Here is a 70027-nt window from a genome sequence, read left to right on the forward strand (position 1 = left end):
TATTTTAATTTTGCTTTTGGAAAGTTTGTTAATTATTTCTTTATATAGAGATGGTTGTTAGTTGGCCATATATCATGGTTTATATAACGACAACTCTTAAGTATCTTACTGGGTATAAAATTAATTAAAGCCACATATAATTGTGCTTAATAGCAAACAAAAATCAATACCACTTTTTATTATTAAGTGAGAGAAAATTGGAGCCAGCTATCAATTGTGTTCTATTTATTTTTTTATTTTTTTTGGAGGATATAGAGAGAAAGACATGGGCCACTAGTCGTTTAAAAGTTGTGACAAATTGAAATGGACATTCACTTACGCTTAGAGACGTTTTGTAGCAAATTGTTTGGATAATACTCATGGGATTTCCATAGTAGCATTTTTTAATAAAGAATTAAAAAAGATTTAACTATGATTAAAGACAAGATTCTCTTCCTCTCTTTAGCAAGTTCATGGATCCACCACAATTCAAAATCAAAACGTCACAATTTCTGCTTTAAACTCTTTTTTCTTTCCAATTAAACAATCATTCTTTTGTCATTATATATACACATGCACACGTATACATGCTACACGAAATTGCTAGGCTATACTAGGCATTGCAACTAGCAAGTTGGCCAACGATGAAAAAAGTCGCTGATGGGACGATTTAATTAATATGATCATTTTAAATTAATCATGTCACACGTTACAAATAAAATTAGTGATTTTTTTTTATCTAACATTGCGAGGGAAACTTAACAAGCAAATTCAATTCAATAAGATGGAATGCTTGAATCCAACCCACGAAGTCTCTTTGAAGGATCTTATTTATTATTATTAATTTCGGCCCCCTTTTACCATTGAAAGAAGAATACAAACTTAGTATCAATTCCATTTGCTCCACCAATTACTATGAATAGAAAGTTTTTGTTGACTCGATGCCAAGTGAGAAAAATTAGATGACTTTGACTGGAATCGTTCCACGTTCTCTCAATTATAATGAAATACAATGCCGCCAGTCTCTCTTTGTAAACATCAAGAACAGATACAACAAATAATGCATTAGAAGTGGAATTCCCTCGGACTATCTGTAAGATCTCAACATGTACGAGATCAATCCATCAATATAGTCCGTCAAATTTGCACGATCACTTTCGGAATTTTGATAATTTTCAGTCAAAATTGATTTTATGATTAAAAGGCGCATGAGAGGCGAAATTATTATAGTTGCTTTTTGGTAAATTATGTTAAAAAAAATAAATTTAAATGAGTTTAGAAACTCTTCACCCTTTCAAAAAACTGTTTTTTTTTAATTAAAAAAATGGGTTTTGTTTTTTAACTACCAATAATTACTATCAAATGGTGATCGACACCACACGTCATGTTAAGTATAAAATCTAATAGACCGTACTAAACATAGTATTAGTTTTTTTCTTTTCTTTTTCCTTAGAATGAAGTAATCTAATTAAGCACCTACTTATAAAAAATGAGATCAGCAGAGTGACTGAACTAAAATGAATTCTCAGTTGTCGTAAACAATGGTTACATAATATGATAGACTATTATGATCCTAACTATAGAGTCAAAATACAAATTTAAATAACCTTTGGAATTTATGAAGTCAAAATACACCTAGTATAATGTATAGAAGCAAACTTAATGAGATGATAACCCATAATCAATCTTTTGAATTTGACATCATGAAGGATATTATAAACTAATGCCCTATACAAATATATTAAGAAATATAAAGTCGTGATACGATTTCAATTAAAGCATTTAATGCCCGTCAACTCTTACGTATACATATGATATATTTGTATGTATATAACCTATGGGCCAAATGAAAACCACTAAAACAAAACCAGGGTCGATGACCAAATGAGTAGTCTCCATGCAAGTTGCTAGTTTTGGTTGGAATCAGATAAGTTTCAACTTTTGAAGCCTCCAGCTCCCTTCACTCAATCCTGGTCTCTTTTGGCCACATCATCATTATTAATTATCTTAAAAAATGCCGCCTATGTGCTGATGTGCATTTTTATATCGGTTAATTAATTATGATATTGGATATTATTTCTGTATATCTGTTCTTTAATTATTCTGAATGAGACAATATGAGATGGGATGGGAACAAGAAACCAAAAAACAAATCATATCACCCTTTCCAGCCCCACTTCGACATGTTTTCTTTTATGCTTCAAAATCAAATATCAATGCTTGCAACTTCTAGGGTGGATGCCACTCTTACTCCAAAACCACCTTTTTTATGATAATAATACGTAAGACTTTTTGTTTTCTGTGTACCGATAAGAATCACACGACGAGATCTGAAATTTTAATGTCTTGGGTGTAAAATTATGATAAAAATTAATAATTTGTTAACTTAACTATAATATTAGTTTTTTTTTTATAAATTTAACCACGGTCAAATAAAATTTTCTTAAAAGGATTAATATAAAAATATATTTTTTTTTTTGTTGAGCGGTGTCAGTTGTCCACACCAGTGTCACGTCAATCCACCCTGTATGAAGAACAATTTTAATTATAATAAATATTATACTAATTTAGTAAGAATCAACATTAGTATGTGGTAAAATATTTTAGGTGTTATTATGATTAGCTTGATTTTCCTATTATCCCATCATGTTAATAATGGCATAATCAAAATATTAAACCTGGGGCCATTTGTTGAAATAAACATTTTGTTTAGGTCAAAATATAATAAAGATTGATTTAGAGAGGTTGCATGGATAAAATACTTGGGGTCATTGTAGAATGAGCAATGATCAATGAGTCAAACTATAAATATGGCTAATTTTAAGGTCCAATTTATTAAAAAGAATAACCTTTTTATACTGAAATTTAACAATTTTGGGTGGGCCTCCCCTTACCGTCCCCTCATTTTTTTTTAATTACTAATATTATAATTAGAGAACTATTAATATTTATAGTCAGATAATTTTTAAAAATATTATACATTAAATCTGTGAAGACAATTCAAATTTTTTATTTTCATTAATATTCGAAGAATATTTGTTCACTTCTTAATTCGGTATTGTGTGCAAAGCTAGTAAAATTAAGGTATTTTAACTTTTTAATAAATATATTTTCCTTGCGTAAATTGAACTTTGTGCCACTGATCATAAATTAATAATTATGATTGCCAAAGATCATCAATTTAACATTTTCTTTTTGGATTCTTCCTCAGTACAATTTCAAAAGATATTTTAAAAATTTGTGGGCGAATGTAAGAGAAGGAAAGCACACTGACTTCACTCTCTAATTAATATTCTTTAAGAAGACAGATTGATGGTAAAAAAAATTAGATTTTTTTTTTTTAAATTGTTACAATCATTTGATGCTGTTATAATTTGGGATATATTAGTAGTCTAATGACTAGGTACATGTACTTGTATTACGGCTTAGAAATCTACGAAGTATTAGTTCAGAAATCTATTCCACTAATATCCGGGAAGAAATTCACCCAAATCCACAATTTTAGGATAGAGATTGATTTACAAGCTTCGTGGCAAAATTTAATTTACATATCAAAATGGTGATCCACATGTAATAATGCGCCATCTATTATCTTCATCCTGTAAACTTATCAAATTGATTATAATTAAAATAACGAACTAACCATGTTTTGACTTGTAATTACAATATTTTTTTGAAAGCAAGTTGAAAAATTTAATTAAATTTCCTCATGCATGCGATCATAAACCATGCGACTGTGAACACGTGCCTGGGTTTTGTTCGAAGTACACATGCACGTACGTAATGTCAACTATGTGCATACGTAGAATAATAAAAATATTAAGAAAAGGATTACGTAAAATGGAAGCGTAATTAATAAAATGATTTGATAATCATTAATAGTAGTTAAAGTAGTGAATCAATTAAGAGGGCATCAAGTTCGATAAATCGTACTGTACGAGTAGTATTCGAGGAAGCATCGATCCATGCATATGCTGCTGTGGTACAAGTAACTGTTAATTATTTCTAGGAATGACAGTGGGGCGGGGTGGGGCCGTGGGGATGGGATGTCTACCCCATTTTTCATTCTATTCAAAATTTTTGTCTTCATTTCTCACCTTATTCCTCAATAAATTTAATGTATTGGGGATAGGAAATCCCCACGTGGAGAATGATTCTCACATCCTCACCACATTCCTCATTTACTTATTTTATAGTTGATATAAAAATATGATTTTAGTAAATTAAAAATTAGAGACTTAAAATAAAATCATTACCATATTATAAAATATTGAAATTTTTTTTAAAAATCTCTAAAAATTTGAAACAATATCTTAAAATGATATTAAAAGTGAAAAATATTTAAAGAGAACAGCTCCTTAAAAGAGAAAAAAAATATAATAATGTTTTAAAGTTGAAAAATATTGTAGGTTTTTCTTTTATTTATATTCTATTTATATTACATAAAAATTAAAAAAATTATTAATTGACATTATAGTTGATAAAATAACAATTATTAAATAATAATTAAAAACATATTTATATATAATGGGGATTGGTGTGGGGGTGGGGTGGGGAGTGCAATATCAAACCCCATCCCGTTAACAATTTAGAAATTATTTTTCCCCTACTCCCCACCTCATTCTCCAAAAATTATTAAAAATTTTCTCCATTTAGGGTGGAGCTCTACGGAGCCCAAACCCGTGGAGTATTTTACCATCCCTAATTATTTCTTATTAAACCAAATTAAAATTCTAATGAGATAAGTCAAAAGGAGACAAAGGCGCCAGTTGTATGCAGGGCTTTGACAGTCAATTAATTAAATTATATTTAATTTCTTAATTAATCATTCTTACTATTAAAAGCTTTCGTTCGTTAAAATGATTTTATGTTAAACAATTTGGGGTGTGAGTCAGACTTGACTAGATTTGAGTTTTAGAAGTGAAAAAAGTTTGTCAATAACAACAAAAATTTATATTAAAGCATGTCCTTTAGTGTTTTTTTTTTCCTAATAATATTTTAATTAAATTTATTTATTGTGTTTTTGAATCATATTGGCTTGTGAATGACTTCAGTGCCACCCAATACTTGACACGGGGGAAGGTGCTCGTGGAGAATATTAAGAGATTAGGTGTGTATACTATAAAATAATACAGTTTGCAAATTTTGTTAAATTAAATTAAATGAGCATATAAAAAATGCTATATAGGATTAGCATATTGCAAGAGTTATGGTGTTAGATCCTATATGGTAATTATGAGATGATAATATGTGTAGATTTATGATGTTAAATCCTAACTAATACTCAATTATGATATCTTTTTGATATATATAGCACAACCAATTGAGTCAATGTCGTAAGCGTGACGTTTAAAGAAAAGAAAAATCAACTAAGGTCACATATTGAAAGGGTTGTTGATTGAAATCAATAAATGAGATTGTTGCAGCACATATGCTAAATAGAAAGGGTCATTAAAAGAAATCAATATATATATATATATAATCGCATAACAAAAGAAAAAAAAACTAAAAGAATAACAATTTATTAATTTTTTTTTAAATTACATTATAATCAGTATTCCACCACATTCACAGTAAAAAGAAAAGTGTCAAAACATTTTATACCGACTTTATAATTGTGTAGTTTGAATAATTAGACTAAGAATGAGTTGGATCTACTTTCAAATATTACAATGAAAGTCAACTCATACTAATATACACAGAAGGAAACCTGGAACATTACAACATCTTAGGTGTACTTGTATTATGTTGCTTATTTAATTAAAGAAGGAAATGAAGAAGAAAGTCTTTAAACGAAGATTCACCCCACTTAGGATTTCAAACAAAATTGTTTTCAGAATCAAATTTCAAAAGTATTTGTTTCCACCCAACCTAGGTGCAATGTAGGGGCTGAACATTAACTTTATAATTTTCTATGTACGAGTCAAATTTTATAATTAGTAAGCTGATTGAATTATTAATTTCTTTTAAAATCTAGGAAAGAAAAGTCTGAAGTTTTATTGAATTTAGTTTTGACTTTTAGTATTGGTTCTTCCCAATTGCAAATATTGACTTTTTAGTTTCCAAAATTATCATCATTTAGGATATAATTAACACATTTTCTTAATCCTTTCATGTTATTGATATGTCAGACCTTATTATCTTATTAAATGAAATAAAAAAATGCTACGCCATGCATATCCTGATCTACCATAGTTTATTTTATATTTTATTAAGAAAAAATGTAGGTCTGTTTTAGAGATTCTGTGGTTAAACTACTTAGCAGTAGATAAATTCTCAATTATAGAAGCTACATACATTTTATCAAACCCTGTTCTGTTTATTTTGTTGTCTTATAAAATATGATATTACACGATTAATCCTCTGGGCATAGCTCGGCTGCTAGTGAATATGTTTTGCGTCTAGTCACTTAAGTTCAAGTAATAATAGAGAGTAAAATTGATATTTTTTGGATAAGAATTTCCATTTCTATCAAAATCTTTAAAAAAAAAAAAAAGATCTACACAGTGCAATATTCACAAAAAAAAAAAAAAATTCTACGATAAACTAATATTTATATTCGACTAGTTATGTTGTAATTTACAAAAATTATTGTAATTGAATAAGTACATTATAAGGATTGTTAAATAATTAGCTGGGACTATTAACAACTTTATACAGGCAATTCAAGCTGAAGTTGAGGTTCCATACAACTCAAAATTCTATCGGCGATGCTGCTCATATTGGGTCTAGCTTCACAATTTTCAACAAGAGCGGAATTTGCAAGATCAACCAACACTCTTAATTGCTCCATATTTGCATCTCCATTGAGTTTTGGATCCAACATTTGAGCCGAAACTTCAACATTTTTATTTCTCCTACACTCTTCAGTCCATTCGGCTAGCGTTACCGAACCTTGAATTGATTTTAGCCCTGTAATTAGCTCAAGAAGCAGCACCCCAAAGCTATAAACATCGCTCTTTGTCGACACAAGGCCTGTGTTAAGATAATTAGTGTCCACATAACCAAATGAACCTTTGATGCTTGTTTGTCTTTTGGGCCCATTTGGGTCACTAAATGGACCTAATTTGCAAAGCCCAAAATCAGCAAGCTTGGCATGGTTGTCGTCAATTAAGAGAATGTTTGAAGACTTTATGTCTCTGTGGATTATAGGAGGGTCTGCTTGTGAATGGAGATACTCCAGAGCTCGAGCTATGTCTAGGGCAATGCTCAAACGATTTGACCACGAAAGTACGCCCAGAGATTGGCCGTAGTATGTGTGCATCCTGTCGAATAGGCACTTGTTCGCTACGTATTCGAGTAGTAGAAGTTGCTCTCCTGCTTAAATCGTACATAAAAATCATATACTTGAGTCACGGGTCAGGAATTTGCCATCAATTTAATCGATTAATTGTGGCAACTTATTGACATGCGAGTGTTTGTTATGTTTGGAAATAGACAATGGAATAGAATGAGAATATATGGATGAACCAGTCAATGAGAAAGCAAAGTTCAAGATTATCACTCACTTGTTCGAACTAATTGTTTAGATAGAGAAATAGTGACGTTTTTAGATTCTGTATTATATATGCTTGGAAATATAAATACCTTTTTCCAAGCAGAAACCTAATAATCCCACCAAATTTGGATGAGAAACTCTGAGCAAAACTGAGACTTCATCAAGGAAAATCTTTCTGCTACCACCCCTTTCCTCCATGACTCTCTTAACAGCTCCGAAATTGCCATCTCCAAGCTCTGCGAGATATACGAACGACGTCGCCCCAACCCCAATCCGAATTCTGAAATCATTAGTAGCCATTTTCAGCTCTTCAAGTGCATAAGTCCTAATACCACCAGCATTGCAGCACGAAGTATAAATCTTCTGTGAATTGCTCGTGTCGTAATCTTCTTCCGACTCGGTTTCGATATCTTTCTCCGAAGTGAAGCTTGCTTGAGGTTCAAGGTACCTAGCCATCTTCTTCAAAACTATTAAGAGAAGGATTACAAGCAGAATTGCCCCAAAAATCCACAAATTTGCTGGCCTATTTGTGGAGAATCCAAAGAACCACATTGTGATTTTCTTCGGATTTCTTGTCTAATTTGCATGCAGATTTTCTTTAAGCGGGTAATTAACAATTAAATTTATGCCTTGAAAATGAAGTTTGAGAAAAATGTGAAGAGATTGAAGATTCATTTCTTTGGATTTTAGCATAGGAATGTTAAAAACAAAAGAAAAAAAAGACCTAAAATGTGTCTTATATGCATGAGAATAAATCACAAGTTAAGGGTCTTTAATTTGTCATTATTAACCATTGTCTGCGAGTTTTGCATTCTATAAAAGGCACAATTATTATAACAATTACAAATTAGATTTTCCTAAGTTACAATTAATGTAACTTACAATTTACCTAAAACATGTATAAATGGGTATTACGATAGTGGGACCCATCTGATTTTTGTGGGCTGGCTGTAAGTTACGTTAATTATAAATTAACAAGATCTTTATAAATTAAAAACATAAAGTTTGTATTCCAACATCTTATGTGTCATTCATTGATAGTTATGATTAAAAATTTGACAACAACGTGATTCGTGAGGGTTATAGATAAGTGACATGTCATTTTTTATCTCATAATATATATCATTAATTGTGCTAATTGAATAAATTGGAGTACAAGTTATTCTGCCATAAAGAAATATTAATAAAATATAATTGAAAGTTTAAAATATTGATAATGATAAATTAGTACTATATACATTTGAGTGAAAATTCAAACATTCATGAATATGACATCTTCTTTAGCGACTGATTGAATAATTTAATATATGCTCACATTTGTGTAAATTATACAAAATTAGAAAAATAATTTCAACTTTCAAGATTCCACAATTTCAAGTTCAGCTTCAGTTCCTATTATTTAAAACCAATCGGTTTCAACTCGGTTCAGTTCTAAACCAAAACCAACCGTTAAATGCCCACCCCTTAAATTTTCAAGATTCCACAGTTTCGGCTTCATCTTTGTGCCCACCAAACCCATCATTCTCTGTCAATCCATTCGGACCAAACTGGCCCAAATTTCATTCAGACCCAATCCAATCAAATTAAGCAAAATTTGGCCCGATCCATTAAACTCTCAAGTGGGCCAATCTATTTTTGGAAATAAATTAAAAACCATTATTTTCTCTTCCAGTAAGCAACCAATTTTTTTTTTCTTTAAAAGGGAATTAGGTGGGGGCATGTTTTTCGTTTATTTATCTAACTCCTCTAGCTCTCGACTTAGTCAAATCAAAAACGAATCTTTTTTAATAATGGAACCTGATAATAAACCTAAATAATAATCTCTTGCCAGTTTCTAAATGATTTTATTCATTTGATAAATGATAATAATCATTACTAATTCATTAGCCACCTACTCCCCAGTCCGCCCATGTTGCCACATTTTATTTTAGCATACCAATTCATCTTTTTAAATTTATTTTTAAAAAGTTACTTATAAATGAAAAAAAGTATCATTTATGATCTTACCATTTTATCGTCTATTTTTTTGCCATAAAGGAAGAAAATAAAACAAATTAAGCGAAAAATAGAGGGCCAGTCACATAATTTCAGAAGTTGACTTTCTTGCCTGGGCTGCCGCTGCATGTTTTTCAAAAATATTTTTAAAAAATGTGGGAGAAAAATAAAAAACTCCAAAAAAACCCGGCTTTCTTATTACACAGCGGTTGAGTTTGAGTCCTTCGTCAGTTTCATTCACATGGCAATGAAGACAGGCAACTGAACGAACGTTATTGGGCATCTGAACAATAATAGCAATGAAGCTTATAAGTTGATTAAAAAAGTTTCACTTTTTTTTTTCCGATGAAACAAAAATAAAAATGGGTGGCTGGAGAAATTGGTATCAAGAGTTGGTGAATTCGAAGCCATTATTCTTGACGATCTACACAACTGTGATTGTGGGAATCGTTTTTTCGTCGTTTTATGTCTTCTCCGCCGTTTACTCTCCTTCCTCTGCCAGCGCCAACTGGTTCTCTTCTCCTCCTTCAATTTCACGTATGTGTTCCTTTTTTTTTTCCCCTTGGTTTCTTGTTTGTTTTAAGATGGACCCAGATGATTTTTTTATTCTATTGCATGAATTTCAAGTTTGCATGTTATATTTTGATACGTTTTAGTAAATGCTTATATGTTGATTTTTTTTTTCTGCTTAAGATTCGCTTTTCATCATTAAATGCGACAGTAATGTAAAATTTTCACGAGTTGATCATAAACTGGCTCGAAGTTTTGACTTCTATTGTGGCATGTGAGGTTGACTTTTGAAGTGAGGTTGTATATGTTATTAGTGATTCAGTGGCTATTTATGTGATCAAATTTGATTTTTGTTGATGTAGTGATGCTGTGTTTTCTGGTATGTAAGCATGCTACCTAGTAGCTCTTCGGCTAACAAACCACGTAGATAAGCACTATTTGTAGTTTTCACATCATGACTATTTGCTAGCATTTTTGCCTTACTTTTAGTGAGGTTGTTCCTTTTAATGGATCCTGTCTCAATGTATTGAAATTGTCCTGCTTTTTTTTGCCATCTCATCCTCTATCTGATTAATTTGTCTCCATATCCATGCACAGATTCTCCAGTTGCAGCTTCTTCTTACATTAATGTAGCACCTAACTTTTCCCCAACACTGAAAGTGAGTGCAATTCCACCTCCCCTGCCTCAGTCTAGCAGCAAACAGGTGAAACCTATATGGGAGGTTCCACAAACCAAAAGATTGCCATCTCTGAAGTCTTTTCAACTGACAAAAGAACTGGTTGAGCAAAGGGTACAAGATAATATTATAATAATGACTTTTGGGAACTATGCATTCATGGATTTTATCCTGAATTGGGTTCAACGCTTAACAGATTTGGGGCTTTCCAATATTTTGGTTGGTAAGTGGTCTTCTGGGAAGTCTAACCTTGTAGATTCTACTCACTATCCTAGTAAATGTCATTCAAAATCGAATTTGAAATCGGACTTGCAACTTTTTTACAGGTGCTCTGGACACCAAGCTGGTGAAGGCTTTATATTGGAAAGGAGTTCCTGTCTTTGATATGGGTAGCCATATGAGCACAATGGATGTAGGCTGGGGTTCACCAACCTTTCACAAAATGGGGAGAGAAAAAGCTATTTTGATAGATTCAGTCCTTCCTTTCGGTTTTGAGCTCTTGATGTGCGATACAGATATGGTCTGGTTGAAGGTACCATTCCATGCCTGTTGATAGTTTCATTTGGTTTCAAGTCCTTCTTCTTTTCATATTTTGATTGATTCATGCCCTATTGCTTAATAAGTATATTTAAAGTCAATAGCTTTTATGGACATTTTTATTATTTCCATGTTTTTGTTTCATCAGTGTATTCAGTAGGTTATTGCTGAAACTTTTATTTTTTCTGTGACAGAATCCACTCCCGTATTTTGCTCGGTACCCTGATGCAGATATCTTAACTTCAAGTGATCAAGTTGTACCCACAGTTGTTGATGATAGGTTGGACATCTGGCAACAAGGTAAAGATTATATATCAGTGGTTTTACTCTTTAGTCCAAATTTTTGTTTATACCCTTTAGTCTAACTTTCCCTATAGTCTCTACTTACAATAATGGTGGGCTTGGTTATGTTTATATCAATCAATTGGGCTATCAGGCACTTTATTGATTATGGTAATGCCACACCTCGGTTGTGTCAAAGATTCAGTGACAATATTTGTCTCACCTTGACAGTTGGCGCTGCTTACAATGTGGGAATTTTTCACTGGCGACCAACAGAGTCTGCAAAGAAATTTGCTAAAGAATGGAAAGAAATGATTCTAGCTGATGATAAGATATGGGATCAAAATGGATTTAATGAACTTATACGCAGGCAGTTAGGGCCATCTGTTTCAGAGGACAGTGAACTTGTATATGCTTATGATGGAAATTTGAAGTTGGGAGTTCTACCTGCAAGTATATTTTGTAGTGGGCATACTTATTTTGTCCAGGTTGGTTATATATATTAGTTCTTTATGATTCCTGGAGTTTATTCATTCTGTTTTATAATGGATTCAGGATTTTTGAGTCCTTTCTTATATTCTTCTGAGTAATAATGAATCAAACTTACTGCAAAATTATGTCAGGATTTCTGAAATTCCTAATGCTATATTGTCAGGCCATGTATAAACAACTGAGATTGGAGCCATATGCAGTACATACAACATTCCAGTATGCAGGCACTGAGGGAAAGCGTCATCGGCTGCGAGAAGCCATGGTTTTTTATGATCCACCAGAATATTATGATACACCAGGTAATACTGTCCCAGTGTTTTATGTTGGGGCTCTTCTTGTTGTAAGTTGATCTACATTCCAATTAATTGTTTCTTCTGTACTTCATCTGTCCAGTTTATGATTTGCGATTCTCTACTAAGTTATCAATCCTTCTCAATCCTAGATGTCTGTAAAGATGCTTTTTTGGATGCTTATGTACTTTTTTCTCCATCTAATATAAACCCCAGCCAATCCTTTTGTGGGCAGGATCTGATCCCAAGACCAGTTTTGTACCCCCCCAAGAGATCAAAATAGAACAACTAATATCCTACAAGTACAGAACTATTTCTGCATATTGATATTTATGTTGATACTGGTCTGGGATGCTTCACTGTATTGATCCAATTTGAACCTTTTACTTCTTTGTTACTTATGCAGCTGGCCTTTCTCATCCTAACTACTATTTCTTTCCATCAAATATTTCCACAACCTATGTGACCTTAATTTATAATTGCGGACGTATGGATGTGTGTATCTATGGATCCCCTTTAAAAAAAAAAAATTAATTTGAAATTCAATCTTTTAAAAAATATTTTGTTTCAAGAACATGACTGCAATATAATTTCTTTGGGGATCTTATGCAGGAGGTTTCTTGTCATTTAAGCCATTTGTCCCAAAGAGTTTGTTGCTAGATGGAAAGCATGATCTGGAATCTCACTTTGCTCTTGTTAATTACCAAGTATGCGTGCATATTCCCCTAATTGTTCTGTCTTCTGGCAATTGTTGAGATAGTCATGTCACACATTATAATTTTTGTTATCAAATCTGTTTTTTTTTTTTTTTTTCTCTTTTTCAGATGCAACAAATAAGGACAGCACTGGCTATTGCTTCAGTGTTGAATCGCACGTTGGTGAGAACAACTGAAATATTTATATGTTTCCTTTTGTTGATTGTTTGAGGATGAGACTTTTTCCATGGAAAAATTCTTAACTATTTTCTGCTTTTACATTGACATACCTAAGAGTCTAACTTTACAGAAATCACTCTGAAAAGAATAACGTAAAATTAGTATCTGGAGTTAGATGATCAGCTATTTCAATGTATTACAAATCTTTTTGCCTGTGAGGCACTTGGTAGAAAGTAATGGCAATGGCAAAAGAATAGCTCTTAAACATGAAATATCGTTTTGATTGTGAGCCATTAGACTCAAATGGCTATTCAACAAGGTGCCCATATGATGATCACTGATACAGTAATGCATTAATAATGCATGGTTGATTGAACTTCCAAGTTTCTTTTTCCACCATTTATGAGATTTGGATTTAATTCACTTTTTTGTTATTTTATGTGTGTTTTAGGTCATGCCACCCCTATGGTGTAGGTTGGATAGATTATGGTTTCCACATCCTGGAGTTTTGGAGGGTACTATGACTAGACAACCTTTTCTCTGCCCTTTGGACCATGTATTTGAGGTAGTTATATTTCTGTTGAAGCTGATTGTTAGACCTGTATAGAGACTAATTACACTTGTACAATTATAAGTCATGAAAAAATTGACTTTATTCGCTTATTGAGTTACGAAAAATAAGAGATATTTTTCTACTTTCTACCTTTATTTCTTATTGATTGCCTCACAACTCTTGAGAAATATGCACTGCAGGTAAATGTCATGCTGCAGCAACTTCCAGAGGATGAATATGGCCCTGGCATTGGTTTCAGAGAGTACTCCTTTATGGACAATCCATCGGTGCCTAAACAGGTAATGGATACCAGCTTCATGTGGATGAGAGAGTCACCTTTTGATTACTGCCATGTAATGGAGCTTTCTATGATGTTTGTTTCAGGTGAAAGAGTCTCGGCTTGAAGTTCAGCTTTGTGATGACACCTTAATAGATTGTCAGGCATCAAGCAATACATCTTCACCGGGAATACTTAGGTTTCCACGGCATAGCAGTGAAGAAACGGTATTCTAGATCTTATACTTTTTGTGCCTTTCTATCATTTCTAACATTGATACATGGTCATAGTTGAACAAACATATGTTGAAATAGAACTTTCTGCTTAGAAGCTGGGTCTGATTTTTCAATCGCTGGCAAAGAAGGGAAGTTGTTTGGGTACAGCTCTAGTTTTACATTCTCTATCATTTCTAGGATCTAATTGTTGGTTAAAGTTGATTTTCTAATATGCCTGTGTTAGCATTTATTCTTCGGTACTTTCTCAGTTTTAGTTAGACCACTAAGCTGTAAGAATATATAAGTTGTTCAACTTGCTATATAACAATCTGAGGATGCTGAATGTTACTTTCAATATGCAGTTCAAGACAGTTTTCTCTTCATTCAAGGATGTGAAAGTCATTAATTTCTCTTCAATGAAAAATGCTTTCCTTAATTTCACTGACAAGGCAAGTTCATTTCTTCCCCTTGTTGATTTCATAATATCATTTGGAAATGAAAGCACTTTCTTCTTATCATATGCTGAAACAATGTGCAATATCTACTTAGACAAGAGAAGAGAGATTCAGGAGACGCGTGAAACGGTATGTCGGCATATGGTGCTGCGTGGACAGCCACACTCCCGGACACATTTATTATGACATGTACTGGGACGAGAAACCTGATTGGAAACCTATACCTCCCCAGACTCCAGGGGATGATCATCTGCCATGGTGAGGCCTAACATGAAAGTGGTTATTTACAGAATTTACTATCGGATAAGGGAGGAGGAAAGACGTTCCACAACTGGTTAATTTGAATTTGTAAATGGGAAGAGGGTTGTATCATCATCTTCAGACCTTTTTTTTTTTTTTGGCGGGGGTTAAAAATCTTTCTTTAAACAGAGAAAAGCCAGATGTATTCTATTTTTTTCTTTTTCATTTCTCCTTTTTCGTGTAACAGTAGAAAATTTTGACTTCATTTGAATTATGCAGCAAAGCAAACAGAAGAAAATCAACTTGGGCTCTTTCTTTGTATCAATATTATAACCCTTTCTAAGTTATTCATAATTGGTTTTCACTCTTATCTCCTGGCATACTGACATTAAAACTCATCTTTGTTTCTTGTGAATGGACTTTGCTAGTATACATAAGGTATCTGGACTTAAAATAACTAATAAGAGAGTTGAAGTCGAAGCTGAATGTATACGATGGTCACTTGCTCTTGTAGGCCAGGTGTTTGATTACGGCCGATGCTATTTGGTGCCTCGAAGATAGGGTTATATTTGTAATTCCAATAATTTTGCGGAGTGTGTATCGGTACTTAATATATACAAACTACTTGTTCACTTGATTCCAGGGTATATATTAACTTTGCCTCCTCAAAGGAAAAAAAGGAAAGTATTATCTTGCAATTTTGCAAAGTGACTGTCTTGCAATAGATGCAACGAATGGGAATAAGAGCAAGCAAGCAGCGGCAACTAAACAAACATCTAATTCTAACTCCCTCTTCGTGATAGGGGCGGGGGGTGTGGGGGGCATGCTTAGACTGAGACAGTCTCTGTTCCTCTCTTCACAATTTTTATGTTTTACGTGCACTTTCAAAGCAACTAACTATCTCTTTTACAGCGCTCATAATAAAGGCAAAAATCCCATTTCACCCTTCACTTCATCTAGTCTCATCTCCAAAACTTATAGCTTATGTGCGCTGCATTCAACTGATTTTTCGACCTTTTATCAAGCGTTTGATAAAATGCCACAGAGAAATCAACAATGCAGTAGCAGCGACATTTACTTTGTTCTTGATCTTCTTAAATCCTCGAAAGCAAGACTTGATGTTGTGTCGGTCGTAACTATCCATTGCTTGGCCCTTAAGAGAGGTTTTCTTGCCCACTTGCCAACTTCCACCTCTCTCCTTACAGCTTACTCCAATGTCAGTTATTTCGAGTCTTCGTTGGCTTTGTTTTATGAAACTTGTAATAAAGATGTGGTCACTTGGAACGCTATGATCACTGCTTGTGTTGAGAATCGGTGTGTTGTTATGGGTTTGCATTTCTTTGGTGAGATGGTTGAAGAGGGAATTAGGTTTGATTCTACAACTCTTTTGATTATTGTGTCAGCCTTAACTCAAATGAATTGCTTGAAACAAGGAAGGGTTGTTCACTGTTTGAGCATAAAGGCTGGGATGATTGCAGATTCTAGTCTATGTAACGTATTTGTGAACATGTATGCAAAATGTGGTGACTTGAACTCTTCAGAGTGTACCTTTTCAGGTATGCATTGTGCAGACACAGTGTCTTGGAATACAATAATGAGCGGTTGTCTTCATAACAATTATCCTGAGAAGTGCTTGTTATACTTTAGAGAAATGGGTTGGTCTGGAGAACAAGTGGATAATGTGAGTTTGTCATCTGCTGTTGCAGCGTCTGCTTGTCTTGGGGAGTTGAGTTATGGTGAAGTCATTCATGCATTGGGGATTAAGTTGGGGTATGAAGACAGCCCTTATGTTTCAGTAACCAATTCACTCATTTCAATGTATTCTCAATGTGGAGATATTGAGGCTGCGGAGAGGGCATTTTGGGGAATGACATGTAAGGATGTTGTTTCATGGAACGCAATAATAGATGGATTTGCTTTGAACGGAAAATTTGAAGAAGCATTTGATCTTCTGCATGAAATGCAATTGATGAGGTCTGTTGAACCTGATATAGCAACTGTAGTTACTCTGATTTCACTTTGTGCAGACTCACTGCTGCTGAGAGAAGGAAGAAGTGTTCATGGATATGCAATTCGTAGACTGTTGGGTTATGATCTGTTAATGATGAACAGCCTGATGGACTTCTACTCAAAATCCAACAGTCTATCTAAGGCTGAACTCTTGTTCAATGCCATAGCTCCGATGAACGACTTGGTCTCATGGAATTCAATGATCTCTGGGTATAGTCAAAGCAGTCATTCAGAAAAAGCTCAAAGATTATTCAAGGAAATGCTGTATCTTTGTTCGCAGTTCAGCTTTTCAACTTTGCTAGCTATTCTTCCATCTTGTAATTCCCCTGAATCCCTTGAGTTCGGTAAATCAATTCACTGTTGGCAGCTGAAATTGGGATTTTCAAACAATACTATTGGAGTTAATGCCCTCATGCACATGTATATAAATTGTGGAGACTTGGTGGCTGCTTTCTCATTGCTGCAGAGAATTTCTCACAACTCAGATACTTCTTGTTGGAATATCGTAATTGTCGCTTGCACGCAGAATGGCCATTTTCAAGAAGCCATTAAAACTTTTAAATCAATGACACAGCAACAAAATGCCAGCCCTGACTCAGTAACCCTTGTCAATGTCATATCAGCATGTGGAAATCTTGAGCTGGCCTTTGAAGGGAAATCCCTTCATGGGCTTGCTCTAAAATCTTTGATGGGGTTGGATACTCGCGTACAGAATGCACTAATCACCATGTACGGTAGGTGCAGGGACATTAAGAGTGCTAGCACAGTATTTGAATCATGTTACAATTGCAATTTATGTACATGGAATTGCATGATATCTGCTTTTTCTCAGAATAAGGCTGAAGTAAGAGCCCTTGAACTATTTCGTCACCTTGAGTTTGAACCGAATGAGATCAGCATAGTGAGCATTCTCTCTGCTTGCACTCAACTAGGAGTTCTAAGACATGGAAAACAAATTCATGGTCACGTGTTTCACCTGGGATTTCAGGAGAACTCTTTTATATCTTCAGCTCTTCTTGATATGTACAGCAACTGTGGAAGATTGGACATTGCTTGCCAAATCTTTAAAAATTCAAAGGGTAAATCTAATGCAGCTTGGAGCTCTATGATTTCAGCATATGGGTACCACGGCAAAGGCTGGGAAGCCATTGAACTTTTTCATGAAATGTGCAATTCTGGAATTAGACCAACAAAAAGCAGTGTCATTAGCCTTTTGTCAGCTTGTAGCCATTCAGGTCTTGTGGATGAAGGTCTACGGTATTACAACAATATGCTGGAGGAATATGACGTACGACCTGAAACTGAGCATCATGTGTGCATCGTTGATATGCTGGGGCGATCTGGCAAGCTCCAAGAAGCCTATGAATTTATTAAGAATTTGCCAATACAACCTAAGCCTGGAGTTTGGGGAGCCATGCTGAGTGCCTGCAGCCACCATGGAGATACCAAGATGGGTAAACAAGTTGCGGAACTTCTTTTCAAACTGGAACCTGAAAATGTTGGGTACTACATTTCCTTGTCGAATATGTATGTCGCATTAGGGAGATGGAAAGACGCAGTGGAAATACGGGAAATAATTGAGGAAAAAAAGTTGCGAAAAACAGCAGGTTACAGTCTTATTGATGTGGGTTTTGGGTGAAGATTGGAAAGTTTTCACTTTTCACTTTCAGATGGCACGATTGTGTGTACATTTATATTTTCACCTTTGTACCCGAAATCAATGAAGACCGGGCTTTTCATCTTCAAAAGAAAAACAAGGATTTTACAATGCCATCAGTACCCAATTCCAGAGCTCTGACTTCACATACAAGAAAGATATCGGGTTTACAAACAAATTGGCAAAAGAGGGAAAAGAGAGACGAACTGATTGGCAATAATTTTTTTAATTTTCTTTTCTTTTTTAGAAAAAAATATCACTTAGAATTATTTAGGTAAAAGTAAAACGGGTGAAACTGTCAGATATTTCAATTCAAAAATTACAAAGACAAGCTCCCCTGCTCTCTAGTGTCCCGGTGTTGTCGTACCTCTTTAACTCTAAAATGACTTTTCCAGATTCGCTCGCCTAATACCATAATAAAAAAAATGGTGAAAACACAAAAGCCTAATAAAGCGAAAATTTAACTAGAGCTTCATTAGTACATGGCACAAAAACTCGTTTCAAACATTTTTTGGGCAAAAGGACCTCGGATGCCATCGCCTCATTCTATGCCTGCATCGATGCCATCAACTTTTGCAGAACCACCAACTGCACAAATTTGAAACCCGAGTCAATCTCTGGGGTGCCTCCCAAAAGTACATTCAGATATCAGCAGGCAGAACCAAATCAACTAAACCTGGAAATTATTATTTTAATCATCCAGGTAATAGTATGACCCAGCAGCTTTTTGATCCCTGTCCTTAGTGGAGTCCAATTTGTTGATTCTCGGTCGGAAATTTGTTGGATCCCGCCTAAATGTTATATCTAGATGCTGCACAAGGCGCAGCAAAACATAACAGTGAGTACTAGATATGCAGGTATAAAGATGAGTGGGAGAAACAGAGTACAGAATATAGCAAGTTAGTATTATGGAATGTTTCATAAGCAAAGCCAAAATGTTATATCTATATGCTGCACGAGGTGCAACAAAACATAACAGTAAGTACTAGATATGCAGGCATAAATATGAGTGGGAGAAACAGAGTACAGAATATAGCAAGTTAGTATTATGGAATGTTTCATAAGCAAAGCCAAAAATATATAAAAGAGCAAAAGTAATTTGTGAAACTTACGGATAAGAAAAGATTCATTCCAGTCAACAATGATTGAGGAGCATTTGCAACACAATCCACTGATGGCTGTCCTTCATACACAATAACTCTATCCGCCAGATAAGTAGCCATTATAAAATCATGCTCCACGACAAATGCTGTTTTCTTTGCATGAAGGATAAACCTCTTAATGACTTTTGCAGCAACAATACGCTGCTCAGAATCGAGATATGCACTAGGTTCATCAATTAAATAAATGTCCGCTGGCTGCATGAAAAGCAAATGCACCATTAGACTAGATCAATATAACAAAAAGTGCTTACATTAATTGAGTTTACACATCAAGCATCACTAGGATTCTAGAGACTTGTTGACGTAAAGGAAACCAATATTAAAATCTAGTTTCATAATCCCTTTTAAACCAAATTCATCTAGAAACTTTTTCCATACACCATCGCATTGGCCAACAATTTACATGATGAAAGAAAACATGTGGCAATATAATATCTCACATGCTTAATGCAAACATGATCATTACTACTCTATGCATTCTCAGACATGAAGCTGTGTGAAAGTTTTCTTTACATAGAAGGACATTTGAAAGTTGTAGAAGAGCAGAAAGTAGCAATAAAACGATGGAACCTCATTTAACAGGTTTCGAGCTACAAATAACAGGCACAGAAATTTAGAACCACCACCACATTATACATGCTTTACGTAAACATGATCACTATTCTATGCACTCTCGAACATGAAGCTGTGTCAAAGTTTTCTTTACATAGAAGGATATTTGAAAGTTGTATAAGAGCAGAAAGTAGCAGTAAAACAATGGAACTTCATTTAACAGGTTTGAAGCAACAAATAACAGGCATACAAATTTGGAACCACCACCACATTACACATATCTCCATTCAAATATGATTCTCTGGCAGTATCCAACCAGGATCTTCTACCAGTTTTTTTTTCCCCCTTCCCATTGACATCTATTAAGTTTGTAAAATTTACCTTGCCAAGGCAGAGGCACAGCGCAACTCTCTGCAATTCTCCACCAGAAAGATTCACAACTTCTTGATCCATCAATTGTTCAATGAGAAGAGGCTTCATCACATCTGACACAAACTGAGGATGAGTATATGAATCACGTATTTTTTGGTGAAGCAAGTGTCTGACTGTAGACTGAAATTTGGGACTGATCTTCTGAGGTTTGTACGAGACATTAAACTCAGGTATCTCCACGTCAGAATCTTCCACAGAATCAGGTTTCAATAGACCAGCCTAAAGATTTAGCCAACAAAATTGATTACTCAACTAGGTCAACAAGATGGAATTCATGAGAACTTAAGCAGCTACACAGCAAAAAGAAAATAAAATTAATGAAACCAAACAATACCAGCATTCTAATGAAGGTTGTCTTCCCTGTCCCATTCTCTCCCAACATCACAATTATCTGGGAGTCGGTAAATTCACCCTCAACCACCTTAAGCTTAAAATTTCCCTGCGTCTTAACCATGGTGGGGTACTTGTATCGTGCATATGTCTCAATCTCCTCAGCACTTTCTTGTGGAGTCTCAGCGACCTACAGAAAGCAAACATGTAAATGACAAAGAACGTCTGCAATAGGAATACAGAGAACCACAAAACAACAGGTGTACCCTGAATGTTAAAGATTCATCACGAAAACGTAGGTTTTCGGTTGGTACAAATCCAGCCAAGAAAATATTGATTCCTTCTCGAACAGAGAAAGGAAGAGTAACAACGCCATAAGCACCAGGCTTCCCATATAAGCAGCAAATGAAATCTGACAGGTAATCAAGGACGCTAAGATCATGCTCCACAACAATCACATAGCTGAAACACAAAGTGTAGTCAGTGTAATTAATCATTAAAATATCAAAATCAAGAAAATTTGTTGAAAAATAAGAAATCGAAAATAAAACCTATTAGGCCTGAGTAAAGATCGGACAACTTGGGCCGCTTTCAGCCTCTGTTTAACATCAAGATAACTTGACGGTTCATCAAACATATATATCTCTGCATTCTGTACAGCAACAACAGCAATGGCAAATCTCTGAAGCTCTCCACCAGATAAATCCCCAACATTACGGTCTATGACTTGATTCAGGTCAAGATCCGCGCAAAGATCCGCCTTCATATCTCTTTCGTCTTTTTGGTCAAGCACCTGCCCCACATTGCCTTGAACTGCTTTTGGAATGTGATCAACATACTGAGGCTTTATAATAGCCTATTAAATTCAACATATATCATCAGTAGAGGGATCGGCAGTGATAAAACAGTCATAGAGGGAATCAAGAAGGTACCTAATTATGACAGAAATTTTAGCTGTATGCATAAATTACTTACAAATTTTAGTGGGAACAAAAGTAAATGACCAAGCACGAGTAAATAAATCACAAATTTCTGCCTTCATATCTATTTTTGCTGGTCTTGCTTAATCGGAGATATTGAACCACGCAACTAAAACAATACCATCTTGAAGTAATATAGTAACATCAAATTAATGTGACAAGGTAACCTCAAAACATAGGTAAAAGAAAATGTACCTTCAAATTATCTTCCAGAATACGAGTAAAATAATTTTGCAGCTCAGATCCACGAAAGTAGGTCAAAATTTCCTGCCAATCAGGAGGGTTCTGGAAAAACAAAAACTCAACAATGTATATCACATGCAGAAAATGCAGAAATTAAAGAGCAATTAGAGATAAGATATGTCAGTGTATTACATTGAAACGACCCAAATTTGGTTTCAGCTTCCCAGCCAAAATCTTAAGTGCAGTTGATTTCCCAATACCATTTGTTCCAACTAAGCCAAGAACTTGCCCAGGCCTCGGTACAGGCAACCTGTATCAATTATTTCCAGCCATCTCAAAACAAATAAAAAAAATATAGTACCATTTTCAAAGGGGAAAAAAAGAAGACGTGAAGTAACCTATGTAATTTGAAAGTATTGGGGCCATATCGATGAGTTGTATCCTTATCCAAATCCTTTGGCAAGTTGATGATCTGAATTGCTTCAAATGGACATTTCTGCAATAGAAGATCAAATTGACAACCAAAATTCATAAACTGCAAGTAAAATTTAAAAAAAAATAAAAAAAAGAGAGAAGTACAGAACCAAATTTTATGTACAAACCTTAACACAGATACCACATCCAATGCACAACTCCTCAGAGATAAAGGCAATCTTAGCTGCAGGAGTAACCTCAATACACAACTTCCCTGTAGATTTTTCCATAATAAAGGATAAGAGAAACAAATACCTATGCACCATACACAAAAAATCCACTACAAATATACAAAATTTCAGAAAAAAACTAACTGGCTGATCGCCTGAAATCAAATAATACACAAAAAATCCTATCAACTAAATTATAACAATCATCGGAGAATGGTCAAAGTTACTAGCTTTCGTAATCCCTGAACACCCAGACACCGATTATAACAAAAAAAAACACATTAAAACGCATTGGATCGGTCAAAACTCACCGGTTTTGACAACGGGACAACTCTTCTTACACTCCTGACGACACTTCTTGGGCTTGCATCTATCAGAACTAACAATAGCTATACGCGTCAATCGGTCCGACATCTTCTCTCTAAGCGACACAAATTTCGATTTGGAAAAAAGAAAAGACAAATTATTTATTTATTACATTAAAAAAAAAAGAACCGAATATAAAGATCGAGAAGAAATTAAAGAGGAAACGGAAGTACCTTTGAAACGGACAAGAGACGTGTGCTGAGAACGCTCTCTGTGGATTGTGAAAGCGTTGGGCACACGCAGAGCAATAGCAACACAGAATTTCTCTTTAGTTAAGTGTTAGGGTTTCTTTTTCTTTTCATTTTGTTTTTAATTTCTTCAATATCAGTTTTGCTTGTGTGCGGGTGACACGTTTGATCAACTAAATGGGCCAGGTCTTACTGGGCCTAGGATCTCGTTCCATTGTGAGAGAAAGAGATAATACAATGAGGTCCCTAATTTCTTAAGTTTTCGTAAATAAGGCCATAGTGTTTTATTTCTGTCAAATAGATCCAGGACTACTTTAATGACAAAAGTACCCTTCCAAATTTGAATATTGTCATTCGAGGTGTAAATTAGGCCATGCCAACCAAGCACGAAAATTTTGGCCCCATTTTTTTTTTCATATGCGTGAAGCTATTTGGCAGTTGGCACCCCTTCATTATTGTTATAAAATCTCTTTTTAAATAAAATTATATTTAAAGATAAATAAAAATTTAATAAATATAGATTTTTTTAATAAATTACTTACATTCATAATTCTATTCCTATCTAGTCAAAATAAATTACACAAATTTAAAATAATCTATTATTCTTTCTTATTTCTTATTGATTGATATTTTTTCTTAACGTGTGTTCAAATTATAGTTTAAAATATACGTGATTTAAGTCAATTATTGACATTTAATTCTTCACTAAAAAAACTTTTTAATTTGTGTGTAGGGTAACAATAAGATTATAAAAAAAAATAAAAATAGCATAATACTAATTTGAATTTTAACAATAAAAAAATAAATTAAAAAATGTTTTATTAGGAGATAGAGGGGTGCTAGTCTAGTAGTCTAACTCTTTTCATAATTCACTCATGTTGAACTTATATTTTTAAGAGGCATGCTAGACATGACCCAATAGTCCATTATTATTATAGTGTGTCTAATTCCCAGATTAGGGAATCTAGAATCAAAATCACCAACAACATTTACTTGACCAAATAAGAGTATGAATTGGAATCAAAATCATGGGACCCACCGTAAATTGGGATAAAAAAATGAGAGACTGATTCTCGAGGGGTGGGAATTAGTGTCCCATTCCTTGGAGTGTCAATTTTACCCCCATTGAAATTATGATATTTCATCAATACCCTCTTCATCATATTCGTCTTTGTCTCACGATAATCAAGGCTTACCGCGATTGCTAACAAAAAATATAAGCCTCATCACACAATTTTCGTCATCTCTGTCTTCACCATTTACGATCTAGCAGCAACAACCATCGCCGATGACGATAATGACTATGTCGCGTCGCCGATGATGATATTCAATTTGTTGCTGCCGTTGACGATGATGATTTTGATTGTTATTATTATTATTATTATTATTATTTGAATAATATAATCACAATAATTAAAAGATAAAATAATAATTATGACAATAGTTAATTAAGGGGTTTTTATTAATATATAATAATCTCACTCATTCCGATCCCCGATTCTAAAATAAAGTGCACATTAATGACGACACAAGTCATTATGATTCTGATTACTATACTTAAAGTAAATAATTTATTCTAATTTCCATTATCGATTCCGATTCCAATCTATTCTGATTCCCGCTCAGTAACCGTACCATTAGTCTTATGTTGGGTTGAGCTTTAGTTTTCTGTCTCTTTTCTAGATTATTAAATTATTCCTTAATTAGTTGTTATATAACTATTATAATTTATTAAGAATATTGTTGGCTTTTTCAATTTTTAAAACTATATATGGAAATAATTGATATTTCATGTCTTTGTGTTAATTCATTAAATTTTTCTGTCCAAAATTAAGTTAAACACATTTTGGTTCTCAGATAGCCATGTTGTGCTAGTCCATCTCAATTTACACGATTACATCTTTAGCCACACTGTAACAGTTTATACCGTGCCAGCCTAGCTAAATTTACGTATCTAGTCACAATGCAAGAGTGTGTAAAACTCACTGCTGCTGATTATGAAGGGTGTTCCATCATTGCAATAGGAATTACGACCTACTTGGGGACCTAATTAACAGAAATGAACTAGTATGCACCTATTTGGAAAAAAAATGAAATATTATTTGTGATAATTTCAAGCATCCACAAGAACAGAATATACATATTATTTATTAAATTATGAAGATCCGGATATCCTATGCTAAAAATTGGATTGTAACTTGAGGCAATAAGAAGTATAGCGAAGAGAGAGAATTCGATTTAAACTTTGACTCAATTTGAAAAACTGAGCAAGCATGCGTTACAGGAAATCAAAAAAGCTCCACATACCCAGATCATGATCTCACATTGAATCCAGGTGGGAGATATATTTATGATCAAGCCCAACATCGAAGGGGGCAAACAAAAAAAAAAATCTACCAGACATGATCATCTTGACCACGAGCTTCATACGCCGTGGATTTATTAACAAAAGAGAGACTTAATTAAGAACGCATATATAATTCATAATCAGCACATAAAAAGATCACTAGTGCTTGCCCCTCCTGCCCTTGCCGTGCTTGCCGTGCTTGCCCCTGCCCTTGCCCTTTCCATGCTGGTAGTAGCCGCCGTGCTTGCCGTGTGTGTATGCACCGTGAGCTCCAGGATATGCGTTATTATCTGCTTCCGCAACAAAATAAGAAATTAAATCATAAGCTTATAATTAGGTCGCTCTCAATGACAATGTCCACGTGACAAACGCATCTTTAATTAAAAGCTAAGAGTGATTAAAATAATACCGTGCGGAACGGATGGGCCAGGATATCCCGTTGGTGTGTAACCACCGGCGAGTGCTGCTCCTGTAGGCGGGTAGCCGGCACCGGCTGGGGCAGCATGATCAGCACCTTCCATGATTTTAATGATCACCTAATAAATAATAACTTGGTCCAAAATAAACAACAATGAATAAATAATTGTAATTAATAAAAAGCACTATATTCTCTAATTAAAACATTAATGATCATTGGAGAGCAAGCGAGAAATACTTACTGAATGCGATGGGAAATTTAATTGTTAGAGTAGATATGAGAAGTAATGATGAAGAAGATAAGGAAACACAGTGTGTTTATATAGGCTATGGGGGCGCTAGTTTCTGATGACACGTGTAAGTTCATGCTTAAACTCTTATCTCGCATGCAGTAGAAGTAGAACGATTCCTTCGCCAACTGATTTTCGCATGCAGTAGAAGTAGAACGATTCCTTCTGCGTCCCACGGTTGGTTAAAGTTATCCTTTGTTCATCACCAGCTCATATTTTGCACATATTAATCGAACCGAGTATGTGTTCTTAATGTTTGGGTTCGAATATTGTTGCAGCAAATACACCATCTTAATTAGCTTGTTGAAGAAATTAACTATTTCTCACAGTTACTTTAATAATATTCCGATGCTTGAAGGGTTTTTTTTTTTTTTAAATTAAAAAATTAGGGTATAACATTCAGTTTTCCAGATATTAGATTTGTCTATTATATAAAAAGATCAAATTTTCCTCTAAAAAGTGTATCGAACTGCTTAATGCGTATAAGAGATTTTAGTAGACTTTAAGATGAGGGGAACTGATGGATTTCACCAAGTAAGATTTGCCAATCTTTCCTCAAAAATCTCATGCATTTGTTCATTATGTCACTTGAATGACCATCCACATGCCACTACTTTACAAAAGAGATCACTGTTAATGATGCCTTTATAATGGGTAAATATTTTTTTAGTTCCTATAATTTGAGTAATTACTCAATTAATCTCCGTATCTTTCTAAATTATTCAAAAAGTTCTTGTTGCATATTCAAGGAACATTTATGAAAGTAATCACAGAGATACTTTGGATAATTTTTAACAATACGATGACTAATTATTAATTGGGTAATCCTCTCAAACTAGAGCAACTTAAGAAATATTTATCTATTTTATGATCATATCTATCTCAATTACTCAGAACGATGACTTTGAAGTAAGGTAAGATTTCAAAATTTACACACCCAATAACGCATGTGTGTGATATTTTTTTTGGTCCAATGTGCTTGGGCCTGTTAAGCTAAGAAGTAAGAACTTATTTTAATTCGGGATAAACTAAAATAATCTTTAAATAATATTATTCATTCAGAATAATACGAATTTTTCGGGGGCTAATATGAACATATTACTAGTTTTGTTGAGGCTAAACAAATTGCATGAAGGACGAATATAATATTACCTTTTTTATAATTATGGATTATGATTTTTTTTTTCAAAAAAAGAAAATTGGGTCTCAAAGAATTTTTTCTAAATTACATTGTTCGGCCTCTAAAGGATTTTTGTTAACAATTTAACTATTATTTCATATTGCCTGTCCGATGGAAAATCAGTTAACATAACGTTGTTATGAATGGATAACCTGCTTAAGCTGCACGAGGAAATTAAATGCATACAATATATAAAACTTACTAGGAAATTGGGCAGGATATGTTAATTTAACCGGTGATCTCCTACGCACTTGTTTGTTCATCACTTAATTAGGTCTTAAAACAAAAGGATCAATGTGCGGGGTCGAACAAGTAGGCTCGAGCTGCTAATCCCATGCATTATTTTCGCAAACACAGAATAATTCTTCAAACTATTTTTTTCACAATAAGGCACCAATATCAGTTGCTCTTTGGACTTCTGGTCAGATCTCACAAAGTCAGAAAGAAGCAACTAATTTCCGCCATATGATAAGCTTAATTATTCATATGCCTTGAATACTTATTTAACAAATTAATTAAGCCGGGAATTCATCTGCATATAAGTGTATGTTCTAGTGCAGTCAGAAGAGACTTAGTTAATTAAGAACATAATCGCGTATGAAATCATAGCTGTAGGAGGCGTTTACCCGGCACCGGCTGGGGCAGCACGATCACCACCTTGCATGTTTTTTTTTTTTTTTAATTACTTAAAGAACTGGTTCCACACCGAACAATAATGATTATAATTAATACAAAAATTATATTCTTTGATTAACGCCAAATCATTATATAGCGAAAGAGAAATACGTACCGATGAACAAGATTTGAGAATTGATTGTATGAGAAGGTTGAAGAAGAGAAGAAATGATGCGGGAATGTTTGGGTTATGGGGGACACTGAATTTCGAAGCTCAATTGACGGAACTATCCATGCAGGGTGGCGCCTACGCTATCATGATACGTGTCATGAGTGTGATTTGTGAATGCAGTAGACTGTAGAAGCGTGGAACTATTCCTTCCCTCCGTGTTCGGTAGGGTTTTTTTTTTTTCGGGTTTTTTGACCACGAGGTATTCTGGGGAGGGCCCCAACTGTGAGAAGCACCTTTAAGTCCATACCACAACCCAGACTAGAAGTTTTCGCTCGAATCGAGAGGCACATGTTCTCCCAACAAAGGAGACTTCCTTACGACTCGAACTAGGGAGCAAACCCAGTCAAGCCACTTAAGGGGACTCCATTACTAGTGGAGCCAACACTTTGTTGGTGTGTTCGGTAGGGTTTTATCACAAGTATTTGATGAAATTAAAACATAGATTACTACCGACACATAAGGAATACTTATTTGCATGGCCTTAAAAGGCAAAACGGTTGCGTATCACCAGTGACGGATCCAGAAACTAAATCATACATAACTATCGACACATAAAGAAATGTTTTTACTCACCATCTAGGAAAGATCTAGAAACTTAATTATTTGGGAATAAAACTATAATAAAAATATGGGAAATTATCATTTTACTACTAAAGTTTTACTAACATATCATGTCAGTACCAAAGTTTGTCGAAAAATGTATTTTACTACCAAAATTTTGCGTCGTTATCAATTCACTACCATTCCGTTAAGAAAAAGTTAATGTTTAACGGAAATTGAGTTAAATGTCGATTTTACCCCCAAGAATTTGGTAGTAAAATGATAATTCCCCTAAAAATTTGATAGTAAAATGATAATTCCCCTAAAAACTTGGTAGTAAAACAATAATTTATCTATCAAATTAATAGACAATTTTACTCTTACAGCTGAAAATGTCTTTGATGCCCTTATGACATTAGCAATTTTTTAACGTTGTTAACGGAACGGTAGTGAATTGATAATGACGCAAAACTTTGATAGTGAAATGCACTTTTCGGCAAACCTTAGTACTGACATGATATGTCAGTAAAACTTTAATAGTAAAATGATAATATCCCTAAAAATATTAGTTCTTTATAAATTTCCTCTATTCAAATAAGATTTTTTTAAAAAAAAAATTAAGCGGGTCAATTGCCAACCCTGTCTATGTTCACAACCATTACTCTTGAAAATTAATCATTTCTCATTTAATGTTTTAAAAATTCATTAAGCGCTTGAAATGTTCTACAAAGTAGTAATATTTATGTTATAAAAATATTGCGTATTTCAAGCTGCTGATGCATGCATTTTCCAAAACACGGGAGAACATGTATCACAAGGGGGTGAAACTCGTTCAAAACAATTAAATACTTCAAACTATTTTTCATAACATATACACATTAGACTCATTCAAGCAGGCACCGTTAGTCGCCCCTGTAAATTTCGGTCAGAACTCACAAAGTCAGAAGAAGCAACTTTCCCTAAGACGAAGGCATATAATCTAAAAGTATAAGACAAGCAAAATTTTCCGCAAACGCACTCGAATTCCATAAACTTCACCGAAATTCTCCGGTATTCCACCTCTATGGAAGGCTTCGAGAGGTGCAAGTAGCCAAGTTCAATCAAACTTGAAGGCTTATATCCGAGCTTATTATTTATTAATATAACATAACTACGACCAGATCACATCGGTAGAGTGAGAGCAACAAGAAACATAATTCTCTGCTACCTACCACTAAATAATTTATTCTTACAAACTGTCAAATTGAGCACTCTTAAATATTACATAAGGCAATTGTGTAAAATTTATTGCCAAATCTAAACACATCTTGTACAACCTGGAGTCTGAAGATTTAAGTCAGCAAAACCTCAAACAAGCTTCAAGCTCCTTCTCATCATGACAACTATATCCCAACATATAGGCACGTGCTGTCATAGATACATAAGAAATGAATATATATGTGGGGGAAAAAAAAGACAGGATGTTAAGACAGAAGTAATATCCATACCAAATCGACCAGACCCCATGAAAGGTTCTTCATCAATCACACTGCTTTGTTGTTCCTAAAAATTGTAGAAAATTAAGAAAATGAATTTAGAACAAAGAAAAAGAGAGAAATTGAGGAAAAAGACCACTAACTTAATTGACACAATCATGACCCTTGGAACATCATCACAACGAATAGGAATGAAATGCTGCAGCGATAGTCTGCTAAAGACTGCAGAATTTCATTTTTTTCTTTGTCTTTTTGGTCATACAAGTGTTTTAAGCATGATGCATGGAATTGACAATAACAATATAGAGCAAAAGAAAATGCAATTCATTTTCTTCTCTTAGGGTAGTGAGGGAAGAACTGCATGCATATCATGTTGTTGTATAAATTCAATTACTGATGAACACAGGGAAGAACAACATCATCAGTGGACATTCAATACCAGAATAAGCTGTTTCTCACAGTTAGACAGTAAAAGTACCCAAATACATGAACAAGACATTTAAACTATGCACGACCAAGATTCCATCAAGACTTGTCAATTTTGAATTTTAAAATTCTTTCAAAACATAATATAAACTTCTCATTATCCTAGGCTTTGGATCATCAAATCCCCAAAGGATAACCCAGTTTTGAAAGGTTCATGTCCGATGGGAAGTATTTAATTCGAGGGCAGGGTGCAAGGTAACTAAAAGAATAAAAAAACAATGAAACAAAAAGCTTTGGATCATCAAAAAGTGAACTACCAAATTCTTATCTAGTGCTTTATAATTCTAAGACTCTAGGCAGAGGAAGCAGAAGCAGATTTTAAGCAAGTAAACAAATGAAGAAGGTGCAGAAAATTTCTACTCACAGGATCTGGTTCCAATTCATCTGGTGACATCAACATTTCAAAACAACGGCCAGAAATTTTACAGACCATAATCCCGTCTTTGGCGTCCATAGCCATCTCTCTGCATGTATCATCACAAACTGACAGCATAGGAAAGACAAATTAGTTCATTGCATTCTATAGTAAATATTTGAATGCAAGAACATGAAATTGCTGCCATCGTTTCCTACCATGAACATATCCAGTCTTCTCACAAACAAATAAATTACCAACTTGGTGGTAAGTGCACAGATCTCCAGAACAAGCATGGTCAGTGAGCACGTTATCAGTCAAGCCCTTACTGCTTTTCCACAAAGAAACTTGATCCCCAACTGTCTTGTCAATAATGATCCGATCATCTTTCACCTTCAGATCACCAAAAAGAATAAAAAGTGACGAAGAATACAAGATATACAAGAATGCTGCCTCCTAATGATTTGTTCACAGAACTTCTTTGAAAAAGGCAGTCGAAAATGTAAACCAATATGTTTGCCTCAAACATAAGCTGCAATACATTTGACATAAGTATCCCAAAACTAAACATGAAACGAAGTCAACCGATCCTTTGCACTAAAAACAGCAAAAGCACACAACTTCAAAAGATGAGAACAAACTGACAAACAAGCACCAACCAGTCAAATTTCGGGCACATTTAGGAACACAATACGTGCATGCAACCAGACAATAAATGTGGCAGAAAGGTGGCATGTGAGGATCCATTTGTGTAAAAGCACCCAATCTTACAGTAAGGTAGAGATTCTTAGCTCTTCTTTCACATCCAAATGATGCAGTGAATGAAAAGCATAAGACAAACAACTAAAGGCAATAGTTATCAAAAATATTTCGCACGGTTTGAAAAGATACTCTAAAATGTATACAATTTTTAACAAATGAGTCTTCGTGTTAGGCAACATCACATGTTACCTGTGAAGGAAGTGGTGCTTGGCTTCTCTTAGCAGCTTGCATCTGGATATAGTACTCTTTAAACTCAGTTGGGCAACTTCTAACTAGTTCGGCCAAGTCTTCCTTGTCGCGCTGTAAAATGAAGAAACATTAACTTAAAAGACTACCGTCTACACCAGCTTTAACAATGCTTCAAGCATCAAAAAGGAATTTCAAAAAATATAAACTTGCCTTGAGTCTCTTTTGAGATTAAATTAAAAGTTTGAACTCCAAAAATGCCTAATTTCATATGCAATTTCAATTAACATTTCAATCCCAATTAAACAATATTCTCATTAATGCCTTGTCCAAAATAAGACTTGAGACCCACAATAAGACTGGTTTGATGCAACAACAATAACATTGTCAGCACCCTCCTTTCTACTTCTTAGAAACAAATGGTCTAATTACATGTCCATAAATCACTTTTTCCCTTTTTATCTTTTTGCCAATAAGAACACAATGGCATGCCCTCATATTGAAACAACTATCATACATGTCTTTGCTTGAAAATTTCATATAGAAAGCTGATAATTCAGATGTAGTTGGAAAATTTATCACAAGCAAGACATAGTACAAGAATTCAACATTTTTGCACTTCCAATGAAAATACGTACAATGTGTGAAAAACAGAAACAAAAAAAGGTTTTTCCCTCATCATCCGAACATAAATAGGCAAGGAGACATATTACCAGAAGAGAGGACTTAAAAGATACCTGAATATAAAGCTTTTTCCAAGCACAAACTCGTAAATTTTTGGTTGGGGGCAACAGACCCCATCGCATACAGTATCTGCCCAAACACAAAAATAAACAAGTATCATAGGTGTATCTTCATACATAAACTCAGCATATTTCTTAACCTTGCATTAGCAAGTCTACATTACCACAAATCTGTGTGTGTGTGTGTGGGCGCGAAGCCAGCCACCAAAAAAAAAAAAAAGCACAAAATAAAACCATTTTGGAAAAAAGGACTATTGTTCTTTTTCTTCCAAGATCAACTCAAAGAGACTGATACAAAATAAAAACTCACAAGCGACGCCACAAGGACTCATCAGAAGCAGCATAATTCAGGAATCTACAAACCAGCGAACATGATACAAGATCCTGTCACATTTCAATAAATTAAACAAGAACTTTCTAAGATAAAAACACAACAAATCAAACAACAATAATTCAAAATCATAATCTAACAAACCTCAACAAATCAAACAAGAATAATTCAGAATCATAATTTTAACGAACCTCAGAAGACAGGAATTTGAGCATGTGCGTGAATAATTCAGGCGGAATCTTGCTGAAAATTCCAGTATCAATTCTATTAGGACTAGAATGAATCTCACTTTTATTATTAATATTATTATTGTTACTAATACTATCCGAGCCCGACCCCGAGCACGAGCCCGTGGCTGAGAATTTCTCCACGCACAATTTCTTCTTTTTCGGTTCATCTTCTTCCTTGGATTGCTTCTCTTCCTATTTACAAAAAAAGGTTGATATAAGCGGACGTGAAACGACATCGTATTCATAATGATTGTGTAAGATGAATAGAACCTCGGAATCTGAAACTTGAGCGAGGACTTCGGATTCCAGGAACTGAGCCAAGCTATCGTCTTCGTCGTCGGATAACGTCATCGTCGAGACGAAAGGAGCAGCGGAATCTGGATTTGGATCGGACGGCGGCGGCAGGGTTGTGGCCGTTTTTGTAATATTTTACGAGGTGAAAATTACAGTGGAGCAAGCGAGGCGTGATCAGACGATGATAAGCGTATGCACACGGATGGGAACGGTCCAGATGCGTCGGCGATCCAGTTGGGCCCAACTATCTAACTGTGTCCGGTTCGAATATCTTCCTAACTATTTTCTGAGTCAGTTTCAACCCTTGGATTGCATTTAACAAAATCTAACGTCTCAAAGTAACAAAAGAAGCAGAATTCTGAGAAAATAGAAAATCCTTTTATGTTACGGGAATATTATAAGAGTATGTAAACAAATAAATCTCATATATCTGATTATTTAATCAATATTTTAAAAATAAAAAAGATGACGATTTGTATAATTGTACACGATATTAGGGAATAACTTTAATTAGAGCAAAAATCATCGGATCATTATCCATTTATATATATATATATTTGATTTACTTACTAAAACTATAAGGGTTGACAATTGTTCAAGAAATTTGGAAATTAACTAAATTAGAATAAAAAATCAAGGGAATATATTATCGACGCATTAAATTAATCATTTGGCACACGACGCCGTCGGGTGAACGTGTAACGGTGTAAATTGTAAACTGGCAATCTCTTTTCTCAGTAAAATCATTTGTTTGTCGGCGTTAAAACTTAGAACTGCATAATTGCAATACACCCACAAATTCAATAATAAATGATTTTTGGTTCAAGCCATTTCACAGAATTTGTCTACTTCCTATAAGTTTCAAAAATGACACAAAGGAGTCCTCTAACATTTAGGAAGATGATAACTTGCTTTAGAGTTCAAATCAACCAAATAAAACTATTTAGGAAGAGCCCCATCAACGTTAAGGTTGTGCCATACACAAATGATGGCATGAGCACTTGGATGTATCAATTCTTAGAGCATGATATACACACATGATGACATGGAAACCACATGATATTGATCTAATGAAAGCATAATTGCATAAAGCATCAGCATCCGCATCATACAATTCTAACAAATCATATGAATTTCATAGCTACCATAGCAACTAAAAATTTTGAAATACATCAATCTGCACCATCCCTCATTGCAAATCAGATGTCTTAGCACTTGTACCAAATGTTTTCGATCATACACTAAATCTAAGATTAGTGGCTCAACTGTGTACACCCATGAGGTTAGATAACAAAAGGTTCTTAAAAATAAACCAGACCAACATCCAGCTGATGAAACCAAGCTAAAAATCAAGCAGAGTTTACGAAATGCTGGGACAGCAATTTGGCAATCTCCAGGAAGCCAACAGAATCTTTTCCGTTGAAAATGGTCTTCAACTTATCATCACATCGAATCTCCCTCTTGTTTGCAGGATTCTACAAAGCATTATATCAAGTGAAAGAAATTATATTACCATAAAACTGAAACTTGAGACAAAAATAAATGATTATAACAACAAATTGCTATTTCAAACAAAATTGCACTCTGTAACTAGTAAGTTTGTTTAAGTATCAAACATTTTTTGGAAATCATAGATTAGACAATGGAAGTGACAATGAGTACTTGCTTTAGCACAGTTCCTAGCTTCACCAAAGAAAAAAGAAAAACTTGGAACTTAATGTAATCTTTTACTAATAAAAAGTATGATTATGTTGTTGTACTTTGAAATTGATTAATTTGTTTTACTGATTTTTGGCAAATATAGAATTAGCCTTAATGGTGAGAAACAAGAAAAAATATTGAGTCTTGCTTCCAAACGGTTTGCTGACAGTGTGCTGACAGATACAGCAGCAAAATAACTCCAAAATATGTAAAACAATATAGTTTTGCTGCTGGTTCTGTCAAGGTGCGCCTCGTTGATACATTTGTTCGAGAATGTTGCCTTAATTTTTCTTTATTTATTTTGTGACCAGAAACAAGGTATTATTTTCATTTTCCAGAATTAACAATTAACACACACAAGACCTTTTTAAGCTATTTTTACAGCATATTAAACAAGCTAAACAAAAAACAAGAAACACACAATTTCAATTATTACAATGCAGTCAAAACGTTCGATGAAAAGCCAAAAAGAACTTGAACAGCGGCAACTGGCAAAGAAGGAAGCAATAAAGAAAAGACCTGGAGGTCGTGTTGTCTGATATATTGCCAGATTTTCTTGACAGCGTCGGAGCGAGAGGCCTCGTTGGCTCCGAGAAACTTGCTCAGTTGTGCAGATACAGGAACCGGTTTCCCAATCCCTCCCTTTGCTTTCTTGCCAGCAGCTGCTGTTGCTTCTGCTCCGGACTTGGCCGCCGCCGCCATCATTGTCCTGCATCCCCCAAACAATCTCGCTGCCATTTTTCCGAACAAATATAGAGTCACTCAAGCTAAAACCCTAGGAATGCGAAGGGAAGCGAGGGTTTCTTTGACAAATGATTCCTCGCGGCCTTAAATAACCGAACATGCACCCAGGCAGAACTTTTGAAAATTTTGAGGCCGCTATCATGTTGAAACTGAAAAGACTAATTTACCCTCCAGAGTCCAGAAAGAGGGTGCAATTGTGCAAAATTACAACTTGTCAATTGTCATTATGTAAACTGCAGATGCCCTAATTTTGCACCATTTTCAATTTCTGTAAAAATTTGTTATTGAAGTTGAATTTTACGACGTTTACAAAGTTAGAGCTTGAAGCATTTCACGGGCTACGTGAAGAAAGCTGCACAAATGTTTTAATCTTTATGCTCAAAGGAACAATGACTTCAACATTTTATGATTGACAAAGATAGTTTGGACTTTGGAATTGTCGTATGTAAGTTGAAGCTTCAGTAAGAGAATGCTGAAGGAAGTTATGGCTTGCAATCAGCAATAATCATCACGGATTCGAGCAGCCTTGTGATCTTGGTCGATGAGTCAATTGTGATGAACTGAACATCATCAAGTATAAAAATACCCCCCACTGCATCGCATCTCCCTATGATTGAATTCTTTCAGATGTACTGAAAGAAGAGAACAAAAAACGATTGCATCCTTTGATGAAGACAAATCATATACCAAGCTTGCTGAGAATCTTCCACACAAAACAGTAACATTGGAACGAGTAGAAACAGCAGAAGGGATATAAAGATAAACAGAACATCTCTCGCATATCATTCATGCCATGATTCAGCAATTCTCAATGAAATAAATATTCAACCCATGAACAAATCCCTAACTAACAATATGAGACATTATTTGGTTTCTGCCGCACAATAGAACTACAACCACAATTATATTAGCAGCAAACTATCAGCCAGAGCCAGTTTTCACAAATTGTCCGGACAGCAATTTGGCAATCTCTGGGATCCCAATCCTGTCTTTTCCAGACAATAAAGACTTCAACTTCTCTTCACCAAGAAGATCCTTTTTCATTCCAGGGTTCTGCAAAAGTCATAGACATGTTATGCCACTGGAGATTTTTCATTCACGAAAAATAGCAGAGTAAGAGAATATGGATTACTTTTGAACAATAATAGCGAACGTGGATATTTTTAACAGATGTACGCTTATTTCATACTAGCTGTTACGAAGCGTTAAATGTAATTATTTCTCTTTATCTTATTGAGGGCATTTAATAGGATGAGTGAAATTATAAAGTGAAAAATAAGTAACAAAGAAAAGTGGAGTGGATGAAACTACATACATGTGTTCAGAGCAAGTCCAAGAGATATTATAAATCAAACTCAAGTAAGGAAGCAACTACAACATGCAACTTATTCAAGCAAGAGCAGATGGTAAAAACACGAATTTGTAATACTTGAACTGGCAGTAATTTAAATAACAGCTGTTGAAATAAAGAAAGTCAAATGCATGCCGGCAAGAACCCTTGAAGTTTAGTTCTACAAAAGGTTTTCAATCCTAATGCCCATCACACATAATTGCAGAGTTTTGGTTTAATTTTAGGGGATTGACGAAAATGGTTAATTAATAAAAACTAATTTAAATAGTCCTAAATAGAGTTAAGATTTCACAACACGTATACACATGTGAGAAACCAAAGTGGTTTTTTCAGTTAACAGCAATTCAAAAGAACAAATGTTATTGACAACCAAAAAAAGAAAAAAAGAAATACTATCAATACACGTAAATCCAAAATTCAGTTAGGACGATCATCAAACACTTGGAAGTGGCAGCATAATTAACAAACGATATCGCAACTAATTAAAGTGGGAGCAAAATTATCGGTAAATCTAACGATATGCAATCAAATAAACCAATGATTTAAAAGAGAGACCTCGCGATTGTTGAGTTTGATGAACTTGGTGATCAGTTTAGCAGTTTCGGAACGGGGAGGCTCGGGGATGTTCAGAAATCTGCCCAACTCAGAAGTAGAGGAGGGTGCTACAGATTTGGTCTTGCCTTTGGCTTTGGCTTTGGCTTTGGCTTGAGCTTTGGAAGAAGAAGCAGCAGCCTGCAATTTGAGGCCGCCGGCGCCCTTCATTGCCGCCATAGCTGCTTTGCCTCCTCCCCTCGCAGCCATCTTTTGATCTACTTAACGTTGGATGTGTTACTTGCTAGGCGCTAATATTATGTTTGTTGAAAGTAGTCCAGTAATTGGTTATTTTTGTTACTTATTTTATAATTCGTTTGTTTTAATTTAATCGATTATTTTTTTATCTAGACATTATCTTTCTCGTTCGCTTTCATGGAATAGTTAGGCTTCTTTAGATATTACTTAATCCTTTCACAATGATGAAATAGTTAGTGCCTATTTAGTATTTTCATTATTTATTAGTTAGTCTCACAAATTTTTATCAAAATTTTTGTTATTATTTTATTTTTTAGTAGAACTTTTAAAAATTAAATAAGTTAATTTATCTCTAATAGTAAAAATTTAAATTCTAAACTTTAAGAATAAAATAATTTTTTTAATAATATCTTTTATTTATTTAACAATCTTATTTTATTTTTTTATAACATAATTTTAAAAAAATTATTTATTAAAATATTTTTATAAATTTTAATAAAAACTCTCATTAACAACCAAATAACGAAAATACTTTTAAGTAAAAATTCTACTAATAAAAATTCTATCCAAATAAGTTCTATTTTAAAAAGTATACCAATCGGAGCTTTATGCTCCAAAATAATTAATTGTCTTTAATTTTTTTTTTAAAAAAAAGAAAATCGAAAATTAAGAAAAGAAAATAACAGTAAGAATGCTATAGGTGATGAAAATTATACACCGAACAATCGTCAATCCTCAATTCTCGGACGCATTCACAAGATCCTAGATGCTATATTAGTACACAGATAAGCAAGATACAAAGACCCTTTTGTCACAATGATGCTAAGCACCTTCATATGCTACGCAAACTACTAGAGATACAAAAATAATAGCTCTCTTAGCTTCTTCCTCCAATGGCTTGCAGCCTTGCCCGATAATCTCATCTCAGTCTAGACTATGACTGATCATATTGACGGTATGGTTTACTTCTGTCATGTACATCAAGAGTCAGAATCTTCATATAAGCGTCATGAATGAGAATGCTTGTGTCTGCTCTTCTCACTCCTATGATGTCGATCCGATTCATCTGCAGATGTATATCTATGCTTTTGCCTGATCTTTTCTCTTCTCGGATGCCGACCCAAGTCAGAATCCTCAGATGAATGTGAATGCTTCTTTCTACTCTTTTCACCTACATTATGCCTGCCAACCTCATATTCAGACGGAAAATAATGCTTTTGCCTGTTCTTTCTATTTCTATTTCTATTATGCCTATCAGCGTCTGACGCTTCAGACCGATAAGAATACTTGTCTCTGCGTTCTTTTATCATATGATGATAATCAGAGTCATCTTCAGATGAATAAGAATGCATTTGCCTGCTCCTTCTACTTCTATGATACTTGTCAGAATCAGAATCTTCGGATGAATAATTGTGCTTGTGTCTGGATTTTCTACGATGTGTATTCCATTCTGAAACATCAGATGAACTAGATTTGGAATAGTTTCGCTTCGTTTTCTTCTTATGTTTCTTCTCCTTCTTTGACCTCCTGCCTTCACCATCGGAAGGTGAAGTCACCCCATCGTCATCAGAAACTCTTAATTCTTCACTATCAGATGATGCCTGCCTCTTGTGTTTACTTTTCTTTTTGGACTTCTTTCTACGTTTGCCCGACAAGCTGCTCAACAAGTCAGGGACACTATCCCCAGCCAGAAACCCTAGAATTTTGGGGGGAAGGAGAATAATAAGTAAAATGTATCAGTTACTACTATATGATACGAGGAAAAACAAAGTTCAGTGGTTAATGAAGGGCATTTACCCCCATATTCATCAAAAATGTCCTCAGCAACTATCTGCTGATTGGGATCATCAGGTTTAAAACCTCCACGAGGAGGACTAAAATTTCCTGGTTGTCGCTTCAGCTCCCACTTGAGAGGCTGCATGGAACAAAATAGCATCAGCAAGCAGCCAGTGCTCCCACTTTGTAAAAGTGCAGAAGGCAAGCAAAATGTTCAAAATAAAGGGCAACGAAATATACATGAGCTTGTACTAGCTATAAACATAAGTGCAAAATAACTTATAAGCTACCCATCTTCGACATATGATTCCACAAGTGAGTGACTAACTGCTATGCATACTCATTTCTAGATTGCTTAGTGGTGATATTCCACTTCACATGTAAAACAGAAGCCATTAGAAGAGATTTGGGTATTGCTCTCTATAATTTTTTCATTGACTGGCATTCATGTAGATTTTCATGCAAACTTAGTGACTTTTTAAATATAGTTTCCAGTACAACAATTAAGAATCCAGATACAAAATAGGGTAATTAAACAACAGGTATGGAAATGAACTTTTTCAAGCTCAGTTCTAGTCTCAAGGCTAACAATTTGCAGCCTTTACTTAATTTCCAGCAAACACCAAAGAAAAAAAAAACATACCTCACTAGGATCTACGTGAGCCATGATAGCAGTCAAGGGGTCATCTCTTTTCAATCGACTTTCTTCATTAGGCATTATTGCATCCTTCAATGGACACTCACGATCACCACTTTGATGCCCAAAATTTCCACATCTTAAACATTTCACATTTCTTACTTCAACACCAAATGGTTTTACCCTTGCAGGAGCACCTGTCTCCAGCCTGGTTATTGTTTAAAGCAAATGCAACTAAGACTTTCGTATATTAGCATAATAATAGCTCATGGAACACAACCAACTTAAAAGCCACAGCATTGCCATTTGAACTCTTGGATGGCCAATCTTAGTATGATAGCATGTATAAGCTAATAAACAAATAAAAGATTCCACTTAAGATTTCAACTGGCAAGTACATATAATGGAATATTCACAACAGACAATAGATCATTGCATGCACAGCAGTGTCATAAATCTCAAACAAACAATACTAAGTAATTCAGTAGTATTAATAAGCATGCATAATAAATGCTTCTGAGCAAGACCGAAACATACCGTGGAGCATTTTTAAGGATTTCAAACTCTTCTTCAGTAGGTAAAGGTCGCCCAAACACATCTTTTGGCCTTGATTTCTTCTTTTCTTCAGCCACAGGCTTCGACTCTGGTTGCCTACAATAAATACAAAACAACATCTGACATTACCACAAAATGAAACAATTATACAAATGCTTTCTAGTGGCAATGATTAATGACAATAATAAGAATAATAACAGAATACATTGGATTTGAAGCTGGTTCTTGAGATGAGTCTCCTTGTTTCTTCCTCCCTTCTTCAAGTTCCGCAGCCTTAGCGCTTTCAGCATTGTAACCGGGTGGACGAACATACATAAAGCTAACAGCTTGCATAGTCTCCATCTACGCCAAATCAACAGAATAAACAAGTAACTATACTATAACAAAAAAGAAAAAAAAAATCCATCTGGGGTTTTAAATCAAACGCTTATAAGTAGTAAAAACTGTACCTTTTCCTTGTCTTTCTTGGAAATAAGAGATGTTTGGCGAAAGAACTCCTGCTCTTGTGCATACTAAAAAAAAAACATAGAGAGATTAGGAAAATTGGTTAAATAAATGAATGAGAACAAATTGATGGGAAAAGAAGAGATACTTCGCGGGTCACTTCCTCGGTGCGGCGCTGGCGCTGGGAGTGCATCTGTTCGGCGATCCATTTGCGGCGTTGATTAGGGTAAGAGAGAGGATGCCATGGCTTCTGGTTTAAGTATGAATGGCTCCATGCGGTTCCTGCTTTCGTCTTGTAATCAACTTCACCCGATCCTACAACTGATGCTTTCTTCAATCTCTTCCCTCCTCCTTCCTCGTCCTCCATTCCGATGATGACAAACGATGAGCGATAGATGAAACGACGTTGCTGACCAACTAGCCATTAATTTGATAATTTAACCGAAAAATGAAAAGAAAAAGTTTTAAGGATAATTTACGTTTAGAGCCTTATAATTTATAAAATCGTGTAAAATTTCAAAACTATTTCAATATTATAAATCAAGTCCCTCAAGGTCATGAAGTGCTGCAAAATTACATCGACGAAATTGCTGTTAGGTCCTTGTTACTTTCTGAAAATTCACAACAATTATAAATTTTTTAAACTCTTAAGTGGTCAAGCTTTAAAATTATTCGTGCATAAAAAATGCGCAAATATTGTTATTACTTTAAGGTTAAGCTAGGGATGGTAAAATCTTCCATGGGTTTGGGGCTCCATGGAGCCCCACCTCAAATGAAAAAAATTTTTAATAATTTTTGGGGAATGAGGTGGGGAGTGGGAGAAAAATAATCCTCAAATTGTTAACAGATGGGGTTTGGTATTGCACTCCCCACCCCACCTCCACCCCAATCCCCATTATACATAAATATGTTAATAATTTTTATTTTATCAACTATAATGTCAATTAATATTTTTTAATTTTTATGTAATATAAACATGATATGAGTAAAAGAAAATCCTACAATATTTTTTAATTTTAAAATATTATTATATTTTCTTTTCTCTTTTAAGGTGCTGCTCTCTTTAAATATTTTTCACTTTTAATATCAGTTTAAGATATTGTTTCAAACTTTTAGAGATTTTAAAAAAAATACTTTATAATATGATGATAATTTTATTTTAAGTCTCTAATTTTTAATTTACTGAAATCATATTTTTATATTTACTATAAAATAAGTAAATGAGGAATGGGGTGGGGATGGGGGAATCATTCCCCACGTGGGGATTCCCCATCCCTAGCCCACTAAATTTATTGGGGAATGGGGTGGGGAATGGAGGCAAAAATTTTTAATGGGGTAGGTATCCCCACCCCCACCCCGCCCCATTGCCATCCCTATGTTAAGCCTCTTATTGATGGGGTTTCAATCAAAAAAATTAATTTATTGGGTGAAAATACCTATATTAATTATAAGTTCAAGTAACTCAACTAATATTATTTGAACTTAAAACTTGTTTGAGATTATTTTCGGAGGCTCAAAAGTGATTTAAAAAGATAAAAATTAATTTTAATATTTGATAAATTTTTTAAAAGCCACTTTTACCAAAATTATCTCATCATGCATCAGATTTCAAAAAGTAGAGAAGAAATAACTTTTCATAATTTGATTTTCACTTTTATACTTAATACCGTGTGTCTATATATATATATTAAAATTCTAAAATTATACATTTTAGCTAGGAAATAAAATTATTAACTTTAAAGAGATTATTATTATTACCAATTATATGTGTTGAGATAACAAAATAAAAAAAAAATAATCTAAAATATTTATTTTTTTTATCAATTATTGCATATACACAATAAAAAATATTTTATATACATATTTATAAATATGTAAATAAATTTTATTTAATATTATGTTCAGTTTAATCATCTACATTGTCACAAAAGTTTAATAGTAAAATTTACTAAGCACATACGATTTCTTTTAAAACTCACAACACTTATAAAAATAAATTTGACCAAATGTTTAATTAATTCTTTTCAATTATTTCTACGGCATAACTAACAAAAATTATTTTAAAAATTATACTGCTACCAAATTGGCCCTTAACACATATTGTGAAGGCATAAAGGCGTAAAGCTCATTACATCATTGTTCTTGTTGCGCCCATATGTCTTCTTATTTCTAGTGATATGACAATTTAACGCAACTTTTTCTTGCTCAATCAATTAAACTGCTGCAGATAAGTTTTTTTCTGAATGGTTTGGACAATTTTAATTCATTTAGTGGATTTTCTACCCTTCCATTGTCATACAACGTGAGCATTCCTTTTCTGTTGAGTGAAATTTGGCATGTAGTTAGGTTTAAAAGAAAAAACAAAATTGCCTTATCTAACAAATCCTATAACTGATGCAACAAATAAAGGATCACACTTCTGCTGCTTCTAATTGGAGCCACAACGACAGAACATGATAATGCTTACCTGATAGTGGGAAAATGTTATTGCTTAAGCCTTAGCTGATGCTTGTTTAAGACCTTTGAATGAGCTGATATGAATCGGTGTCATGTCATGCAATTTTTAACTTTTAGCTACTTGGTTTCTATGCATTTACTGCTAGTTGAACCCATATGGCCTACTCAGATTGCCACTTCTAAATGCTCAATGAAAATTACAGTTCTTATAAAGAAGAAAAGGACTTGATAGGATGCAGATTTCTTGTCCTTTCCAATTATTTAAGGATGCTGAATTGTGGTGTGGATCTGCACTATGTTGAATGTTGGAAAATGACACAGATTTTGGTGTCATGTCTTGTTTGCTGACTTATTGTAACAGCTTTGTCCCAACAACCAGTAGATATTGTAGATATTGTCTGCTTTGTCCTTCACTCACACGTTCTTCATGCTCACAGATTTGCCTTTCGGGAGAACATGCGGCTTTTTTGCCAACTTTGCTACCTATGTGGGATGTCACACTCCGTCCGGATAATTCTGCCTGTTGGAACAATGGAGATGAGGAATCTAGTGTGTGTTTTATATACCTAGTCATCTCTGGTCTAGTTCTATGTTTTTTTTTTAAATTCTCCATTTAATATTTCGTTTTTCATATGAATGATCTTGAAATGTTCACATGGTTGGTACAATTCTAATGGAAGTAATCACACTTGCTTTTTTGACCAGAACATCAAAGTGAAAAGAATGATTTTTTCTTCTTCTCAAATCTCTTCATCTATAAAAATATAAACAGAATAAAAGTCGAATAAGAATCTTTAATGATCAGCTTGCAATCATTGGCACCCAAGTTGCTAAGCTCATCTTTTAATTTTGTTGCAATGTTCTTCTCATAGGCAGATTTGAGAGCTTCCCTTGCCAACTTCTGATCTTGGTCCGTGTTCTCACCTTGATCAGTTGATTGCTTGTAATCAGGCTGCAATTTTAGGACAATCTGTAAATGTATCCTGTTCCAGTTAATTAAAAAGATAATGCAACAACTTGAGATACATCAATCTCTAAAAGGATGAAATGATAATCCATGCACAAAATTACTTGGGATGTGATTGCATGTGGTTCTTGCTCACACCGTGTCACGCGTGTGTTTACATATGATCACAAATGAAGATGACTCCAAAGTTTCTCGTAGTGATGATGTAAATGTTTAGGTTGGTGGGGTCTCATTTAATTCCATTTACATAATTGTACAAGCGACATTTTCAAAGCGACATTTTCAGTAAGCCAAGTGATGTCCTATCCTAGTCTCATGTTAAAAGAAACCGAAGAGACTATACAACGATGATGAGTTAACAAAAGCAAACTACCCCCACCACATATAAATTTTACAGTTTTAAATGTGTTTGTTCAGTGATAGTGAAATATGAAAAAAAAAAAAAGTAGGATAAAAAATACCATTTGCAAGATCAAGTAAGAGATCGGCTGGATTGACAGTCACTGACGTAGAGAAACCAATGGAGGAAAAGTATTCCAAAGTTGTAGAAGCAGGGCCATTATATATTGGGCTGCCTCCAGAGAGTAAAACTACTTTATCAAACACGTGGTAAAGTCTGCTGGATGGCTGATGAATGGTGGTGATGATGGTTCGGCTGCTATTTGCCAGCCGTTTGATAGTTGTCAGGATTCTTTGAGCCGTGGTTGAGTCCAATCCTGAGGTTGGCTCATCAAGCAGTAACAAGCATGGATTGATTAGCATTTCTTGAGCTATCTCTTCTTTTCCCCCCCTGATATTCCTTGCACGAGTGGGCCTCCTATCATGCTATTCCGGCACCGTGTCATGCTATGCTAGCAGGCTAGCATAGCTAGTATTTCTCCTGGACAAACCGAAAGACAGGTCTCAACACAGGAGAAGTTTTTTTATTTTTTATTTAGCTGTAGAAGAATAATAATATTCTGAAAAAGCGGGGCCTGGCTTGAACACACTAATAAAATTGTGATTTGTTTACTAGAGAAAGCAAAATATTAAAGATGAAATGGGTTGTCAAAAGAGTGAGTGAAATAAATTAAAGTGAAAGCAATGGCTCCTTACTTCCTTTTCCATGCAAAGCAAAAACTGATTCTTTTAATCTCTATTCTCTTCCTTTTTTTTTCCCTCCTTTTAGTTATTTTATTGTAGTCTTCAACATTCATATCACCGAAATTCGATATGACCATTGCATTTATCATTGCTTATTGTTTACGTATTATTATTTCTTGAAGATTAATCGCTTGAAGATTCTATATATCCTATGCCAAGCTAAGTCATCTCTAATTTATAATTCCTTTTTTTTGTTAATTTATTTTATTATTTTATGCTGAATAAGAGAGAGAGAGAGAGAGAGAAATGATTAAAGGAAAAGAACCCTCAATCTGATTCCAATTTCTATCCCTCATATGTGAGTGTGTGTGTTTTCTTTGCAGAACACTGAGAATGAAAGAAGTATAATGGGGGGTCGAAAGTGGAGCCAGCCTTTTCAATGATCAAAGACTTTAGAGTTTTGGCTACTTGACATTGTTGGGTGCGTATCATTTTTTTGAGCGCACCCCTTTCTGCTCCCCCAACTTGTATATATATCATGCATTCAATAAAATTTTTCACTTTTTCTTGTGTTTTGTGCTCTTGCTTTTTTGAAATATTCTTTCTTATTCCATTGCTTTCTCATTGTATCTCTAATTTTATCAATACACTGTTTTTTTTTTTTTTTTGGGAAGATCTATACACTATTTAGCTAGCTAGCAAGCTAGCTTCATTTTTGCATGAATTATTCTCACTAGTTTTTTGGTTTCTATATTATTTATCAATAACCCTTTTATAGTTGTGCTAGCATATTATTTATGAGGATATCTTTAGCTTAACTAATGACTCTTTGTAGGTGAGTTATAGAATATTATACGATCATGTCAAGTATTTTCATTTCACATCAATTTGCAAATGTTTTTTTTTTTTAGGGAAATAAAATTCATTAAGCAGATAACTTAGAAATCAACCAAGGGGGTGGAACATGCCTCCACTCCCCCGGACCTGATAAAGAACCCCTCACCCGAGCAATAAAATGAGCAGCGGAGTTCGCAGATCGCCTAACAAAGGAGAAAGTAACATCTCCTATAGATTGAGCTAAAGCTCTACAATCGTCAATAAAAGAGATAACCAAATTGATTGAGAAAGTAACATCAAATTGCAAATGTTGTTTACTGCTAAAAGAGATAACCAAATTGATTGATCCATGAATCAACCAACTTGCATCCATTATTTTAAACTTCAAAAAAAAATCATGCCTCCAGATAGATAATGAAATTTTATAGCTATCATTATAATCAAATAGAGAAAAAAGTTTCTCTTATTGCTATTGATTTTGACCAACTCATTCCATAACCGTGTGCTTGGCTTGGCAATTCTTTTTTATTTCATCATAGTGGAAACTGCATGCTCTAGATATATTGAGAATGACATGCACTTAGTTTTCTAATTTCACAACTAGCTCCCGAGCTATCATTAATTAGATATTTTGTAAGGTACATCTAAGTGCAACTTTGTTAGTGAATGAGAGAAAAGGTGAGAATTGAGATGATGATTAAAGTTGACGATAATGAAATGTTAAGTTAATCTCACCATAAATAATTGTATCATTTAAAATAATAAAAGTCATTATTATTCTTTTTAAAGGTGTGTGTGTGTGAGTGTATATAGATGTGGACTCTGTTCTTGACACTGTTATTGTATAGTTTCTTTATAATTTTGTAATGCACTAAGCCCCTTGATAATGATATAAAAGGTAGACAAAGTATGAATGTCCACACTTATTAGGAGTCCATCTTTGATGAACACCTAAAAAGAAATTTAAAACTTCAAACTAAAAATATTAAAGCTAAAAATAATATTGTCTAACTTCAAGAAATCACTATTTTTTTCTTTTTCTTTTTCTTTTTCCTTCTTCAAGTAATCACTATTTTTTTCTTCTTCTTTTTTTTGGTCTTTTAAATTGGTTGCTGCTAGTATTTTTCGAACACTCGTATATGGGAATTTATAATTTTATTAAAATATTAAACATTTAAGAGAAACAAATGGGAATAACATAGCTCCAACAGATTCATGAAACTCTTTGGAGGGCTAGGAAAAGAATTAAAAATTGAATTAAGTAAAAATTAATGAAACCGATACCCATTTAAAAGTTCTTTATAATTTTAAAATGATTCAAAAAATTTCAAACATATATTTAAAAGTGGGACCAGTTAGATGTGTAGTATAAGTGAGTTTGAGAATAGAGTTAGGAAGTCGACAAGTGGTAAGCACTCCCAGTTTCCAGTGGCCGTAAGCACCCCCGCGAGGGGTGGGGGAGTTGGAATTTTTTGTGTCGTTTTATGCTTTCATCGATTGCGTTTACACAACCAAATCATTTGGTGGTGGAGGTATCCCACTCATAATTATTATCTATAATCATCTTCCATTAGATTTCTTTTTTTAATTTTTAAGTTAATTATTGTCATTATGAAATTAATATTGAAAATCGGGACTTTCAATCTCTATTTTCTCTGTCTTTTGTGGTTTAGTCTTTGATCTCTCTTTCTCACATTTTCTCATTATAATTGTTGCTTTAACAACCTTAATCTTTTTTTTTACCACCTCAAAACTTGTTAATTATTAATTCTTGTTGATGGTAAAATGTAGACCAGGGCACTGAGGCATGATATATAGGGAACATGACTTAAGGTCGTGATGAAGAATAAAGGGAAAACTAAAGATGGAGGATGAAATGAGAAGATCTCAAAGAATTAACATCAGCCGCCATAAATCGTTTAAGGATAACAAAAAATGTCTCCTACATTATGCCCGCATCACCATATCCTCCCACATTATGCCTGCATAATCATATATCAGTATGGGACCACTGGACAATAGCAACCTCACCAATGGTAACAGGAATTGTTACTACAACATGATCCCTCTTTGGATTATCTCTAAAATATTTCCTTATAAGTAGCTGAAGTCAGAATTGAGGATAGGGGTCCACAAGCAAAACCACCTATACAATCTCTAATGAAATAATGTGCTCCTCAACTCAATTGATTCATTTAAAATGGGCCAATCAGAGGTAAGGACATGCTGTCAATACAAACTGTCCTCAAAACGCGGACTAGACTCATAACGCGAAGACTAGACTCATAACGCGGTGTTTTTATCCTAAAAACTAAATACATTCTAATTTTGTTATAAAATTTAACAAAATGGTGATGTTAATTAATAAATAAATGAAAAGAGATTTTGTTTGTAATCATAGATGAGAAAAAAAATGCCGATACTTTTTTTTTTAATATTTCTTTGGACTCAAAATGGGGTTGATTGATATAACTGGAGTGAAATAATTATATGAATGTGATGAGACATATTGGTTGTCTCAGTATCATATCTTGCTTTTTGTCCACTGGAAATCTTTCCACACTTCTTCACACAAATTACTACGCGTAAGGGAAAAATCTTTATTGGTTGTGACATCAAATTTGATGAGCATTTGCATTTTGTTGATGTAACTGTAACGCCACAAATTCCCATACATATTAAATTATGGAAATTGGGCTTTCATTGAGAATTATGAGTGGCCTATAACCCTTATTTAGAAAGGGGTACTAATTAAATAGAGGTTATTTATGAGATCATTTTGGAAAAGGGCTATTTTTCCTTATTGAATAGGGTTTCTTAAGATCCCCTATAAATACATACTTTTCCCCCTTCCATAACCCTAAGTTCACAACGTTTATCCTTCTTCTCTGCTGCTCTTTACGCTCCTACCCAAATCTTAGGATTCAAACCTTTGTTTAGGAGAGACTCAAAGCGACGGGTAAGTTCACAACGTTTATTCTGAACAGCATGAGTATCTCGAATTTTTAAAGCTATATTTTCTGAACGAATTTTCTTATAAAATTTATATTTCTGGAAACTAGACATGTAGGGCTTCTTGATTAAATTTTATTTCATTAAATTCAACTTCGTTTTCAATTTTATACGTATTTTGGAAATAGAAACCACTGCACTGGAAATCCACGATTCCAGTATTGTGATCAGATTCACAAGACTATTTGTACCACCAAATGAACTCAAAAAATTCTGAAAGTTTATATGTATGTTAATATATGTGTCTAGGATTCCCAGTTTTAATTTCATAATTTTCTGATTAGTATTTTATTTTATAAAAATCACGGAACCCGTTCTGTTTGGTTTAGATTATGTGAAAACAGTTTCGAATTTGCTGAGAAGTAAATAGTTTTTAAAATGTTTTTGATATCGGATCCTCTTGTAAATTTTACATGGGGTACTCATGGATGTCCAGAATGGTTCCATAGGATTTTATATCATTCTGAGTCTTTGATTAAGAGTTAAAATTCCGAGAATCAGACCTGTACGGGTATGAATTAGAAAATCAAATTCTTAGAATAAGTTATTGATTGTCATATCTTGTATTTGTTTAAGGTTTTGAAGGTGTTTGAGGCTCTTAGAAGCTTAGAGGTGTGTTAATCCAAGTTCATTTGTCGAGGTAAGTAACTTCATTCCTAATGTACTGGATATGTAGAAGTATTTTGATATTATTATTATAAGTATAAATGTTTTGATACTACTTAAAGGATTACTAATTTTGATAACAAAATTAGCTTTATGTAAATGTTTTCAAACCATTCTTTTTAACAAAGTATTTTATAAATGCTTTTTAATATGTAAATGATTTTATGACATGACAACCTTTTATGATGTTATCTTTAAAATGTTATGCAAGCCTATATTATTGATATGAACTTTTATAAATCTGATACGAATGTTTTGTACCCATATATGATTTCAATTACTGATAATTGTATGAGATTCCTAATGTTTTGGCTCATTGTCCATAGTTATTCTGATTCTGATTCTGATCGTAATATACGATATATCTGTCTGGACCAGTACTGGGTTTCTGTTCTGAATGTGCACACGATATTCTGATTATGTTTCTGGCCGGGTCACCGGGACTATAGGTGACACTATGTGACATGAGCTAACCTGTTTGTTTTCTGTATACGTATTACATGAGTTGATTCGTAAGTAAATATGCTTTTGAATATTCTGAATTATTAAGAATTTATCTTATGTTATTGTGATATATCGTTTTATGAAAATTATGGATTATGATATATGCTTTAAACAAAAGAAGGCTTGCAATATTTTTGGTATCGATAGGCCTAGTGTGTTAGGAATGGTTTTACTTACCGAGTTGACGGCTCACCCCTCGTCATTACTTTTTTGCAGATTAAGTTTCTTTTGAGAGGTGCACTTAGCTTTGGAGTTAATGATTTCCAGTTTCCGTTTGCTATTGAATAAGAGGAGGAATAGACTTGTGTTTCTATTTAGTTACTTTTATTATGAACGTGTAATTTGGAGTTTGAGACTTTTGTTATTATTTTTATATGTCCTCGAGAGAGATTATTTAGTATTTGACGTTTGGATTTATGGATTTATTTGAATAAGAATTGGAGGAATTTCAGTTTGAAACTTATGAGTAAAGATTATGATTTGTGAGTAACCTCCTTCTTCACGTGCTCCGCACGTGTTAGATTTGGGGTGTTACAATTGTGGTATCAGAGAAACTAGGTTAGGATTCTGTAGACTTTCTTTTACCGTTTAATTAGATTGTCTAATTAAATCGATTACATTTGTTTTGTAGACATGAAGAAGGACAATATGGGTATGAAAAGTGTCAAGAATAAGGGATGGACAGAAATTGATAGGACCGAACAATTTATCTTAGGAGGAGTTCTTGTCAAAGATCTTAGGAGACTTCATAAGCAGCGAATGGATGATAGACTAAGACGGACTATAGAGGTCTACATCGATACTCCTCCAGGACCTGGAGCTTCAAGAAAGAAGCTCAATGAGGCTATACGTGGACTACGTGTTTATGGCAAGGGAGCTAACAAGAATAAGCTTGTAATACGTCGCCTATTTTGGACAGGACCTCGATTTAAGCCTTACTATAGCAAAGGATGGGTATCTCCATGTCTAAATAAACTACCTTATAGAACTCCTAAGGAAATCGAGACAGATGGAGTCACGACTAAGGAAAGGAAAGTAAAGATAGATCCTTTTCCTATCCGGTTGAGTACACCTATGAACTTTGTGGCTGTAGGACATGAAACTCTGTAGACTTTATTGAGGTTAATAGAGTGATTAAATATTTTAAGGCAAGGAGTAACTAGTAATTCTATTTTGGTCTTTTTGGCTTTCTATGTTGCTTGCGACTTTGTAATAACTCTTGTTATATGATCTTTGGTATTAACGTAGAATGAAATATTTATTGCTCTTGTTTACAATATCAAATTTTCTTAGTTACACTACTTATTCAGTACGCTGCGCGCTTGCACGACCTTTAGCTATGAATTATTTACCCCTTTTTAATTATTTATTTATTCTCTGTGTTATAGTCAAGAGATGTCACGTAAGGGAGGTGCTAGGCATGCCTCTAGCTCGAGAGATGTTTTAGGTATCGCTGACGACGCTGACCCAACCTTGCACGAGATGGCTAACGAAGGAAATCCTATGATGCGCGCAATGCTTAGATTGATGGAACAACAAAGTAAGTTAATTCAAGATATGGCTAGAGGCAGAGTTGGGGCACAAGAGAATGTGCCAGTTGAAAGGCAAGGTGGCGCAAGAGATCATGGGGCTATGGTGAACTTAGAACGATTTAAGAAATTGGGACCACCTACCTTTCAGGGGACTGCCGATCCCATGGTTGCAGAGGCATGGCTAAAACAGATGGAGAAGATATTTGTGGCTATGGGTTGTAATGATGATCAAAGGGTAATATTAGCCTCATTTGTCCTTCAGGGTGAGGCAGACCACTGGTGGGATGTGTTGTGCAAATTTTAATGTACTCGCAAGCGCACGAATCTATTGTAGTATAGATCTATGGTGACGAGTGTCGATCCCACGAGGAGGTGGATTTTAATTGTGTAGAATTAATTTTGTAAATGGGTGATTGGATTTATGGTGGAAATGATTTGGAATATGCTAAAACTTAAATTAAAATGGCGAGAATAAATTCTAAAACTGGAATTGAAATGGCGAGAATGAATTGAAGAGAATTCTATTGAAATGACGTACTTGGGTATCTGGATCCGTATCAACATGCATCATGGGCTAAATAATCCGTATTAATGCCAATTAAATCATGAGGGGGGAATCCACACCTCATGAACCACGCTCTAATCAATATGGTGCTAAGGGCTTATCGTGCCAAATAATAATAACCTTATACTAGAGAGCCGGTGTAACCAAGGCGGTATCTAGACAAGACTATTATTATTTGTCGACGAGAAGTCAAAACATCCACAAAAATTAGAGGGGAAGAGAAAATAAATTTACCAAATTAAGCCCATGACACATGTTGAGACTTCACCTTCAACCCAAGCTTGAAAGAAAATTAGCCACTCATAATTGAACTAGGGGCAAAATGGAAATTTATTAAAATACGAAGAAAATACAAGATGGAGAAGGAATTACAGAAAATGGATCCCAAAAATGGATTCAGAGATATCAAATTAGGGGGGGGAGGCCCCCTTTTTATAGATACATGGAGTAAATCATGGCCATCGGATTAAAAATAGTTTGGACGCTCAGGATTGCGCCACGTCATCAGTCAACAGTCCACGGTTTGACCACGCGGATGAACAGTAACACGGTTTGACCCGACTTTGAACAGTAACGCGGTTTGACCCGGATGAACAGTAACGCGGTTTGGTTGAAAATAATCCTGTGTGATGCATGCACCGTACGCGAGATTTTTCGTCCACTGATATGCTGCCACGTCACCATCAACAGTACATAAGAATTTTAGTCCAACAGGATCGTGACACCTCATCAGTCAATGCCACATCATCGGTCAATGCCACGTCATCATCCGTCTATGTGAACAGTGTCGTGAACAGTAACGTATACAGTACCGTACACGTGAATAGTACCGTACATGTGAATAGTGTCATTTTTCCTTTTATGCTCCTCCTAAGGTTTTCGACCGTCCTGAGTTCAAAAGTGATGTCCGTTTTGCCGTCTGATCTCTCCTTTATTGTGAAATGACTATAATGCCCCTAAAATACATAAAATACTTAATTAAAATAAAACACATGTAATTAAATCACAAGAAGGTTAAATATATAAAAGTAAGGGTTGTTAGTAAGACTTAAAATGTAAAATAACGGTTTTCTCCTTTATAAATATGCATTTTCTAATACTCAACACACCCCCCAACCAGCTTATTGCTAGTCCCTAGCAAATAAAGCGAAAACAAAATTCAAATTCAAAATAATTTTTTTTTTGTTTTAATAGAAACACTCGTATTTATTCCATCAGATTAATGATAACACTCAAATAAAAGTATAAGCATTATCTCTAGTCTAAAGCAACATCACACCCACATCAACCATCCACATGAATTAGCCCAGTAGACTTTGTTTTAGCTACTCTCAAGAATGACATGTCAAACCCCAAAATCTCACTGGAAGTAGTGACACTCTCACAAATAAATTAATCCCAATAAAAATAGTCACTCCAATGAATGGTAATTGAGAGAGAAAATAATAAAGAAGTGATATCACATGCTCTCACCAAGATGAAATAAATATGCCCTCAGCTTAGAAATAATACGATCTCAAGTCAAATAAAATGTTAGTCAACCCACTTTATTTATCTTTTTTTTTTTTTTAATTATGCATCACTACATCTTTTTAGCCCATATAACTAGCTTCTACTTCAAACTATAGTTCCCTAAAATCAAGAAGGACTTTTATTAGGATGAAACGTAGGCTAGGGACATGGCTAACAAAGAAGGAAAATAAGGAAAACAAAGTGTATGTTTGAGAAAAATGCAGAGAAATTTTTTTTTTTTTTTTGGAAGTTGCAAGGTGGATTTCACCTATTTTTATTCTTTTGAAACAACAACTTTTGTTTTTGTTTTTGTTTTTGTTTTTTTTTTGTTTTTTTTTGTTTTTTGGCATAACTTCACTGAACAACATAATTATTTACATTTTCTCAAACATAAATAGGTGATGGAACTTATAAGACATCGGGTAATACTCCAAATCGGAGTGGGTCAAGATGATAAGTTGACAAAGAAAATGTTTTTTTTTTTTTAAAGGCTCAAAAGGGTTAACTATGGATATTTAATAAAAGGGATGGCTAGAAAGGCTCAAACGGATCAAAGATGGCCTTTCCATCGTCTTTTAGGGCTCTGAATAACCTTCCATATCTACTAGTTAGATGGGCCTCCAAATGTAGCAACACACTCTTTTTTCTTTTTCTTTTTTCTTTTTTTTTTATTTTACAATTTTTTTTTTTTTTAGGGTTAACTCAAAAGTAATTTAGAGATCGTGTATAAAATAATAAACTGCTAAGCTGTATAAAGAGTGGGCAAAAGGGTTATTCTCCAAGAAAAATAATAGGCTCAAAAACTCACTTGGTACTTATTATGACATGTTCATTCCTTCAAGCAACTCATATATGTCTCCGACATCAACATGTAGAGTAGCAAACATAATGTAACATCACTTAAGACCAAAGATAATACAAATACTAAAATTTAAAATTAATCATGTCACCCAATGTTAAAACAAATCACACAAATTTTTTTTTTTTTTAAACAACATTCTACCCCCCAACCTATTCTAAACATGAAAGGAAAATATGCATGCAGAAATGTGAAAATGATGCATAAAAACTAATTAGAAAAGTTACACGTAAAATGATAGAAAACGAAAATGATTTTTTTTTTTTTAAAGAAGATGCGTTTCTAGAGGAACTACACTCCATATTCAGCCATCTTCGACTCAAAAGTTGGAAAATGTATATTTATAGAGGAGAAATTAAAAAGAAGAAAAATAAACATAAACACATAATAAAGAAAAAGAAAATGTCTGAATTTTTTTTTTTTTTTATAAACGATGAAGATGCGTTTCTAGAGTCACTACACTCCATATTCAGCCATCTTCAACACAAAAAGTTAGCAACAGTTAGTTTCTACAACAAAAATTAGTAAAAACTTAACCAAAATTCTACAATTGTCGACTATTCCCTCCCCCCAACCAGAACGAAACATTGTCCTCAATGTTTGAAAGGAAAGAAGTAGAGTTTAGAAGACATCACCTGGGTGGTGCAACACAGAAGAAAATATTTATAGGCGGAGAGTTAAATCTAATTTGTACTTCTTACTGCTGCTACTGTTACCATCATTATTTGGACGCTCCAACACGAAGGTCCAGGGGTCTGGCTCCGGTCTATAAGCTTGTAACAGATCAAGTAGCTCGTTAGCAGTGTGAGCACAAATAAAAAGTTTTTTCACATTAGCGGGAATGAAATAGTTTTTTATTGCATGGTTAAGAAATGCGATAAAGCCATCATAAAAGTTATTGACATTTAACAAACCGATGGGTTTTTGGTGGATGTGCAGATGGGCCCAAGATGCTAGCGTGATAAGTGCCTCTAGTGTTGCAAGATCTCCTGGAAGGAAAATAAATGCATCAGCATGATTAAGCATTTCAGTTATTCTTTCTTGCATACCTGAGACGACTAACTCTTCTCCAGTTGATGAGTCAGACGAACTGCCCAATGGTTTTAGGACTCTTGGGATGATGCCTAACACTTGACTTCCTCTGATAAAAGCTGCTTCGGAGACCATTTTTGATAACCCTCGGTTACCTCCTCCATACACCAAATGTAAATTTCTCGCTGCTATGCTTCGACCAAGATCTATGGCTGCCTCAACGAACTCTTTATGTTTGCCATAGGTAAATCCAGAAAGCACACAAATGTTCTTGAATTGTCTATTGGGAGTAGCTGCCATTGGAATATTTCTCAAAAACAATTTGTGAGTGTTTGACAAAAGAAATCACATTTAAGAGTCTTGGTGATAGTGGGTCACAGCTGTGAATGAGGTAACATGTTAGTGTCAAATAACGCATGAAGCACATGGCTCGCGAGTCAAAAAGAAAACAGTAAAAAGGAAATAGCAAACAATAATAAAATTATTAAAGACAATAATGCAAACAATAAAACAACAGTGAAATGAAATAAAATAACAGTAAAGTAAAAGGATATTTACACGTAGTTGCGACTGTGGCTCACATCTTCCTCTGGTTTTACGTCCAGAAACGGCTTGAACGCCCTCTATGGGTCGAGGATAGGCTTCCCATCCAGTTTTCTTATAAACAGGCAAACAGGGTCGTTTATAGTCAGATTCCCGAGACTATATCGTGCATGCTCTTTCTGGAATAATGGCCATAACTGGAGAATCGCTCCTTGCACATATCCACTGGGATGCGTTTCAAGAGACAAAAGGATATCATCCAATGACTCCTTATTCAAGCCATCCCTAATGAATTGAATCTTATCTTCCCTGTTATCAGACATCATTCCTAAAGAACATGGGTTTTTATTGCAACTCATTCTGGCACACTTATGACAAGCAACAGAAATTCTTCGAGCTCGTCGTTTTCTTGCATAATTTCCTTTACCACAACCAGGCATGTATGCAATAAATTTTGGAGGTAACTCACCTGCCGATCGTACTTTAGCCTCGATTAACCAACGGATGTCAGCAGGTATGTTATTTCTCATGAGTAATCGCATGCGTTCGGACCGAGCTTTATAGATCGTAAGGAGGGCATTCTGAGGAAGTGAAGGGAATCGCTTGTGAAGCTTCGTTAGAATCTCGTTTCTGTCCATACCTTCGCCTCAGAATATCAGTTATTATAGGAAACTGAAGTAACCGACTTGATTGTCACGGAGTACCGTTATCCGCCACTTCACCGGGGTAACAAACTAAAGCACACAAACAGAAAAACAAATTAAAACACACAAAGAAAATTAAAATCGTCCTCTTATTGAATTTACCTCAAGCTCCAACTGGATGTCGTAAACACTTCTCTCAATGTCTCTGAGTTGGCTTTCTAAACCCTCAACATAGGCTACTAACTCTGGTGGTTGTAGAGCCCAAATGCGTTGTGTTTTACAAAATTGAATCTGCCTTTTGAGATGAGTTTTGACACGTTGAAGTGGTTTAAGAATGTTCAGGAGGAACGGCCTAAGTATGAGACTCATGATTAACAATGATAAGAGAAAACTTAATGGTAAAATAAACACACTTATGCAAAAACAATTTCAATTAGCAAAAGAATAATATAAAGAAAGAAAACAAAATCAAATCAACGAAAAGAAAGAAAAAAAAAATCAATTCAAATCTGGTGGGTCACTCAAATTTATTTCGGTGTCTTCTCCACGTGGTTGGTATTCTAGATATGGCTTTAATCTTTGACCATTAACTTTAAACGTGACACCGTTCTTTGGGTCCTTAATTTCAATTGCCCCATGTGGAAAAACAGTATGAACAATAAAGGGACCAGACCAACGAGAGCGTAACTTACCTGGGAATAGGTGCAAGCGAGAATTGAATAAAAGCACTTTCTGACCTGGAGTGAACGATTTTCTCATAATTTGCTTATCATGGAAGACTTTCATTCGTTGCTTGTAAATTTTGGCATTTTCGTATGCATCATTGCGAATTTCTTCAAGTTCTGCCAGCTGTAATCTTCTTTCTGAGCTGGCTTGCTGCATGTCAAAGTTGAATTTCTTGATGGCCCAATATGCACGATGCTCGAGTTCCACAGGTAGGTGGCAAGCTTTTCCATACACTAGCCTGTAGGGTGACATCCCAATTGGGGTCTTGAAAGCCGTTCTATATGCCCATAATGCATCATCAAGTCTTAATGACCAATCTTTTCTGTCTGGCCTCACCGTTTTTTCTAATATGTGCTTTATTTCTCGATTGGAGATCTCAACTTGGCCACTGGTTTGCGGATGATACGGGGTCGCCACTTTGTGTGTGATTGAATACTTTGTCAAAAGAGCCTTGAATGCTTTGTTACAAAAGTGGGCACCACCATCACTGATTATCGCTCGAGGGAATCCAAAGCGTGAAACAATGTTGCTTTTCAAAAATGCTATCACCACCTTGTGATCATTGGTCCTACATGGAATTGCTTCTACCCATTTTGATACGTAGTCAACAGCAACCAATATGTATTGATGGCCAAAAGAAGGGGGAAAGGGTCCCATGAAGTCGATACCCCATACGTCAAAAATCTCAACCACTAAAATTGGATTTAGTGGCATCATGTTCCTTCGTGTAATGCTTCCCATTCGTTGACACCTATCACATGAAGAACAGAAAGTGTAAGCGTCTCGAAATATAGATGGCCAATAGAAACCACATTGTAAAACTTTAGTCGCTGTCTTCTTAGCACTGAAATGGCCTCCACAAGCTTGTTCATGGCAGAATGAAAGGATATTCTGAATTTCACTTTCTGGGACACATCGTCTAACAATTTGATCCGCACAATACTTGAACAAATACGGGTCATCCCAAAAGAAATTCTTTATCTCTGCAAAGAATTTAGCCTTGTCTTGCTTGGTCCAATGCTCTGGAAGTTTACCTGTAACAAGATAATTAACTATATCAGCATACCAAGGTAATACTTCCACACTCATTAATTGTTCATCTGGAAATGACTCATTTAATGGTAATTGTTCTATAATTGTGTCAAAATGGAGACGAGAGAGGTGGTCCGCCACAACATTTTCTATCCCTTTTTTATCTTTGAATTCCAAGTCAAATTCCTGCAAAAGTAACACCCAACGAATTAGTCTGGCTTTTGCATCTTTCTTTGTGAGAAGATATTTAAGAGCAGCATGATCTGTGAATATAATTATTTTACAACCAATGAGATAAGATCGAAATTTTTCCAATGCAAACACTACTGCTAGCATTTCTTTTTCAGTAGTTGAATAGTTCAACTGTGCATCATTCAATGTCATACTAGCATAGTAAATAACATGAGGAATTCGATCAACTCTTTGTCCTAAAACTGCTCCTACTGCATAATCAGATGCATCACACATAAGCTCAAATGGTAAGCTCCAGTTTGGGGCCTGAATGATGGGTGATGATGTCAACAATTGCTTTAATTTTTCAAAAGCCATAAGACATGAATCATTAAAGATAAAAGGTACATCCTTAGCAAGTAAATTGCATAAGGGTCTAGAAACTTTGCTAAAATCTTTAATGAAACGTCTATAGAAACCAGCATGCCCAAGGAAAGATCTTACTTCTCTGACTGTTTTAGGTGGAGGGAGATTAGAAATGAGATCCACCTTGGCTTTGTCAACCTCAATACCTTTGCTCGAAATGATGTGACCGAGAACAATACCTTGTTTTACCATAAAATGGCACTTCTCCCAATTTAAGACTAAGCTCTTCTCGGTACATCTCTGCAGAACTAGCGTTAGATGATGTAAACATTGATCAAACGAGTCACCAAAGACAGAAAAGTCATCCATAAAGACTTCAAGGAATCGTTCAACCATATCAGAAAAAATGCTCAACATACATCGTTGAAATGTAGCAGGTGCATTACATAATCCAAATGGCATTCTCCTATATGCAAATGTGCCAAAAGGGCAAGTGAAAGTAGTTTTCTCTTGATCTTTTGGTGCTATGGGGATCTGATTATATCCTGAGTAGCCATCTAGAAAGCAATAAAATTCATGGCCTGCTAATCTATCAAGCATTTGATCAATAAATGGTAAAGGAAAATGGTCTTTACGTGTGACAGAATTCAATTTCCTATAATCGATGCATACACGCCACCCTGTAGTTACTCTAGTGGGTATCAATTCATTATCTGCATTCGTAACTACTGTGACTCCTGACTTTTTGGGGACAACTTGTACAGGACTGACCCATGAACTATCAGAAATTGGGTAAATGATACCTGCATCTAATAGCTTAAGGACTTCAATTCTAACAACTTCTTTCATATTAGGATTTAACCGACGTTGCATTTCCCTAGTAGATTTAGCATTTTCATCAAGGTGAATGTAATGCATGCAGTCTACTGGATTTATACCTTTGATGTCTGCTATGGTCCATCCTAATGCTCCTTTGTGCTCTTTTAAAACATCCAACAACTTACCTTTTTGTTCGTCATTGAGGGATGATGAGATGATTACCGGTAGAGTACTTTCTTCTCCCAAAAATGCATATTCCAATGTGTTGGGTAATGGTTTGAGCTCGAGTTTCGGTGGTGATTCTGATGATGGGATGAGTTTCTTCTCTGATGGTGCTAGTTGTTCAACTCTTGACTTCCATTTATTAGTGTCCATAGATGGTGCTGAGTCAAGCAGGGCGTTGACCTCATCAACCGATCTGTCAATATCAAAATCAAAACCAAAGTGAGTTAAACATGTTTGTAAAGGATCATCACTAAGGTTTGAAACAAAAGTATCATCAACTAATGCTTCAATTAAATCCACATCAACAATTCCATCATCTGCATTGTGAGGTTGTTTGGCAATGTTGAAGATGTTCAGTTCCATAGTCATGTTGCCGAAGGACAACTGCATATTTCCAGTCCTGCATTGAATGTGAGCATCCGCAGTTGCCAAGAAAGGTCGGCCTAGAATAATGGGGATGTGCTTCCTTGAATCCTGTATTGGTTGAGTGTCAATTACAATGAAATCAACAGGAAAATAAAACTTGTCTACCTGGATAAGCACGTCCTCCACAATACCACGAGGTATTTTCGTGGACCGATCTGCAAGCTGTAACACCACTGGAGTTGGGTGTAATTCTCCCAGTCCAAGTTTCACGAATACAGAGTAAGGCAAAAGATTTACACTAGCTCCTAAATCCAACAAAGCATTCTCAATTGTGTGGTTCCCTATACTACATGAGATAGTGGGGGAGCCAGGGTCTTTGCATTTTAAAGGAATTTTATGTTGGAGTATAGAACTAACGTTTTCTGTTAAAAATGCCTTCTTTTGAACATGCATATTTCTCTTTTTAGTACAAAGGTCTTTAAGAAACTTGGCATAAGATGGAACTTGTTTAATAGCATCAAGCAAAGGGATATTAACACTTACCTGTTTGAAGATTTCGAGAATCTCACCTGTGGATTTTCCCTTCTTTCCTTTCGCTAACCTTTGAGGAAATGGAGCTTTCGGAACGTATTCTCGTGGGTTGGTTTCTTCTTTCTCCTCCGGTGATGAGTCTTCAACATTCACAGGTACAATTTGATTTTCTTTTGTCACCAGCATCTCCACTTTGTTGTCGACTTCCTTTCCTTTTCGCAAGGTCATTACTGCTTTGACCTCTCCATGTTGCTGTGGTGAACTAGTACTCGCTTCATGCACTCCTTTAGGATTAGGCACTGGTTGACTTGGAAATTTTCCTTTCTCAACAGTCATTGCCAAGGTCTGAACTGAAGAAGCGAGTTGTCCCACCATCTTCTCGAGGCTTGAAACTGATTGGGCTTGTGAGTTGAAGCCCGCTCTCAACTCATTTCGTAGTCCATCAATGGTGCGGTTCTGTTGCTCAATCGTGGAGTGAGTAACATTCTTGAAATTTTGGAATGCATCCTCCCATGGTCTGGGTTGAGAGTAGTTCTGATTCTGATTGAATGGTCTAAATGGGGGCTGAGAGGCTTGAGGATTTTGTGGAATTGGTGGAGCTGGAGCTGTTGGTCCATTCTGTTGGAATCCTTGAGACCATGAAAAATTGGGGTGGTCTCTCCATCCAGGGTTATATGTGTTGGAGTATGGGTTGTAATTTGATGGCTTTCTCATTACACCTATGGCATTGGCTTGATCTGAGTATGAGTCATGGTCATGTGGCTCTGTTGATTTAGCAGTCGATAATGATGCTATTTGTCGAGAGAGACCTTCAATTATCGCTTTGACTTCTTTAATTTCTGAACTTGATTCGCCAATTTGAACCTCATTCACTCCTTTAATTCTTCTAGTAGTCCTGAGTGATCGACTCCGTTGTTGGGAATTATCTGCTTGTCGCTGGAAGAATTCCCAAATCTCTGATGCACTTTTTGACATTAGCTCTCCTCCACTCGTTGCCATTAGCCATTCTTGCACATTCGGCAATAATCCCTCCAAAAAGTATTGGCATTGGTGCCATTTCTCGTACCCATGATGTGGACACTTCAAGAGTAGCCCATTGAATCGCTCCCATGTTTCGAAAAATTGCTCGTCATCTTTCTGGGTAAACTCCGAGATTTCCCTGCGAATAGCATTGGTTTTATGCACTGGGAAATATTTATTTAAAAATTTTGTAACCATTTGTTCCCATGATGCAATGCTATTAGCAGGCAATGTATTAAGCCATGAACGAGCTCTATCTTTTAAAGAAAATGGGAATAGTCTAAGTTTAACATCATCATCTGAAAAATTCTCATATTTGAATGTTTGACAAATGGCATGAAAATCATTCAAATGATTATATGGATCCTCATTTTCTAGGCCATAAAATGTAGGGAGACAATTTAACACACTAGGTTTTAATTCAAAACTCCTAGCAGCTACATTTGGGTATCTTATGCATGACGTGCTCAAATTAGCTAAGGGACTAAAATAGTCCTTAAATGGCCTCTCCTGTGGTGCTTGTAAATCCATTTTATTTTTAACGTGTTTGTGTGTGCGAAGTGTTTTTTCTAATTCAAGGTCTATAGGTTCAAGATTAGGTAATAATGACCTACGACCATGCATGCAAAATAAATAAAATAAAAATAAAGATGCAAACAAAACAAAAATAAAGATGGGAACAAAACAAATAAAAATAAAGAAGAGGGAGAAATTACGATACTAACCTTATTGCGCTATTACAACCTTTCTATAAAAATACACAAAAATAAATACGTGAAAGAAATTAACTAAAAATTAAATTAATAAGATAAACAAAAAAAATTACAAAGAAAAATAAATGGAAAATTAAATTACAAAATTTTAAAGAAGAGAAAAAGAAAAGAAATACTAACCTTTAAATGTAGATTCACTTTTTTTTTTTAATAATAAAAAAAAATACAAGAAAACAAATAAAAGAAATTATTCACAAAAATTAATTCTATGAATTAAAATTACTTACCTCCCCGGCAACGGCGCCAAAAACTTGTTGTGCAAATTTTAATGTACTCGCAAGCGCACGAATCTATTGTAGTATAGATCTATGGTGACGAGTGTCGATCCCACGAGGAGGTGGATTTTAATTGTGTAGAATTAATTTTGTAAATGGGTGATTGGATTTATGGTGGAAATGATTTGGAATATGCTAAAACTTAAATTAAAATGGCGAGAATAAATTCTAAAACTGGAATTGAAATGGCGAGAATGAATTGAAGAGAATTCTATTGAAATGACGTACTTGGGTATCTGGATCCGTATCAACATGCATCATGGGCTAAATAATCCGTATTAATGCCAATTAAATCATGAGGGGGGAATCCACACCTCATGAACCACGCTCTAATCAATATGGTGCTAAGGGCTTATCGTGCCAAATAATAATAACCTTATACTAGAGAGCCGGTGTAACCAAGGCGGTATCTAGACAAGACTATTATTATTTGTCGACGAGAAGTCAAAACATCCACAAAAATTAGAGGGGAAGAGAAAATAAATTTACCAAATTAAGCCCATGACACATGTTGAGACTTCACCTTCAACCCAAGCTTGAAAGAAAATTAGCCACTCATAATTGAACTAGGGGCAAAATGGAAATTTATTAAAATACGAAGAAAATACAAGATGGAGAAGGAATTACAGAAAATGGATCCCAAAAATGGATTCAGAGATATCAAATTAGGGGGGGGAGGCCCCCTTTTTATAGATACATGGAGTAAATCATGGCCATCGGATTAAAAATAGTTTGGACGCTCAGGATTGCGCCACGTCATCAGTCAACAGTCCACGGTTTGACCACGCGGATGAACAGTAACACGGTTTGACCCGACTTTGAACAGTAACGCGGTTTGACCCGGATGAACAGTAACGCGGTTTGGTTGAAAATAATCCTGTGTGATGCATGCACCGTACGCGAGATTTTTCGTCCACTGATATGCTGCCACGTCACCATCAACAGTACATAAGAATTTTAGTCCAACAGGATCGTGACACCTCATCAGTCAATGCCACATCATCGGTCAATGCCACGTCATCATCCGTCTATGTGAACAGTGTCGTGAACAGTAACGTATACAGTACCGTACACGTGAATAGTACCGTACATGTGAATAGTGTCATTTTTCCTTTTATGCTCCTCCTAAGGTTTTCGACCGTCCTGAGTTCAAAAGTGATGTCCGTTTTGCCGTCTGATCTCTCCTTTATTGTGAAATGACTATAATGCCCCTAAAATACATAAAATACTTAATTAAAATAAAACACATGTAATTAAATCACAAGAAGGTTAAATATATAAAAGTAAGGGTTGTTAGTAAGACTTAAAATGTAAAATAACGGTTTTCTCCTTTATAAATATGCATTTTCTAATACTCAACAGGATGCCAAATCTCGTCTCATAAGGGCTGGCTTGCAAGATGCACCCATTACTTGGGAGTTATTTTTGGAGGCTTTTCATGAAAAGTATTTTCCTGAACGAGTTCGACATCAGATGGAGGCTGATTTCTTGAGGTTGACTCAAGGAACAAAGTCTGTTGCGGAGTATGAGGAACAATTTACTGCCCTCTCTCGTTTTGCTCATACCTTGGTTGCTAATGAAGGTAGTAAGTGTAGGAAGTTCCTGGAAGGGTTACGTCCTAACATTAAAGGGCGATTGACCATCCTTAAGATTAACAATTATGCCGATTTGGTGGACCGAGCAATTCTTGCGGAGAAGGATATTCTTGAAGCCCAAGTTACAAGGGATCAGAGAAATAAGAAGAATCCACAAGGTGGACCGCAAAATGGAAGTTCTTATAGGCAGGGTCCTCACTCCCAGAAGTATAATGGTGGAGGTAACAAATGGGATAACAAGGGTGTTCCTGATGACACTGCTCGGAGGAACTACCCCATTTGTCGACATTGTGAAAGGAGGCACCCTGGTGAATGCCATTGGAAAACTGGAGCTTGTTTTGCTTGTGGAGAATCTGGGCATAGGATTATGGATTGCCCAAAGAGACGTAGCGAGACTACAAATACTCAGACTAACGAAGGGCAGAGGAAGAAACCGAGGGTGCAAGGGCGTGTTTTTGCACTAACAGAAAAAGATGCTGAGGTGTCCAATGATGTAGTATCAGGTACATTGTCCTTATTCTCTAGAGAAGCCAAAGTTCTTTTTGATCCTGGTGCTACACATTCATTTGTATCTTGTGTGTTTGCCCGTTATGCTAATGTGCCTATCACACCACTGGATGTTCACGTGACAATTAGTACCCCTATGGGGGATTGCCAGTTTATAGATCATGTCTATAAGTCATGTGTGATCAGATTGTGTGATAAAGAATTCCTTGTGGATCTCCTACCTTTAGAGATGCACGATTTTGATTTGATTTTGGGGATGGATTGGTTAGGACCTTACCATGTTTCAATAGATTGTTTTGCTAAGGAAATTATTTTTCGCCTACCTGGCGAGGAAGAATTTCATTTTCAAGGGAATCATAAGAGTCATAAAGCTTTGATTTCTATGGTTAAGGCAATGAAAATGCTAAAGAAGGGGTGTGAAGGATTTTTAGCGTATATAGTTGCTGACCATCCCGATGGGGCGTGCCTTGAAGACATACCTATTGTAAGGGAGTTTATTGATGTATTTCCTGAAGATCTTCCGGGACTACCCCCAGATCGAGAGGTTGAGTTTACTATAGAATTAGTTCCTGGTACTACACCTATATCCAAGGCACCATATCGGATGGCACCCATTGAATTAAAAGAACTAAAGGTCCAGCTACAAGAATTACTAGATAAGGGTTTCATTCGTCCTAGTGTGTCGCCTTGGGGTGCTCCCGTTTTGTTCGTAAAGAAGAAAGATGGTTCAATGAGGTTGTGTATAGACTACCGGCAGTTGAATATGGTTACCGTCAAGAATAAATACCCTCTTCCCCGAATTGATGACCTCTTTGATCAATTACGAGGTGCAGCGGTATTCTCTAAAATTGATTTACGATCTGGCTACCATCAATTGAAAATAAGAAGTGAGGATGTATCGAAGACAGCTTTTCGAACTCGTTATGGACATTATGAGTTCTTAGTTATGCCTTTTGGATTAACTAATGCTCCTGCAGTGTTCATGGATTTGATGAATAGGATCTTCCAACCTTATCTTGACCAGTTTGTCATCGTCTTTATTGATGACATATTAATTTACTCTAATAGTAAGAAGGAGCACGAGACGCACCTGAGGATTGTATTAGAAACATTGCGGGAGAAGAAGTTGTATGGAAAATTTAAGAAATGTGAGTTTTGGCTTGATCGTGTGATGTTTTTGGGACATATAGTGACGAAGGATGGTATTTCAGCAGATCCAGCCAAAGTGGAGGTAATTGTGAATTGGGAAAGGCCTGCTAGTGTGACTGAAGTAAGGAGTTTCTTAGGATTGGCAGGTTATTATAGGCGCTTTGTCAAAGGATTTTCTAGCATAGCAGCACCATTGACTAATTTGACTAAGAAGAATGTGAAGTTCAATTGGGATGAGGCATGTGAAAAGAGCTTTCAAGAGCTCAAGAGTCATTTGGTGACTGCCCCCGTTTTAACTCTCCCTTCTGAAGGTGGAGGTTTTGTGATTTACAGTGATGCTTCCAGAAAAGGTTTGGGTTGCGTTTTAATGCAACATGGTAAGGTTATAGCATATGCTTCTAGGCAGCTAAAGAATCATGAACAAAACTACCCAACACACGATTTGGAATTGGCTGCTATGGTGTTTGCTCTAAAAATCTGGAGACACTATTTGTATGGGGAGACTTGTGAGATCTTCACCGATCATAAGAGTTTGAAGTACTTGTTTACTCAAAAGGAATTGAATTTGAGGCAAAGAAGATGGTTGGAGTTGGTAAAGGATTTTGATTGTTCTATTAATTACCATCCAGGTAAGGCAAACGTGGTAGCAGATGCCTTGAGTAGGAAATCATCTGGGTGCATGGCTCATCTTATCACCATGCAATCTCATTTGGTAAAAGACTTGAGGAGATGTGGGATTGAGGTAGTTACTCATGGGCAAGCAGACGTGTTAGCACATTTGACAGTCCAACCCACTCTAATTGATAGAGTTAAGGTAGCTCAGAAGAACGACATAGAACTCAATAAAATCCGTGAAGATGTGAGCAAAGGACATAAGCCCGGATTTAGACTTGATAATGGGGATGGATTATGGTTGGGACAAAGGTTATGCGTGCCAGCAGACGAAGAGTTGAAGGCGGAGATCTTAAGAGAAGCTCATGAATCATCTTACAGTATGCATCCTGGTAGTACTAAGATGTATCGTGATCTAAAGCAAAGTTTTTGGTGGAGGAATATGAAGAGAGATATTGCTGCTTTTGTGTCTCGGTGTTTAGTCTGCCAACAAGTAAAGATTGAGCATCAAAGACCAGCAGGAACTTTACAAACGCTTCCTATTCCTCAGTGGAAATGGGAACACATAACAATGGATTTCGTTTCTGGATTACCTCGTTCTAGGAGGGGATGTGATTGCATTTGGGTAATTGTTGATCGATTGACGAAATCAGCTCATTTCTTGGCAAGGAAGAGTACAGACAATGTAGGGCAACTAGCTAAGTTGTTCATTAAGGAGATAGTGAGGCTTCATGGAGTTCCAGTGTCAATAGTGTCTGATAGAGATCCACTGTTCACTTCAAGATTTTGGGCTAGCTTACATAAAGAGTTGGGGACGAAATTGAGATTTAGCACTGCTTTCCATCCACAGACAGATGGGCAATCCGAAAGGACTATTCAAACCCTTGAGGATATGCTTCGAGCTTGCGTCCTAGACTTGAGTGGTGGTTGGGAAGAGCACCTAATGTTGATCGAATTTGCTTATAACAATAGCTTCCATTCGAGTATTGGCATGGCACCATTTGAGGCATTATATGGAAGAAAGTGTAGGTCCCCAATCTGCTGGGATGAAGTTGGTGAAAGAAAACTTTTGGGTCCAGAATTAATACAGATTACTGTTGATAAAATCAAGTTGATTAGAGGACGTCTTCAAACAGCTCAGAGCAGACAGAAGAGTTATGCAGATCGTCGTAGACGTGAGTTGGAATTCGAAAAAGGAGATTTTGTTTTCTTGAAAGTATCGCCATGGAAAGGGGTGTTTCGGTTCGGGAAGACAGGAAAGCTTAGCCCTAGATTTATTGGACCATTTGAGATTTTAGAGAGAATTGGTCCGGTGGCCTATCGCATAGCTTTACCACCAAGTCTGTCTAGGCTTCACAATGTATTTCATGTGTCTGTGTTAAGAAAGTACATTGCAGACCCTTTACATGTGCTAGACTATCAACCGATTCAGATAAATGAAGACATGTCGTATGAGGAACAGCCTATTGAGATTGTCGATCGAGACGAACAAGTATTAAGGAATAGAGTTATTCCCCTAGTGAAGGTACGATGGATGAATCATTCTATTGAGGAAGCCACTTGGGAGAGAGAAGCAGAAATGTTGGAGAAGTATCCTCAACTCTTCCATGCATAAGGTAACCTTTTAATTTCGAGGACGAAATTTTTGTTAGGAGGGGAGAAATTGTAACGCCACAAATTCCCATACATATTAAATTATGGAAATTGGGCTTTCATTGAGAATTATGAGTGGCCTATAACCCTTATTTAGAAAGGGGTACTAATTAAATAGAGGTTATTTATGAGAT

General features: G+C 35.2%; 8 protein-coding genes, 1 long non-coding RNA gene and 1 other non-coding gene across 12 annotated transcripts; 3 read left to right on the forward strand and 7 right to left on the reverse strand.

Moving 5' to 3' along the window:
• Positions 1-6368: 6368 nt before the first annotated feature.
• Positions 6369-8029, reverse strand: LOC102607076 (pto-interacting protein 1-like). The gene is made up of 2 exons (XM_006482341.2): positions 7567-8029; positions 6369-7296 (listed from the first exon to the last, which is right to left on the reverse strand). Exons 1-2 carry the CDS (start codon positions 8027-8029, stop codon positions 6632-6634), a joined length of 1128 nt encoding a protein of 375 aa, XP_006482404.1. The 3' UTR covers positions 6369-6631.
• Positions 8030-9584: 1555 nt separating this feature from the next.
• LOC102613765 (arabinosyltransferase XEG113) lies at positions 9585-15245 on the forward strand. The gene is made up of 13 exons (XM_006482289.3): positions 9585-10009; positions 10580-10882; positions 10986-11191; positions 11391-11496; positions 11710-11966; positions 12134-12269; positions 12873-12967; positions 13085-13138; positions 13587-13700; positions 13889-13987; positions 14073-14192; positions 14543-14629; positions 14730-15245. The coding sequence occupies exons 1-13, from the start codon at positions 9835-9837 to the stop codon at positions 14895-14897; spliced, it is 1920 nt and encodes a 639-aa protein (XP_006482352.1). The 5' UTR covers positions 9585-9834; the 3' UTR covers positions 14898-15245.
• A 98-nt stretch (positions 15246-15343) lies between these two features.
• Positions 15344-18653, forward strand: LOC102614355 (pentatricopeptide repeat-containing protein At4g19220, mitochondrial). The gene has a single exon (XM_006482291.4). The coding sequence runs from the start codon at positions 15699-15701 to the stop codon at positions 18522-18524; it is 2826 nt and encodes a 941-aa protein (XP_006482354.1). The 5' UTR covers positions 15344-15698; the 3' UTR covers positions 18525-18653.
• An 85-nt stretch (positions 18654-18738) lies between these two features.
• LOC102614068 (ABC transporter E family member 2) lies at positions 18739-23533 on the reverse strand. Of its 2 annotated transcripts, XM_006482290.4 has the most exons (13): positions 23366-23533; positions 23138-23247; positions 22785-22870; positions 22581-22678; positions 22375-22492; positions 22195-22284; positions 21571-21875; positions 21286-21481; positions 21024-21209; positions 20639-20908; positions 19655-19900; positions 19219-19353; positions 18739-19130 (listed from the first exon to the last, which is right to left on the reverse strand). In XM_006482290.4, the coding sequence occupies exons 2-12, from the start codon at positions 23238-23240 to the stop codon at positions 19234-19236; spliced, it is 1818 nt and encodes a 605-aa protein (XP_006482353.1). In that variant the 5' UTR covers positions 23241-23247; positions 23366-23533; the 3' UTR covers positions 18739-19130; positions 19219-19233. The 2 variants fall into 2 exon arrangements, with proteins under 2 accessions (XP_006482353.1, XP_015387044.1); XM_015531558.3 differs by having other exon boundaries at positions 18739-19353.
• Positions 23534-25594: 2061 nt separating this feature from the next.
• On the reverse strand, positions 25595-26562 carry LOC102614645 (uncharacterized). The gene is made up of 3 exons (XR_001508559.3): positions 26387-26562; positions 26137-26277; positions 25595-26017 (listed from the first exon to the last, which is right to left on the reverse strand). It is a non-coding gene; the product is annotated as an uncharacterized LOC102614645 (long non-coding RNA).
• Positions 26563-30096: 3534 nt separating this feature from the next.
• Positions 30097-34244, reverse strand: LOC102614946 (F-box protein SKIP31). 2 transcript variants are annotated; one of them, XM_006482294.4, is made up of 10 exons: positions 33840-34244; positions 33676-33761; positions 33531-33582; positions 33319-33392; positions 33003-33078; positions 32269-32379; positions 31536-31710; positions 31327-31445; positions 30489-30543; positions 30097-30408 (listed from the first exon to the last, which is right to left on the reverse strand). In XM_006482294.4, the coding sequence occupies exons 1-10, from the start codon at positions 33918-33920 to the stop codon at positions 30338-30340; spliced, it is 900 nt and encodes a 299-aa protein (XP_006482357.1). In that variant the 5' UTR covers positions 33921-34244; the 3' UTR covers positions 30097-30337. The 2 variants fall into 2 exon arrangements, with proteins under 2 accessions (XP_006482357.1, XP_006482356.1); XM_006482293.3 differs by having other exon boundaries at positions 33531-33761; positions 33840-34241.
• A 743-nt stretch (positions 34245-34987) lies between these two features.
• On the reverse strand, positions 34988-36547 carry LOC112495463 (protein TRI1-like). Its single transcript, XM_025100212.2, has 2 exons — positions 36084-36547; positions 34988-35338 (listed from the first exon to the last, which is right to left on the reverse strand). The coding sequence occupies exons 1-2, from the start codon at positions 36300-36302 to the stop codon at positions 35213-35215; spliced, it is 345 nt and encodes a 114-aa protein (XP_024955980.1). The 5' UTR covers positions 36303-36547; the 3' UTR covers positions 34988-35212.
• A 515-nt stretch (positions 36548-37062) lies between these two features.
• LOC102615428 (uncharacterized) lies at positions 37063-38523 on the reverse strand. Its single transcript, XM_006482296.4, has 2 exons — positions 38215-38523; positions 37063-37361 (listed from the first exon to the last, which is right to left on the reverse strand). Exons 1-2 carry the CDS (start codon positions 38458-38460, stop codon positions 37230-37232), a joined length of 378 nt encoding a protein of 125 aa, XP_006482359.1. The 5' UTR covers positions 38461-38523; the 3' UTR covers positions 37063-37229.
• Positions 38524-39114: 591 nt separating this feature from the next.
• LOC102616028 (uncharacterized zinc finger CCHC domain-containing protein At4g19190) lies at positions 39115-42284 on the reverse strand. The gene is made up of 7 exons (XM_006482297.4): positions 42009-42284; positions 41866-41928; positions 41622-41758; positions 41399-41512; positions 40868-41069; positions 40246-40363; positions 39115-40144 (listed from the first exon to the last, which is right to left on the reverse strand). Exons 1-7 carry the CDS (start codon positions 42225-42227, stop codon positions 39456-39458), a joined length of 1542 nt encoding a protein of 513 aa, XP_006482360.1. The 5' UTR covers positions 42228-42284; the 3' UTR covers positions 39115-39455.
• Positions 42285-63372: 21088 nt separating this feature from the next.
• On the forward strand, positions 63373-63476 carry LOC127903587 (small nucleolar RNA R71). The gene has a single exon (XR_008056295.1). It is a non-coding gene; the product is annotated as a small nucleolar RNA R71 (small nucleolar RNA).
• Positions 63477-70027: the final 6551 nt, after the last annotated feature.

The sequence above is a fragment of the Citrus sinensis genome, chromosome 6 (assembly GCF_022201045.2).
Source record: "Citrus sinensis cultivar Valencia sweet orange chromosome 6, DVS_A1.0, whole genome shotgun sequence".
Lineage (NCBI taxonomy): Eukaryota > Viridiplantae > Streptophyta > Magnoliopsida > Sapindales > Rutaceae > Citrus > Citrus sinensis.

What these genes read in the sequence shown, in the direction of transcription:
- LOC102615428 (XM_006482296.4), bottom strand. Translation starts at nt 38,460, where the DNA reads ATGGCTGCGAGGGGAGGAGGCAAAGCAGCTATGGCGGCAATGAAGGGC. An exon ending in TCAAACTCAACAATCGCGAG is followed by an intron (nt 37,362 to 38,214) that starts GTCTCTCTTTTA and finishes TGACTTTTGCAG; the next exon opens with AACCCTGGAATGAAAAAGGA.
- LOC102613765 (XM_006482289.3), top strand. Translation starts at nt 9,835, where the DNA reads ATGGGTGGCTGGAGAAATTGGTATCAAGAGTTGGTGAATTCGAAGCCA. An exon ending in GGCATACTTATTTTGTCCAG is followed by an intron (nt 11,967 to 12,133) that starts GTTGGTTATATA and finishes CTATATTGTCAG; the next exon opens with GCCATGTATAAACAACTGAG. An exon ending in TCCTTAATTTCACTGACAAG is followed by an intron (nt 14,630 to 14,729) that starts GCAAGTTCATTT and finishes ATATCTACTTAG; the next exon opens with ACAAGAGAAGAGAGATTCAG.
- LOC102614946 (XM_006482293.3), bottom strand. Translation starts at nt 33,920, where the DNA reads ATGACGTTATCCGACGACGAAGACGATAGCTTGGCTCAGTTCCTGGAA. An exon ending in CTCAAGTTTCAGATTCCGAG is followed by an intron (nt 33,762 to 33,839) that starts GTTCTATTCATC and finishes TTTTGTAAATAG; the next exon opens with GAAGAGAAGCAATCCAAGGA. An exon ending in ATGAATTGGAACCAGATCCT is followed by an intron (nt 30,544 to 31,326) that starts GTGAGTAGAAAT and finishes TACAATTTTTAG; the next exon opens with GAACAACAAAGCAGTGTGAT.
- LOC112495463 (XM_025100212.2), bottom strand. Translation starts at nt 36,302, where the DNA reads ATGGCAGCGAGATTGTTTGGGGGATGCAGGACAATGATGGCGGCGGCG. An exon ending in TCAGACAACACGACCTCCAG is followed by an intron (nt 35,339 to 36,083) that starts GTCTTTTCTTTA and finishes AATGCTTTGTAG; the next exon opens with AATCCTGCAAACAAGAGGGA.
- LOC102614355 (XM_006482291.4), top strand. Translation starts at nt 15,699, where the DNA reads ATGCTTAGACTGAGACAGTCTCTGTTCCTCTCTTCACAATTTTTATGT.
- LOC102614068 (XM_006482290.4), bottom strand. Translation starts at nt 23,240, where the DNA reads ATGTCGGACCGATTGACGCGTATAGCTATTGTTAGTTCTGATAGATGC. An exon ending in TTGTCCCGTTGTCAAAACCG is followed by an intron (nt 22,871 to 23,137) that starts GTGAGTTTTGAC and finishes AAAAATCTACAG; the next exon opens with GGAAGTTGTGTATTGAGGTT. An exon ending in GATGTGGTATCTGTGTTAAG is followed by an intron (nt 22,679 to 22,784) that starts GTTTGTACATAA and finishes CTTCTATTGCAG; the next exon opens with AAATGTCCATTTGAAGCAAT.
- LOC102607076 (XM_006482341.2), bottom strand. Translation starts at nt 8,029, where the DNA reads ATGTGGTTCTTTGGATTCTCCACAAATAGGCCAGCAAATTTGTGGATT. An exon ending in AGGTTTCTGCTTGGAAAAAG is followed by an intron (nt 7,297 to 7,566) that starts GTATTTATATTT and finishes CGATTTAAGCAG; the next exon opens with GAGAGCAACTTCTACTACTC.
- LOC102616028 (XM_006482297.4), bottom strand. Translation starts at nt 42,227, where the DNA reads ATGGAGGACGAGGAAGGAGGAGGGAAGAGATTGAAGAAAGCATCAGTT. An exon ending in CCGAGGAAGTGACCCGCGAA is followed by an intron (nt 41,929 to 42,008) that starts GTATCTCTTCTT and finishes TTTTTTTTTTAG; the next exon opens with TATGCACAAGAGCAGGAGTT. An exon ending in CCAAGAAAGACAAGGAAAAG is followed by an intron (nt 41,759 to 41,865) that starts GTACAGTTTTTA and finishes GATTTGGCGTAG; the next exon opens with ATGGAGACTATGCAAGCTGT.